The 72,089-nt window shown below is 41.2% G+C and overlaps 1 protein-coding gene and 1 long non-coding RNA gene across 2 annotated transcripts; one reads left to right on the forward strand and one right to left on the reverse strand.

The window, feature by feature from the left end:
* The first annotated feature begins 19,627 nt into the window (after positions 1–19,627).
* Positions 19,628–21,266, forward strand: LOC127542734 (uncharacterized). The gene is made up of 2 exons (XR_007948809.1): positions 19,628–19,846; positions 20,948–21,266. It is a non-coding gene; the product is annotated as an uncharacterized LOC127542734 (long non-coding RNA).
* Positions 21,267–36,907: 15,641 nt separating this feature from the next.
* Positions 36,908–45,352, reverse strand: LOC127542405 (structural maintenance of chromosomes protein 6-like). The gene is made up of 2 exons (XM_051967963.1): positions 39,825–45,352; positions 36,908–39,069 (listed from the first exon to the last, which is right to left on the reverse strand). Exon 1 carries the CDS (start codon positions 44,094–44,096, stop codon positions 40,812–40,814), a length of 3,285 nt encoding a protein of 1,094 aa, XP_051823923.1. The 5' UTR covers positions 44,097–45,352; the 3' UTR covers positions 36,908–39,069; positions 39,825–40,811.
* Positions 45,353–72,089: the final 26,737 nt, after the last annotated feature.

Consider the following 72,089-nt stretch of genomic DNA (forward strand, 5'->3'; position numbering starts at 1 on the left):
AATACTTGAGGGGTGAGAGAGGCCAGGGGACACACTGAGGCCAGGGGAGCCCTTCTGAGCCTCAGGCTCCTGAGCATGGGAGAAATGTGGCTAAGATCACACAGCCAGATGGGGCAAACCCAGGCCTGGAACCCTGATCTCCTATCTGTCAGGCTGGCTGGCTTTCATCTTGGCCTCTCCCTACTCTAACAGCCAAGCTTCATGGGTTGAAGGTCCCTGGGAAGGGGCTCCCCAGAAGCAGGTGGACAAGGGTTCCCCATATAGCATGGGGTTCTGGGAGGCTTGAGCTAAGGGAAGAGAAAACCTACATCCCCGCCTCCAACTTTGGGCCAGCCTGAGATACATAATTAGCAGCATGAGCCTGAGAAAATCCCATGACTTTCCTGAATGAGTTTCTTCCATTTGGAAATAAGGGGGAATGACCCCCAACTCCTTCACTCAGAGCCCTACTTGAACATTTCTCTGGAGCTTGGAGGTGTTCCCCTAGGCAAGGTCCCTGTTTCCTCTCCATAGAGAACTCCCAGTTTAGTGAAGACAAAGGTGTGCCTTGCAAGTCCCTAATGGCCTAGTGGTGGAAAAGTTTTGGCCAAGGGAGACAAGCCTTGCAGAGGCAGGGGTCAAGACCTGTTTGGGATTAGAGGTAAATTGTTGGACACTTGGGCTCTTAACGATGGCAAGAAAGGTGTAGATTTTCACCAGAACTTAGGGAAAAATGTTACCGGGGCTGCAGAAGGGGGTTCTGGGGGTGGGAAAGCATGTCAGAATAAGCCCTTGAGTCCTTCTGCTCAGAGTGCTCAGAGTGAGCAAGTCAGTGGGGCTCTGTCCACTAGGGGAAAAGGGGAAGGCTTCTAATCTCCAGAGATGAAAAATGGATCAGAAATACCTGATTGACTTGACGGTGGCATCATTGGAGAAAGAGAAAAAGGCTGAGAACCTTAACTAAATAAGGAAATCTTATGGAAAATGATGGTGGAAGATTTGGATATATCTCCTCATAGAAGAGTGTTCCTATCATCCATGTATATTTTGACATGTATGAGTACTCACCTCTTCTCTCATTGTATCCCTAGAGCTGAAAATCCATATGTTCTCTTCATGTATTCCTATGTATCAATACTCTTCCATACTCCTTGTTGCTCACATTTTAATACTCACATTTCTTTGTATATGTTAATCAATATATGTATGTTTCCTCATATGTTCTCAAAAATCATAGACATATATACATATACATATGTGTGTGTGTGTGTGTGTGTGTGTGTGTGCAATCTGGTATCTTATAACTCATATATAATTCTTCAGATATTTTCTCTATCTGTTTCCACATATGAACACATATAGTCTTCCTGTATTCCTCTAAGTATATATCACATATGAGTATTCATTCAGCTCATATTTGTATAGGAACAGATACCCTTATTCTCTGTCTATATTGCTATATTGGAGTACTTTTATCCTTTCCACTGTGTACATGGACAGAAAGGAGTCTTCATATATTCTCTGACGTGCTAAGAAGCAGTATTTTCAGGAGAAAACTTTTACAGGAGAATATAGCAAGAGAATGTAAGCACATCTATGCACATATTTATAAGAAAAGAAAAAAGGTAGGTACTCCTATAAATTGTTGGGGAATATGTGAGAACTCATATACATAGAAATTGAAAGAATAATCATCTATTTTTATGAGGACATAGTATTTATCACTCATATAAATGAATGTATAAAAAGCTTTAATCAATACATGTACATAAGCATGAAGAAAAAGAACCTGAATGCACAAATACACATATAAATCTATTCTCTGGTTTTTTATATAAGAGTTGTCATATATTATCTATTCATTTGCATAAAAAATTATTTATACTTTACAGGAGTCTCTGCAGTCATATATGAGTACTTATAGAAGAATACAGAATACACATATATTAAATATAGGCATTCTTCAGTCTATGTAGGATTATATAGTTTATGTATATTCCCATATATAGGATTATAAAGAGTCCTCATAAAGAGAAATGGAGAGAGAGAAAATGGAGGCTTACTACATTACAGAATATACAGAGTAAATATTGGATCTTTTCATGGATAAGAATAGAGAAAGCCTGGGTGTTTTGAGAAAAGGGACAGAGAGCCACCTGCACAGACAGCAGGGGGTCGAAGACATCAGTCTCATCTCTGGGGTCCTCTTCCAACTTGCCTGGCTGCTGCCATGACAACAGTTGGGAGCTTCTACTGGCAGCTCAAGCCACCTATAGCAGTGTCAGAGGAAGGGAAATGGCCCCGAAAGCCTGTCTGCAGGAAGGAGGCTGACTGCAGGGAGAGGAGAGAGGTGGATGCGTGATGGGGGCCAGTGGAAGGAGAGTCAACAGTGAGGATTGGGAGACTTCAGGCTCCCCAAGGTGGGGGCTGAAGTCACCATCTGCTGATGCTCAGCAGGGGGTCTACCCCTTCCAGACTCAACTCCCCTTGGTGATAGTTCCCTGAGGACACTGGGGGCTGTAAATGAATGTCTTGGAGGGTGATCACAAAGCCTACCTGAGCATGGGAGAAAAGTAGGCAGGAAACATAAGCCCCAGAGCCCAGAACTCTTTGCCCATGGTGGGGAAATGATCCTCAACTGGTCTGTACCAGACCCTTGCCTTCCGTCCCTGGGCTTTGAGATGTGACTGGCCCTGTGAGAAGGGGGGTGGAAGCCTGAATAACCCCTTTCCAGAACTCATGGGCCCTTTCCTTTCACGCCTTGGGCAACTCAGTGGGTTTTAGAAAGAAGGCTTCTCCAACCTGCACAGATCAGCCTCATGGGCTTCTATCCCTCCATTTGTCCCCTGCTGCCAACAGCCCGAAGAAGCCAGAAGCAGGCGTCAATCCAATTGTTTGTCAAAGTGAAGCCAGAATAACAGATGTGCAACTTCACCAGGAGCTCTACAAATACTTCATCAACAGCTCTTCAACTTGCACAGTTTTTCACTTAATTTATCTCAGCAAATACTGAAGTTAATGCAAAGCTAAGAAAAGTACCAGAGAAATGACCAGCAGGATGAATACAGAGAGGACTGGCGAGACTTACATGAACTGATGCTAAGTGAAATGAGCAGAACCAGGAGATCATTATACACTTCGACAATGATATTGTATGAGGACATATTTTGATGGAAGTGGATTTCTTTGACAAAGAGACCTGAGTTTCAATTGATAAATGACGGACAAAAGCAGCTACACCCAAAGAAAGAACACTGGGAAACGAATGTAAACTATCTGCATTTTTGTTTTTCTTCCCGGATTATTTATACTTTCTGAATCTAATTCTCCCTACGCAACAAGAGAACTGTTCGGTTCTGCAAACATATATTGTATCTAGGATATACTGCAACATATCCAACATATAAAGGACTGCTTGCCATCTAGGGGAGGGGGTGGAGGGAGGGAGGGGAAAAAAAATCGGAACAGAAACGAGTGTCAATATAATGTAATTATTAAATAAAAAATTAAAAAAAAAAGAAAAGAAAAGAAAAGTACCAGAGATAATGATGTAGCCTATGATGTAAACCTTCAAACCAATAATAAATTGGTGATTGAAAAGTGAATTTCCATTGAGGAAAGAACACATATATTCTCTTTCTGTGTGTCTGTGTCTGTGTCTGTCTCTGTCTTTCTCTGTCTCTCTCTGTTTGTCTCTATCTGTCTGTCTCTGTCACACACACACACACACACACACACACACACACACACAGAGCTAGCATTTTTCCTTTTTATTTATGTCTTTGAAGTCAGGCTGGTTTTATTCTGTATTCATTTCTGTCTTTCCAAATTTCCCCTACATCTTCCTATTTTGATACATATACCCCAACTTTAAACTCTTAAAAGTTTAAGAACTTTACATTGTCCCTATAATTATTGTGATGTGGTATATGGACCTGTTTGGGGCCTCTTTGTAGTATATACTGAACAATGTAATATCTATAAGGGCATTCCTATTTTTCAGTCAGTTTTCAAACTTAATACTAAATTGTTTTCTAGAATGAAAAGGTTGCAATAAACATTGATTAATCACCTATCATTCTAGAAAACTCCCTCCTGGGCAAAAGGACTAATACAAAATTGTCAAAAGACATTCTTTGAATTTATGGTTTGTAGTATAAACTGAATATCACTCAAAGACTCAATATTACACACTAACTACGTTACAGTGTTAGAAACTCAAGAGCTGTGTGAAATGATCTGAGCTCTATTTTTTGCTCTTTTTTGTCTTTCTAAAATCTCTTATTTTGGGGAGATGACTTGTTCAGGAGGGGACCAGAGAGGAATGTATTCAGAAATGAATTCAGCTGTGATCCATCAAGGGATGGGATGATAATTAGAAGACAAAGAGACAAACAGAAAGAAACACACACACGTACACACACACACACAATTGTGAATCAATAATCAGGATGCGATATAAGTTCACACACAGAGAGACACAGATACATAGAAACAATCACTGGTGAACCAAAGATCTAACAGGATGAGGGGATGGAAGTTGGAGCATACATACCCAGACAGACAGACATATAACACACATGTTTCAACACAGCCACAATTGTGAAACTTCATTACAATCCTTTCATTAAACATTTTAATTAATATTTATTAGTAATCACAGAGATGAGATGAAATATAGAGCTCAAAAGGGCATTCACAAACATCTGATTGACTTGAGAATTGGAGAAATTGGACAGACAAAGCCAAAACAAGTTGAGACTCTTAATTCTTCCATAAAATCTCATGGAAAAGAATAGTGGAAGCTGTCCTTCTCTTTATGGAGATATGTCTCTTTATGGAGAAAGATTGCTATCTTTCATATGCATTTTGACATATGTGAGTCCCAATCTCTTCTCTCACTATATCCATACATCTGAGTAATGTTATGTTTTCTTTGAATATTCATATATATTATTTATTTTATATATATATATATATATGTATGTATATATATATGAATACTCCTCCATCCTTGTTGTGTTATGCCACAGTTCTCTTTAACTGTCCTGACTCAGTTTCTTTGTACAAGTTTCCCTTATCTCAGTCTCCTTAACTATTCCCCTAAGCTGTAAATCTCCCTCTGGTCCATTAAGACTGAGGACCATTTACTCTAAGGTTATAAATTGTTAGCCCAAGCAAGATAAACAAGAGAGTAGACCTCCTGACTCTTTTCTGTCCTCAAGAATTTACAATATCCCTCTAAAATATTCCAAGATATTTCACTGACATCTTTATCTCTGTGTATTCAGACATCCTGTCTCTGGGTTTTTTGGGTTTATGGCCTCTTCTATCCTGACAGAGGCTTTCCCGCACTTTCCCTCTTCATTGTCTCCAAAAGGTATTTAAGAAGTTGGGGTTCCTCCATTCATGGCTGGAGGCTGTATGCTGGAGGCAGGCAGCTGGCGGTCGGAGGCTGGATGCTGGATTCTTTGGGATGACAGTCTCCTCTAGCCCTGGGACCAACATGGATTCCTTGGTCCCAGTATATCTTTATCTCTGTCTGACTGGATCATTTGAGATGAGAGTCCTGTACAGTCAATTTTACTCTCCCATTAATAAAATATTTAAAACTCTCTAATCTCTCTCCTGTTTCTCTGGCATTACAGTTGTTGTTCATATTTCAGTACTCATATATTCTTTTTTACATATTATTCATTATGTGTGGGTTCTCCCATGTTTTCTCCAGAGTTACACATGTATTCAATGTATACAAATATTGTATATGATCTCTTTGACTCATATGTATGATTATTCATGTATTCCCTATATATGTTGGAATATATAAACACTTTACATGGTCTTTCTATTTATACTTCATTATTGAGTACTCATTCAGTCTGTATTCCTATGCAAACAGGTACCCTTATTCTCTCATATTCCTGTATGTGAACATTGATATCCTCTCTGTGTAAATGGGTAGGAGTCTTCGTATATATTTTGTGACAAGGAAGAAGCAACAGAATACTTTCATTTCTATGTGGAGGATGTAAGAGAACTTTTAGAGGTGAATATAATGAGAAAGTGGAAGGATACCCATGTGTACATATATATGAAAAGAGAGAATATGTGTAGTTATCTAGATCTGTAGTGAGTGAATGTGAGCACTTTTATACAAAGTAATAGAGAGAATGTAAATGTTTAGGAAGAGATAGAATTTGTAAATGCTATAAAGTATCATTGAGTACACGTCCATAGGAATGAGAAGAAAAACCCTGAGTATATATGAATATGTATGTATGTGTATATATATATATATATAAAAATATATATTCCCTTTTTTGTATGAGTTGTCATAAATGTTTTATATATTCACTTGCAGAAATGTGAATTATTTATACTATATAGAAGTCTCTATAATTATATATATGTATATATACACATATATATATGTACTCATAGATGAATACTGATATATGTATATGAGACATATGGTTTCCTTGCCCATATAGGATTATTTCATCTTATATAGGTATATGTATACATATGGTATATATGTATACATATCTGAGTCTTTCAGAAATGTGGCCAGAAAATATAACCCCCAGAGCCCAGGACTCTTGTCAGTGATGTGGAAATGGCCCCCAAATGGTTCTTCGGTGGATCTTGGTCTGGTACCCTCTGGGTTCTGAGGCTTTACAGTTCCTGTGAGATGGTGCCTCTTCTCTGGTTCAGAAAACAGGTAGAGGCAGAGCAGTGAGTTTTATTCCAATCTTTAGGGCTAGAATAAAGACAGAACTTGCTGAATGGGGGCTACTCCCAGGGAAAAGCTAGCAGGGGTCTTCGGCTGAGGGGCTAGTTTGCTAACACTGGGAGAGGGAGATGGATGTGGGACTAGAGTCTAAAAGGACTTATAGGTTTGAACAGTATTTAGGTCTAAAAAACCTCAGAGTTCATTTGGCCAAGCTCCTTATGTGATTATTCACATGAGGCCAAGAGGAGGGCAGAGACATGTCCAAGATCACACAGCCAGGAAAGGGCAGACCCAGGCCTGGAGCCCCAGTCTCTCTTGCCTATTAGGCTATCTGGCTTGCATCTTGGCCTTTTCTTCCTGTGATAGCCAAGCTTCATGGTATAAAAGTCCCTGGGAAGATGCTCCCCAGAAGGAAGTAGACAGGTTCCCCATAGAGTTTGGAGTTCTGGGAGTTTTTAGGTGGGACTGTGGGCCTAAGGGAAGAGGAAACCTACATCCCTCCATCAACTTTGGACCAGCTTGGGATATATAGTTAGCAGCATGAGCCTGAGAAAATCCCATGCCTTCCCTGAATGAGTTTCTTCCATTTGAAAATAAGGGGAATGGCCCCCAATGACCTCTGAGTGAAGACTCAGAGCCCTACTTGAACATTTTCACAGGGCCAGCAGGTGTTAGCCCAAGGAAAGTTCCTGTTTTCTGTCCTTAGAGAACTTCCATTCTAATGAGGAAAAGATGTATCTTAGACATGGTCAGTGTGTTAGAGCTGTCAAAGCTTGGACAAAAGGAGTCAAGCAGGAGTCAACTGCTTGCAAAACCTTCTGTTGCAACTTTTTGTTAGAATCCTTACAAAGTGATGTCAGTTGCCTAATTTAGCATGGTACTTAGCAAATCCTCTAGCTCACTAATGTATTTAAGTACTCATTGGAGTTCACACTTTGGGGAGATTCACAAATCAGTATTCAGTATGAGATTCACAAGTCAGAAACCCATAATCCCACTCTCAGATCCCACAATCCCACTCTCTCAGAGGAGTCAACCTTTTACACCGAGCATAAAAAGAGCTTCAGTCAATCAGTCAGAGTCAGTTCAGAAGAAGCCCACTCTCGGAGGCAGAACCAGATTCATTCATTCCATCTCACATCACCGTGGTGGCAGGCTCTCCTCCTTCGCTTCTCCACTGAAAGATAGGCCTCTAAGAAAGTTACCCGGGCCCAAGGAAAGAGGCAAGACTTGGAAAGAGATAAGAAATAAACGTTTGGATTTTATCAGCTGGTTGCATTTGGAGTGATTATTACTCTGAACCAAAACTAAGGCTGCCTCCAGAAACCTCCCCAAGAAACCTGCTCACAGAGAATCATTATATTTTAAAGAAGAGAACACCACAACTTTTCTCCTCCTTCCCCCAACTCCTTCTCCTAGATGGCAGGTGGTCCAATACATGTTAAATATGTTAAAGTATATGTTAAATCCAATATATGTATACATATCTATAGTTACCTTGCTGCACTAGAAAAATCAGATCTAGAAAGAAAGTATAAAAAAAAAAAACTAAGAAGGAAAACAAAAATGCAAGCAAACAATAACACAAAGAGTGGAAATGAAGCTGATTGTGGTTCCTTTAAGAAACTGTATTTTCTATTGATTTGTGATTTCTTTCAGATTGCTCTGTGATTCCTTTCTGAATCCCAGCCCCTCCTGCTGAGGCATTTCAGTCCAGAAAGCCAGGACCTTTGATTCACAAATCCTGGTCAAAAACATCTATTTGAACTCCAATAGGCGATCAGGGCTTGTTCCAGCCCCCACTGCATCTGAGCCAACTTGGGCTCTCCCAGCCTCCAACAGTTCTGATCTGCTCAGGTTGTCCCAACCCCCATTCTGATGATCTGCTTGGGTTACCCAACCCCCACCAAGACAACCAATGTAATGAGCTTCCATCAACTAAGGTCTTTGCAGATGGATTTTGGCAATTCCCTTTACTGCCAGGACAGTGTACTATCTGAGAACTGCATTCTCAGTGCAAAACTCCATTTTTCCATAGGTCTGCGCGCTGGAATGATATTCTTTTCCAGTGCCATCCTCTCTTTACCCTCACTTATTTCCCTAACCAGACTTTATGCTTCCAATCCCCATAATAAATCTCTTTTATCAATTTAGGTTTTGGGGGCTCTAAATTCCTTTACAGAGAACTGCTGCACTGCCAGAAGGTAGTCCCCAAAACTCCCTACCCTTACTCCGAATCCCAAGGGGTTACAGGTGTGTGGAAAGGTGAAGAACTTACAGATTAAGCACATATTGATTAGAGACTGTTAACTAAAGTAGATCAGGCCTATAGACCCCAGTCACATGATTTTAGATGAGACCTGGACTGCATTCCATTGTCCAAAGAAGGAATTAAGTGGCCGAAGCTGTAGATCACCTTTTTCACTGCATTCCACTGACCAAATAGGGGGATAAAGATTTATATAACCAATCACAGCCTGTAAAGGGTGGGATTTTGGGCGTTCTTTGTCTGAAATGTATAAAAGTTGTCAGCATCTTCAAGTGAATGACTCTCCTCCTGTGAGTATCTTTGCTGTCCTTTCAGGCCCACAGACCAGGACGGTCCGGTTCTCGAGATTCTAATAAATTCTTTCTGTACATCATTTGGAGAGACTCCTGAGTAGTCAGTTTGGGTAGGTGCAATTGCCCCAAACACAGGGGAGTCAAACCTCATCAGAAATGTTATATTGTGTTCCATACTCATTTCCCATATTTCTCTCTCTGGATGTAGCTGATGCTCATCATTACTGAACAATTGGAACTGGTTTGAATCATCTCATTGTTGAAGAGGGCTACATCCATCAAAGTTGATCATCATGTAATCTTGTTGTTGCTGTGTATAATGATCTCCTGGTTCTGCTCGTTTCACTTAGCATCAGTTCATGTAAGTCTCTCCAAGCCTTTCTGTATTCATCCTGCTGGTCATTCCTTACAGAACAATAATATTCCATAACATTCATATACCACAATTTACCCAGCCATTCTCCAATGGATGGACATCCATTCATTTTCCAGTTTCTAGCCACTACAAAAAGAGCTGCCACAACCATGTTTTTGCAGTTGGGTTTTCAATGATGGAAAGGAAGGTGCAGATTAAAAGTGGAACAGAGAAGGGGATGTTCAGCTGTGCAAAGGGACCTGGGCTCCAGAAAAAGAAGCTCTGGGAAACCAAGGGGGAAAGGAAGCTGGAATAAGCCCTTGAGAAGAGTTCAGGTGCCCTTTCCTTTTGCACTCTGAGCAGGTCATTAGGGCTCTACCCACTAGGGAAAGAAATATTGTCCTCCAGATGATGAAAAATGGATCTCAAGAAATCCTTCAGAAATAATTGATTGACTTGGGAAATGGAGTCATTGAACAAAAGCAAAACAGGCTGAAAACTTTAATGGAATAGGGAAATCTCATGGAAAATCTACCATGGATGGTGGAAGATCTGGATACATCTCATATAAGAGCATTCCTATCTTGTGTATGCATTCTGTGAGTATTCTTTTCTTCTGTCACTGTATTCCTATACCAGAGAATATGTTTTCTTTATGTATTCCCATATTTCAATATTCTTCATTACTTTTTGCTGTTCATATTTTAGTACTCATATATCTTTGTATGTATTAATATATGGAGTTTGCCCCGTATTTTCTCTTTAGTCACATATTTATGAGCAATCTGCTCTCTTATAACTGAAGTGTTTAATTATTCTTCTATTCTCTCTATATGTTTGCATATATGAGCACTTATACAGTTTTTCTCTATTCCTACAGGACTACATGAATTCTGAGTACTCATTCTGTTCATTTATTCTCTGTCTATATTGCTATACAGGAGTACTGATATCCTCTCTGTGTATATGGACAGAAGTCTTTGTGTGTTCCTTGACAGGATGAGGAGTAGAATACTTTCAGTCATATAGAGCAGAAATAAGAGAGCTTTTGAAGGTGAGTATAGCAGGAGAATGTAAGCATATATATACACACATATTTATATGAAAAGAGAATATAGGTACTTTTACAAAGTGATCGAGAGTGAATGTGTGAGTACTCATACATATAGGAATTGAGAGAATGATTACTTATGTTTATGAGGAAATAATATTTAATTAGATTACTTGCTGTCTAGAGGAAGGAGTGGGAGGGAAAGGAAGGAGAAGAATTTGGAACACAAGGTTTTGCAAGGATGGATGTTGAAAAATATCTTTGTATATATTTTGAAAATAAAAGGCTATTATTTAAAAAAATAAAATATTTAAAAAGCTAAAAATGTTTTGAAAAAAGAAATAATATTGATTATTCATAGAAATGAATGTATCTAAAGCATTAATCAATTCAGCTACATAGGAAGGAAGAGAAAATACCTCAATACATTAGGATACATATGAATCTATTCCCTGGCTTTTTATGTATGAGATATCATACATTATCTACTCATTTGCACAAAGAAAAATTATTTATACTTTATAGGATACTGCAGTCATATATGAGTATTCATAGATGAATACAGAATACACATATGGTAAATACAAGCATTCCTTGATCTGTGTAAGATTAGTCACATATATATTCCCAGATATAGGATTAAGAAGACTTATTCAGCACTGAAAAAGAGGAATAGAGAGGGAGAAAATGGAGGATTACTCCCCATGACTATACAAAGCCCTCATGTATTAGAATATATAAAGCCCGGATTTTGATGAGTGGGAAAGAGAGCTATCTTCACAGACAGCAGGGGGTCGATGGGCATCAGTCCTGGTCGGGCAGTCCCTTCCCTCTCAGCATTGGCTGGTGCCATGACAACAGTGAGGCAGCTGGAGCCACTTGTATCAGCGGTGGGGGAAGGGAAGCGAAGAGAAGGTCTTCAGGAGAAGGAATGGGGGTGGGGAAATGAGCCTCAGCAAGCCTGTGGGAGCAGGATGCTGATTTCAGAGAGAGAAGTGAATGCAATGTGTAGTTAGGGCTAGTGTTGGGGATCCTGGCCGGCCCAGATGGGCACTGACATCATGAGCCACTGAACGGGGGCGGGGGGAGCGTGTTGGGGGCACTTGCCCAGACTCAGCTCCCCTTGGCTGATGGCTTGCTGAGGATCCCAAGAGATGGGGCTTTATATTTAGGGATGAAGAAAGCCAGAGGATGAGCCCAAAGTCCCCCTGAGAGTCAGCCTCCTCAGCACAAAAGAAAAAATGGCCAGGAAACATAAGCCTCATGTATTCTCCCTATATGTTTGCATGGAGGAGCATTTCACAAGTTTTTCTACGTTCATACTGTTATGCCACAGTTCTCTTTAACTGTCCTGACTCAGTTCCCTTGTATAAGTTTCCCTTATCTCAGTCTCCCTAACTATTCCCCTAAGCTGTAAATCTCCCTCTGGTCCATTAAGACTAAGGACCAATTACTCTAAGGTTATAAATTGTTAGCAAGATAAACAAGAGAGTAGACCTCCTGACTCTTTTCTGTCCTCAAGAATTTACAATATCCCTCTAAAATATTCCAAGATACCTCACCGACATCTTTATTTCTGTGTATTCAGACATCCTGTCTCTGGGTTTTTAGGATTTATGGCCTCCCCCATCCTGACAGAAGTTTTCCCTCCCTTCTTACCCCTTCCTTTGTTTAGAGAAAAGGTATTTAAGAAGTTGGGGTTCCTCCATTCATGGTTGGAGGCTGGACGCTGGATTCTTTGAGATGACAATCTCCTCCAGCCCTGGGACCAATATGGATTCCTTGGTCCCAGTATATCTTTATCTCTGTCTGACTGGATAATTTGAGACAAGAGTCCTGTCCAGTCAATTTTACTCTCCCATTAATAAAATATTAAAAACTCTCTAATCTCTCTCCTGCCTCAGTTTCTCCGGCATTACAATACAAGAGTATATCACTTGTGAGTACTCCTAAAGTTTTATTTTTTCTCTCTCTGTACTACCAAAAAGGAATGCTGATATCCTTTCTGTGTACATGGAGTCTTCATATATTCTCTGATGGGAGAAGCAGTGAAATATTTTCAAGAGAGAAGTTTTAGGGGTGAATATAGCAAGAGAATGTAAGCATATACACCCACATGTATATGAATAGAGAGTATATGAGTATTCCAACTGACGAATACAGAGTGAAAGGGGGAGTACACCTGTACATAGCAATAGATAGAATGATTAACAATGCAATGTTTATGAGAACATAGTATTTGTCATGTATATAAATGAATTGTTGGACAGCATTAACCAGTACGTGGACACAGGAATGAAGAGAAGGACCTGAATACATAATTATACACATGAATCTATTCTCTGACTTTTATGTAGGAGTTGTCACATATCATCAATTCATTTGTACAGATGAATTTATACTTTACAGGAGAGATACTTTGCGTCATATATGAGTACTCATAGATAAATACAGAATACATATATATTAAATATAAGCATTTGTTCCTCTCTGTAGGATTATAGATGTATATATTCCCATATTTAGGATTATAAAGAGAAGAATGGAGAATGAACAGAGGATTACAGCCTTACGTGGCTATACAGAAGAAATATTTGAGCCCTCACAGATGGGTACACAAAGACCAGGGTTTTGAAGAGAGAGAAGGAGGGTCATCTACACAGACAGCTGGGGGTCTTGGTACCTGGGGTCCTCTCCCTCCCCCACCTGGGTTCTTTCTATGAACTGAGCTGGAACCCTGTGCCACTGATGGGGCGATAGTGGGGGAGAGGAAATGAGCCTGAAAAGTTGTGTGGGAGAGGAAGGTGGAATGAAATGAGAGGAGTGAGTGGGGTATCTGGGGTGGGGGGGACAGTAGAGGGGGAAAAGGCCTTTACTCCTGCCTGGCCAAGGTAGACTCTGTCATCACTGGGTACTGGTACTCAGCAAGTGTTTGCATATATGAGTATTTATACAATTTTATTATATTGCTAGAAGAGTACATCACTTGTGAGTACTCATTCAGATCATGTTTGTATAGGTACGGGTACCCTTCCTTTTTGTCTACATTAGTCAAGCTGATATCCTCTGTGTGTACATGGACAGAAGACGTGGAGAAGCAGTAGAATACTATCAAGCATAATTGGGCAGATAGAACTCTTAGAGGTGAATACAGCAAGACAATGTAAGCATATATACACATAGATGTATACGAAAAGAGAGAATATTGGTAATCCTACAAATGAATAGAGAGTGAATGTGAGATTATTTATAAACAGAGGAATAGAATTATTAGGAAGGTTTATGAGGACGTACTATTTGTGACTCTGTTAGGTTAAGATGTAGGATTTGCTCCTACAGAATGGCTCGCTCCCACAACAAGACCCACGATACCAGGTTACATGAAAATGTTTACAATGAATTATAAAAAAGGAAAACAAGAAGTGACCATACAGTACTTACAACAAAAGCGCTCAATGCACCCTATGATTAATGTAACTAGTACAGTACCAAGAGATACATGGGTTAGAGGAGGAGAGAAGAAAGAGGACATAACCCACCTGGGGAAGCACCAACCTGGCAGGCCTCTGGCTGGGGAATCCTGGGTGACAGCCCGGCAAGTCCTGACCGGGAGGGTCCCAGGTAGAGCATTCTCTCCATGGGTGCTTCCAATTGGGGTATTGATCTACCGTGACTTCAATAGCCCAGGAGCAAAGGTGGCTAAATGCCAGCAACACGGGCTTCACTTTGTTGAGCGAATCCAGAAGGGGCCCCAGTCCCCCCGAGGCTGTCGAGAGTGAAACTTTACTCCTGGAGTGGCCAGTTCCAGTATGTAGATAATGTGTCCTTGGTAGATTTGGCCAAAATCCACCCAGAATGGTGGGTTTTTTTTAAACTATATCTGATCCCAGTATTATTCAGCAGCTGCAAAACAGGGGTGAATAACAGTTCCCTGTACTGTAATTACCCCATGGACATGGAGGGAAACTGAGGGCTGAAGTCTACAGAATCTTATCATTATATCTATATCTTTCAGACTCATTAGCCAGGCTCAGGTACCCTTAGCTGTTGGCTTGCTAAGGACCCCAGGGGCTGAGAGTGGATATCTGAGGGGTGAGAGCTGCCAGGGGAAGAGTCCAGCCCCCCCCCCCCCATCCCAGGTCCAGGTTCCTGAGCATGGGTGACAAATAGCTAGAAAACACCAAAATCGAAGATCCCTGAACAGGTACCAAACATAGGGAAAAGATGGAAACTGGCATGAAGCCCCCACCTTCAAACCTTCCCTTTCAAGCGCATGGACTCCAGGATAGGCAATGGGTCAGGTCGGGGTGAGGGCACCTCTGGCACTAGAGGCAGGTCCAGAAAGATCCAGGGGCTTTATTCTGGCTTTAGGGTTAGATCACAAACAGAATTTCCAGATTGGGGGCTGCTCTCAGAATATTAGACTAGGAGAGTTTTCTAAGCCGGGTCAGGAGGGATTGGGGAGTGGAGTCCGAATGGACTTTTAGTTCTGAGTAGGAAGGACTGCCAGAGACCTCAGAGTTCCTCTGGTCCAAGCTCCTCCTGTGAGAAAATGGGAAACTGAGGCCAAGAGGAAGGCAAGGATATGGCTAAGATCACACAGCCAGATGGGGCAAACCCAGGTCTGGAGCCCTGATCTCCTCTCTGTCAGGCTGGCTGGCTTCCATCTTGGACTCTCCCTTCTCTGACAGCCAAGCTTCATGGTTAAAGCTCCCTGGGAAGGTACTCCCCAGAGGCAGGTAAGGAGGTTCCCCATGGAGCTGGTGGTTCTGGGAGTCTTCAGTTATGACTGTGGAATTAAATAAAAAGTAAACCAAGCCCCGCTCCGAGCTTCCTGCCAGTCTGGGATAGACTTTTAGCAGAGTGACCCTTGGCAAATCCCATGCCTTCCCTGAATGAGTTTCTTCCATTTGTAACATAAAGAGGATGAACCCCAGCTGTTTCTCTCAAAGCCCTACTTGAACATTTTCCTGGGGCTTGGAGGTGATAGTCTAGGGAAGGTTTTCTGCCTTCCAGTATGACTTATTCCAACATGGTAACAATGATTTATCAAGAGATGGGATGGAAATTCTGACAGATATTATTAATCAGAGAAATGCAAATTAAGACAACTCTGAGATACCACGACACACCTGTCAGATTGGCTAAGATGTCAGGAAAAAATAATGATAAATGTTGGAGGGGATGTGGGAAAACAGGGACACTGATACATTGTTGGTGGAGTTGTGAACACATCCAGCTATTCTGGAGAGCAATCTGGAACTATGCTCAAAAAGTTATCAAACTGTGCATACCCTTTGATCCAGCAGTGTTTCTACTGGGCTTATACCCCAAAGAGATACTAAAGAAGGGATAGGGACCTGTATGTGCCAAAATGTTGGTGGCAGCCCTGTTTGTAGTGGCCAGAAAGTGGAAAATGAATGGATGCCCATCCATTGGAGAATGGCTGGGTAAATTGTGGTATATGAACGTTATGGAATATTGTTCTGTAAGAAACGACCAGCAGGAGGATTTCAGAGAGACCTGGAGAGACTTTCATGAACTGATGCTGAGTGAAATGAGCAGGACCAGGAGATCATTATATACTTCAACAACAGTACCATACAATGATCAATTCTCAGGGACGTGGCTCTCTTCAGCAATGAGATGATCCAAATCAGTTCTAATAGACCAGTAATGAACTGAACCAGCTACACCCAGGGAAGGAAAGAACTCACGAAAATGAGTGTGAACCACTCCATAGCATTCCCAATCCCTCTATTTTTGTCCGCCTGCATTTTTGATTTCCTTCACAGGTTAAGTGTACACTATTTCAAAGTCCAATTCTTTTTGTACAGCAAAATAACTGTTAGGACATGTATACATATATTGTATTTAATTTATACTTTAACATAGTTAACATGTATTGGTCAAACTCTCATCGGGGGGATGGGGGGGAAGGAGGGAAAAAGTTGGAACAAAAGGTTTGGCAATTGTCAATGCTGTAAAATTACCCATGCATAAAGAAAGAATTAAAAAAAAAAAAAGAAATTCTGACAGAAAAAAATAAACACACACTCAAGATTACTAAACCATATATACTCCTACAATTATATGTAAAGGGTTGAAACTCTGAATTGATGCACTGGGGTTGGACAATTGAGCACTTAAGGCTAATTCCCAATTGGCCAATACTCTATCAGCATATGCTTGGAAAATGGCCCTTCCTACTATTCTGAGAATTGTGGGAAGGATTAGGGGGTGGAGTAAGACAAGCCAGAGTCACTTTGGCAGTAGACGGGGAGAAAGAAGGTCATGGAGATCCTGTGTCTATTCCCTTCACTTCTACCCCTAAAGACCAAGAATAAAGTCCAAGGACTTTTGCTTATCCTGACTCTGGCTGATTCTAAGGTATCCAGGATGCTAACTCGATCTTCACAATTATACACTCATTCTCATGTACTCTGAGTATAATCATTTCATTTTAAAATTTATAATAGATATCAATTAGTCATCTTGATAAGAATATAAGAGAATATATTAGGAGTCTCTTCACTAATATCTGATTTACTTGAGAAGTGGGTATCTCAGGCAGAAAAAGGTAAAAAAGATTGAGAAACTTCGCTCCCAAGGAAAATCTCATGGAAAACATCGTGGAAGATCTGGATACATCTCCTCATAGGAGAGTATTTCTATCTTTCAGGTTTCTTTTGACATGTATGAGTACTCACCTCCTCTCACTGTATAGCTAAGAATCAATATGCTCTATTTATGTATTCCTATGTATTAATATTCTTCCATACTCCTTTGCTGTTCATATTTTAGTACTCATATCTTTGTATACATTAATCAATATATGTGGATTCTCCTATATGTTGTCTACAGTCATATGTGAGCAATCTGGACTCTTGTTACTCAAATATTAAATTATTCATGTATTCTCTCTCTAAGTTTGCAAAAATGAGCACTTATCCAGTCTTTCTACATTCATATAAGAGTACGTTATTTGTGAGTCCTCATTCACTTCCTATTTGTCTAGATAGAAATACTGCTATTCTTTGTCTATATTACTATATAGGAGTACTGATATCCTCTTTATACAAGAATCTTCATAGATTCTCTGATAGGAAGAGAAGCAGTAAAATACTTTCAGGAGAGTGGTTTTAGAGGTGAATATAGCAAAAGAATCTAAATATATATATATATATATATATATATATATATATATATATTATATATTATATATATATATATATATATATATATATATATATATATATATATATATATACATGTTTATATGAAAAGAGAGCTGAATAGTGTGGGAATGAGTGAGTTCCCATATACATAGGAGTTGAGAGAATAATTACCAATGTTTATGAGGACACTGTATTTATCATTCATTAAATAAATGTGTAAAAAGCATTAATCAATACATGTACATGGGCAGGAAGCAAAAGGTACAACACAGGGAGGGGGTTATGCCCTATTATCCAGGGCCTAACACATGAACATCTAAAAATAGATATGAATCTATTCTCTGACTTTTATGTAGGAGTTGCCATATATTATCTATTCATTTGCATGAAGAATTACTTATACTTTACCTAAGACTGCAGTCATATATGAGCAACTTACAGATGAATAATATTATACATATATCAAATATAGGCCTTCTTTGCTCTATTTAGGATTGTATGGTCATATATATATAATATTCCAACGATAGGATTATTAAAAAAAATCATTCAGTGCTCAGGAATGGGAGTAGAGAAAGAAAAAATGGAAGATTATTCCCATACAGGTATATACAGAGGAAATCTCTGAGTACTCAAAGATAAAAATAAAGAAAGTTCCAGGGTTTGGAGGAGGAGGACAGAGGACCCTTTGCACAGACAGCAGGGGGTCGCTGGGCATCAGTCCTGGTCCCTGGGGTACCCTGTCCCCTGTCCCTGCCCGGCTCCCAGAGTGACAACAGTCAGGAACCCCCGCTGGAAGCTCATGCTACTTGTAGCCTGGGGGGGGGGGGGAGGGGAGGATGGAGCGGGGAGGGGAAATGAGCCTGAAAGGCAGTGGGGGGTAGGTAAGCTGAATGCAGGGAGAAGAGAGAGTTCGATGTCTAGTGGGGGCCAGTGGCGGGTGGGGCGGGTGGGAGGTTGTTGGAAGACTTCGGCTTCACCTAGGTGGGCGCTGACGTCACCAGGCACTTGCGCAGACTTGGTTCTCCTTGCCTGGTGGCTGCCTGAGGATCCCGAAGACCGGGAGTGGATATCTGAGAAGAGAGAGGAGCCAGAGGACGGACACAAAGCCAAGAAGGCTTAGGCTTTTGAGCATGGGAGACAAATGGTCAGGAAACAAAAACCCCAGTGGGTCCCCAAGTGGAGATGAACCATAAAATGAATATATCAAATATCTGAATACTCATTATGAATGTATACAAAGAACATGCGTAATTCTATGAGTATTTTCTATATTGCTTGTGTTGTCACATATTGTCCATATATTCACATACACACATTCGTTTTCTTTGTTTACATAAGAACTTCCATATATCAAATATATATGAATGAAATATGGAATCTTTTCTCTAATGATTAGAGAGAATAAATGATTACTCAAAAACATTAATATAGAGAGGGATATTATTGTATTTCTATGAATATACAAAGAAGATGTCGGGGCACTCAGGATTTAGAACACACAAAGCCAAGTGGTTTTTATTAGTGTACTAGTGGAAGTAGCTGAGGGTAGTTGGGCATCTATCAAGGTGCTTGGGTTCCTTCCTCTCTCCTTCCTATACTAGTTCTGGGAAAGACAGAACGAGGACAGTAGGAATGATCGGCTCAGGCCGCTAGTTCTTGGGGAGGGGGAGGAGGGAGCTGACCTTTCACCTAGTTATGATTCGTCAGTGGAGGGAAGAGCAGGATTGGCTGGAGGGGATTCTTCCCTCACAAAGGTGGGCGTTGATATCACTGGCCCGTCAGCTCTCACTTAGGTATCGGTCTCACTCCGTCGCCATTCTGCTGGGCCGGTGCCTAGGTGAGGACCCCCGAGGGCTGGGAGTAGATATCGGAGTGGCAAGATGCCAATGAAACAGCCCCACTCCCACAGGAGGCTCAAGCGCCCAATCGGGGGCCACAGTCGGCCACAAAATCCACCACCTGAGAACCGGGGACCTATGCCAAGGGTAGGAAAATAGTCCTCAATTAAGTCTTTACCAGACCTTCGATGTTTGGCCCCTTAGGCTCGGAGAGTGGATGGTTGGGTGAGGGATTGGGAGATGGGGCTCCTCTGACCTGGAAGGAAAGACCCGAAAGGTCTTTATTTCAGGTTTTCGGATGGTCAACAGCATAATTCCCTGGTAAGGGGCTGCTCCAAGGGAAAGCATTAGACCACCGTGGTTACCTCATCTGGAGTTCGGTGAGGGAGCGGTGTGGGGGTGGAATCCGAATGGGCTTTGTACATTAGGATAGGATGGAAGGTTCAAATGTCGCCACCCTCCTCGTGTGAGAAAAAGGGAAACTGAAGCCAAGAGGTGGGCAGGGACATGGTCAAGGTCACACAGCAGGAAGGGGCAGATCCAGCTCTGGCATTCTGGTTTCTCGTCTTTCAGGCTGGCTGGCTTCCATCTTGGCCTTGGCTTCCATGGAAGCCATTCCCCTCCCCACCCCAAACAGGTTGTCCCCTTTACTGAGATTTAAATAAGACAAGTTCCTAATAGAGCTGGGGCTCTGGGAGTTGTTAGTTATGATTCAAAGATTAAAAGGACAGAGCAGCTCTGTTCCGGGTTTGGGGATAGTTTGGATCCACAGTTAGTAGGGAGCTGATCCAGTGAGCCAATTCCATGACTTCCCTGCATGTGTTTTTCCATTTGTGAAATAATAAGGGGGATGATCCCCTAACTGTTTCACTCAGAGCCCTACTTGAACATTTTCCTGGGCCTTGGAAGAGATAGTTTAGGCGAGGTCCCGGTTCCAGCCTTCAGAGAATGCCTGGTCTATTGGAGGATGAGTGGCCATTGACAATGTGCCAAAGAGTTGACCAGAGGAGGGAGGTCTGCGATAGGGATCAGAACATGGCTTGTTAAAGGTAGACTGGATCACAGTTGGGCTTTTGAGGATGGAAAAGGTGGAAATTGTTGACAGAACAGAAATGGAGTTGCGGGCAGAGCAAAGGGACCAGCTTGGGCTGGGGGAATCAGGGTGGGGGAAGGGAGCTGGGATCCCCACCACCACAGCTCATGTACCCTTTTCTTTCTCTTCTCCCCCCTCCAACCTCCCTCCCTCAGGTCTGTCGGATTCTGCCACCCAGAAGGAGAAGGATTCCTCCCCCACCTGTGGAGATCAGCCTCAAGTATGTCGCGAAGATCATCTCCCTTCTGCAAACTGTCTGAAGAAGAGGAAAATGGGGCCATAAGCCGAATCAAATTGTCTGTAAAAATGATGCCACAAATATAGGAGAACTTTGTCACCACAATTCTTTCATCAGAAGCCTCAGTGGCTAGACACTTAAGCCATTGATTGATTAGTTAAATGACTAACATTAGTATACCCATAAAGGAAGACAGAAGGAAGTGTGGCCTATAATAAAAACCATTTGAACTTCAACAGTTTTCTAGTCTTATTACTAATGATTAAAAAGGAAATGGGCATTGAAGAATGGGCAACACATATAAACACACATCCTGAGTCCAATCTTATTTTATGTAGAATTTAACTGATACAACGCATTTTTTCGATTAGGAAACACAATTCTTTGCTTTTTGTTTTCTTTCTCATTTTCCCCTTTTTGATCTAATTTTTCTTGTGCAGCATAATTGTGGAAATATATATATGATGTATGGGGAAGGGGTGGGGGAAGGAGGGGAAAAATTGCAACAAAAGGTTTTGCAATTGTCAATGCTGAAAAATTATCCATGCATATAACTTGTAAATAAAAAGCTATAATAATAAGAAGAAAGAAATATATATGGATTAATTTAACATATATTGGATTGCTTTGCATCTAAGGGAGTGGGGGAAGGCAGGGAGAAAAAAATTTGGAACACAAAAGTTTTTCAGGGGGGAATGTTGAAAACTCTCAGTGCTTACATTTTGAAAAGAAAAAGCTTTGGAAAAAAACAATGAGGGGAACACAAAGGAACCTCTAAAGTGCCTAAGGAAACATCTGACTCTTTTACTAAGGGGAAGGATCTGGGCAGTCAAAGACAAAAGAGGTTTAGAATACCACTCTCATTTTAAAATTTCATGTAAAAGCATGTTGGAAGACTGGGGCCTATCTCCTCATAGATAAGTCGTTCTGGATTATCTCTATAGGGATATATGTGAGGATGTATATATTTACATTTTGAAAGAGGATGACAAAAGACTGAAAGATGAAAGAGACTCAGATTTTGCTGAAATCGTGGTCACAGGACATGCCCCAGAGATTTTGCTCCCATTGTTTTTCAGAGTGGATGGAGCTCTACAAACATTGACTTGGGTACAGAAAAAAGTCTCAAACCTCATAGCACTCGGGGTCTACTAGAAGGAAAGCCCTGAGCTCAAATAAGCCCATATTACCCAATGAGTACATTAGAATAATGTACATGACTACATTAGAGAGCTATAAACGACAGGAGCTCTGGGAACTGAAATGAGGTGATCTGTGTTATATCTTCTTTTTTTGGAAAATCCCTGTTAAAAGGGAAGTAGGAGCAATGGATTCTGAAATTAATGTGACGGGGAAAATAGGAACCATAAAAATAATGTAAGTTTTTTTTTTTTTTTAATAAAGATATAAATGAATAAAAGATCTGAGGACTGATCCCAGTTAGATCCTGCTGAGAACATCCCTGGCTCCCATATCTTCCCTTCCCCTAGATTAACCCACCCAGTGGTACCATGATACTTTACCAATCCCAGATTCTGCAAAGAAAATCGCAGAGTCACAGTAGCTCATGGGCATACCTCAGCCTCATAGCACTTGGTTCATTTCTTGGGAAAGATGACTATTTCTATAAAGTGCTAGAGGTTGTTGACAGGAGAATTTTTGCTAATGGGCCACGAGACTATGGACTCCCAAAACATAGACTCCACTTCGAGAAGGAGGGACTACAATAGGAAGCAGGAAGAGAATTTTAGCTCCTACTTTGGGCTAGCCTGGGGACTGAAATAGACAAAGGTTGGCCTCCCCTCTTGCACAAAGGCCTCAGTCTTGCAGAAGAATGTTTGCTCAACTAGATTAAAGGAAGTGGTTTGCTCTACAAAGTGCTTGCTCAACAGTGCTCCAAGGAGTAGCTATTCCATAAGGAACAAGAATACTTATAAACCTGTCCCTACTTCTGTTTGAGACAGAACTCTACCGAGAGGAGGTAAATAAATGCTCTCTAAATTACAAAGGAGACCTTGGCTGTCTTGAATTTTATTGCCTGGGCTATCTCAGGGACAAAGGCTAAGGGTGACTACTTTGGGGAGGATTGGAAGTCCTAGAGCACAGAAACTACTATCTGTTTTAGTGTCCGTCCGCCCCCCTCCCTCCCCTCCCGACCCCCCAGGGCACAGAATAGGTACATAATCCATTGTTGAGTTGAAAAATCAAACTCAAGAATTTAAGAGCTTTCTGTCTCAAAGGGACTTTGAGACTTGTCCCAGGGACAAGTAGACCCTATAGGGTGTCCAGAATTCAGGTCAAAGCTTGACCATTCTGTCTTTTTGTCATCTTCAAGATCCATCCTTTAATGCGCTTGGGAAGACTTGGCTTAACTGGATCTCTGCCTGTACATTGTTTAAACCTCCACGGCTGCTCATCTTGTGAGAGAATGTTTAAATGCTCATATATATGAATGTATATGCAGAGAATATGTGAGTACTCAAGCATAAAATTTTCAAGAATTTATAAGGACACATGAATGAAAATAGAGAGAATATATTTTCTCTATATATTATTATATTATTAATTAATTAATTAACATTAATAATATTAATATATTAATAAAATGTATTAATACTCATATGTCCAGAGAGAATATAGGAATACTCTCATGTGACTATTTAAAAAATAAGTGTATAAAAATAGAGAGAGAACAGGTACATATATTAATAATATATGAGTATTCATATGTAGGAATATATAGAGAAAATATGTGAGGACTCATGAGATTAGAGAAAGAATATGTAAATGCTCATCGATAAATTAACAAAAATGGATGAATATTCATCAAATGGGGAGGTAAGTAACCCATAGTCACAAAGCCTAGGGGAATATTTGAGTGCATTTTAATTCAGGTCTTCCTGACTCCAACACAGACACTCTATCCACTGAACCACCTGGAGAATATATGTGTACTCCTATCAATGAATATATAGACTATACACATCCTTGTTAACACAAATATAAGAATACAGAAAGAATCTATTTCCCCAATGTGTGAATATAATGACAGAACATATGAGGCCTTGGGGATGTGAACATAAGAGGAAATGTGGTTTGATTAAGGGGATCGAGGGATGCATTGAGGATGGGGTGATGTGGTCAGTTCCGGGTCCTCCTCTCTGTCTTCGGGGCACCCCCCACCCGGAATGGTTGTAGTCAGATAAAGCCACCAATAGCAAGAGAGAATTCTGGGGTTCCATTGGGAAGACAGGGAGGAAGAGAATCAAATGAGCCCAGCAGGGCGCAGGAGTGAGGGTGGGGTGGGGATGGGAAGTGGGGATATGGAACCAATGGATGAGAGAACATAGAGGGGGGCACCCAAGCCCATCACTGGACTAGGGGAGGAGGTCGGGGGTCACTATGCTGGGGGAGCTTCTACTCACAAAGCTGGGTGCTGATGTCACAAACCATTCACTCTGCTCAGCTCCTGTTCCCGGAGCACCCCAGGGGGCCTTGCCACGAGTGGAAATTGGGTAGGGACAGATTCCAGGAGACCAGACCAGCACCCACCTGAGGTTCACAGGATGCTGGGGGGTCACAAGCCACCTGCTTCACGACCTCGAGGCTGCTTCAGATGGAGGGAAATGGTCGCCAATGGTTCTTATCTGACCTTTGCTTTTCATCCTTTGTGTTTTGAGGTGCAGGCAGTCAGGAGTGGAGTGAAGGACACTCTGTCGTGAGTGGGGGAGGGGGGGCAGGTCCAGAAAGACCCAGACCTCTAGTTGGGAGCTGTCCCAAGGGAAAGCATTAGAATACCCTGACTTATTCAACTACAGTGGGGGGTTGAGTGATGGGGATTGTGGGAATTTCATCTGAAGGGATGGAGAGAGTTTTATAAGATGGAGGGCTGCAAGAGAAGTCAGAGCTCATTTAGTACAACATCCTAATTTTTGAGAAAGGGTAACATCTGTCTCATCTGTGTGACATCACATGTCTTCCTGATTCCACGCCCAGTGTTTCATCCATTGTATGTATCAGCTAACAGCCAGAATCAGGAAAAGCTGAAATCAAACATGGCCTCAAACACTACCTGGGTGAATGAGATCCAGTGCAAGTAAACTCAACTTTGACTACTTTGCTTTCCACATCCCTAAAATAGAGATTACGATAGCATCTACATCAAGAGTTGTTTTGACACTGCAATGAGATGATATTTGAAAAACGTTTAGCAAAGTGCCTGTAACATAGTAAGGAGGTAATACTTATCCCTTCCTTTACTGTCCACGATTAATTCATCCATTTTACAATCAACCCCACGCTCTTTGTTTCCAGTTCTTTGCCACCCAAAGTATTGCTAGGAATACATATCATTATGTTGAGGGGTAAGAAATGAGGGATGAGAGACACCCTAATAGCTATGGGGTCCCCAGGTCAGTGTTGCAGGTTTTTGCAAAAGAATTCGAAGTCCTGATCCCTATCCAAGTAAGGTTTTTTGGCAAAAAAAAAAAAAAAAAAAAAAAAAGATTTATTCATTGAGAAACTATTTCCTCAGTGGACTGCTTCTTGATTAGGAATTAACAAAGGTTTGGGTACAGAGTCTTGTTTTTTATTAGCCTTCTATGGTTTGGGGCTAAGCAACAATTAGAGGCTAATTTCCAAATGAATAAAGGGTGATGGTTGTTTCCCAGACCAAAGTGATTCTCAGATCAATTGGGAAATGGGAGCACTCCCATGGGAACCAGGTAGGAGAATGGGGATCATTTTTAGGAATTTCCCCAGGCCAGGTGGCCCACCCTCCACAAAGATCAGGGGACAGAGTCCTTATTGACATCATTTTTCCCCCTCAAGCAGTCACCCCCAAATTCATTTGGGCAAAGGGACAGAGGTCTCATCCTCTGGAGCTGCTTCAGGCTTGACAAGGACCATAGAGCTGTCCCTATGCTCAATGGGGGTTCAGGCCAGGAGGGGAAGTCGGAGATCTGAAGGTGGCAGCAGCAAATCTAGGGAATGTTGAGTGTCCAAGTCAGTTGTCCCATGATCTTCAGACTGGACAAGTAGCTTGGAAGTTCGTAGCTTGGAACCTGGCGGAAACGAATCTCACAAGCAGGTTAAAAGTGGGGGGGGGGCCATTCAGGGTCGGGATGGAGACATTTGGGAATGGGGCTTTTGCAAACAATGCATCAGGTCCGGTCTGTGGGCCCACCCAACGATCCTGAAGGCCCCCACTGCCCACGGAGCTCCCTAGCTGAAAGGCTAAGGAGTTAACTACTGGCAGGGGTCACAGAATCACGTCAAGAAAGTAGAAGAGAAAATGCTAGGAGCAAAGTTCTCATCCTTGGAGTGGGAAAAAGGAAGGAAGGAGATTATAGTGAGAGAAAGAAGGACACAGGCAATTTTACCCTTCTTTCTCCAGAGTGTTTTCAGGGGTCCTGCGGAAGAGTAGCTTCAGGTCCTCTGTGGGTTCACAAGAATATTCTGAAATATCCGAAATAACAGAAGCAGCATTTTTTATCCTAGAAATATGAGTCCAGCTGGGGGACCCTTCCAGTGTGACTGACATTGGAGCAATCAGAATGACCTTGTATGGGCCTTTCCACTTTATACCCAGAGGGTCAGCACCTTGAGGCTTCCAAGGCTTCAAGTACACCATGTCGCCTGGATTGACAGGGGAGGCCACCTGAGTACGAGCACCTGCAGGTTTAGGGAGATGCTCGTTTGCGTGTTCAGGAAGGGCTTTCTGGACTGCACCGAGCTGTGGGGCAAACTGAGTGACCCGATGTGGTTCTGGACCTACAAGAATGTCGGTGGTTAGGAAGGGCCTCCCATGCAGAAGTTCAAAGGGTTAAGCCTGATATTCTCCCGAGGTGCAATGTGGACTCTGAGAAGCCCTAATGGGAGGTTCTTCACCCAGTCCTCTCTAGTCTCTAAGCACAGTTTAGTGAGGACTCCCTTGAGGGTGTGGTTCATTTTCTCCACCTTCCCAGAAGCCTGAGGACGCGAGGCAGAGTGGAGGTGGTGATTGTAAGCACTTTGGCCACATTTTGGGTCACCTGAGAAGTGAAGGCTGGGCCATTGTCGCTTTGTAAGGAGCTAGGCAGGCTCAGGCGAGATATGGTCTCTTTTAGCGGGCACTTTGGTGCCTCCTGAGCCTTCTCAGTCCTGCAGGGAAAAGCTTCTGCCCAGTTAGCAAAGGTGTCACCAAAGACCAGAAGCAGCTTGGAACCTCTGCAAGGGGGTATATATATATATATATATATATATAAAGTCTATTTGCCAATCTCCCCCTGGGGATGCGGCCCTTCTCTGAACAGGCTTCAGGAGAGGGGGAGGTAACAGCTCTTTCAGGATTTACTTGGGCACAAACTGGGCAGGCCTGGCAAACCCGTCTGACTGTTTCTCCCCGCTTGTGACCAGGGAAAATGTGTTTCCCCAGGGGCTGGTGGGTAGTTTGGTGAAGACTAAAAATAAGTTTCTGCTGACTTGCCTCTGGGATGAAGAGTTGGCTTGAGGGTGTTTGAAAGCAGCCAGAAGGAGAAAGGCTGTACCCTCTCTCTTCTGCAAGGGTTTTTTTCCCTGTGAACTATAGGAAGGGGTGTTAGAATCAGAGATCTGGGGGATTAAAGGGCAGCAGCTGTGAATCTCCCTGCTGGTGTCCTTTACAAAATCCGACTGAGACCTCTCTGGGTCTGTGGACAGCTTGCAACAGCTGTAGGATTTCCCCTGCATATTTAATGGGAGAATTCTTTGCTGTCAAAAGTCCCCTTTCTTTCCATATAGCCCCATGAAAAGCATATTTTGGAGTCAGTATAGATGCTCCCTCTCATTCCCTTCCCTGTTCCAAAACTCTGGTCAAGGGCAATAAGTTCAGTTTTCTGGGCAAAAGTCCCAGAGGGCAGTGGCTCCACTTCCAGGGTGCCATTGAAGGTCACTATGCATAGCCCGCCTTTCTTTCCCCATTTTCAAGAAAACTCAACCCATCTGTCAACCATTCACCATCTGGGTTGTCAAGAGGAATGTCCCTCAAGTCAGGTCAACTGCAGTAGACAGACTCTAAAGCTTCCTCCCAATTATGAACGATGTCTCCCGACTGATGTTGTCTGGGAGCAGGGTGGCAGGGTTAAGAGTGGAACACACCCAGAGAGTCAGGTCGGGGTGTCTAGCAGGAAAGCCTGATATCTAGTGACCTCCCTGCAGGGAGCCACTGAGGCCCTTTGGCTTCTAAAATGCTCTGAACCTGGTGGGGAGTAAAAACCTCCAATGGCTGCCTCGGGGTGAGTTTTAAGGCTTCACAGCAGCCACTGCTCTAAGGCACAAGAGCCATCCTAGAGAAACTGAGTCCAGTTTCTTTGAGAAGAACACAACCTGGGGTCAGGTCCCAGGGCTTGAGTTAAGACCCACAGGGCCTGGTCTTGCCTTTCATCCATATACAGGGAGAAAGGCTTTTCTAAATAACATAGGGCCAGGGTGGGTTTGACTTTCAGGTCTTAAAAGCTTTGCCTGACTGGGACCCTAGTCAAGGGGAAGGTTGTCAGGGCCCAGAATGGGGCTGAGACTATGGCCCAGATATTGGACAGACTGGCAGGCAATGTGGGCTTTGGAAAAGGAGACTCTGGGGCCCGTAGAGGCCAGAAAATTAAGTTTTTATGGCTGCATGTAGGGAGGCCTCTCAGGTGGGGCTGCAGATTAAAATATCATCCACCTCCTGGAGGACACTGCTGTGAAGCAGCTCCAAACCCCTTAAATCTTCAGCCAGCACTAAAATTTGTGCTTAAGAAATCTCTCAATCAGGGGTTGTTGTTCCTCCCCAGCTCCTGCCTTTATTGCTTATTGGCGTTTATGGGGGAATACACTGGGGTCCCGCAGCCTGACTAAAGCTAGAGTGGCATGAGTGGCGCGCCCAGGGATTCCTTGGTCCCAGACAGAGAAATCTATTTTCTCCCAGATTCCAGAGGGAATATGGGAGAGCTTTAAAAGAAGCACAAAAAAATCATCTGAAGGTCTGAGAAGGGAAAATTGGGTCCCCGATTTCACCACTAAATCATGCCCCAATAAGGGAGCAGGACAGGAGAAAATAAGAAATCAGTGTTTGAATAACAGGTCACCAAACTGGTACGGCAGAGGAAAAGTCTCAAAACAGTTCTTAAGTTTCCCTTCAATTCCCATTATCCCATAGGGGATGGGTAGAATGGGACCAGAGTGTTGAATCCAGATAGAAAGAGAGGCCGCCATAGCAAAAAGAAATTCAATGGTCTTACCAGCCACATCCGAGGATACCTGGGGTTCAGCTGTTGTGGTGGAGTGAGTGGGAGCTTGACCAAATTCCCAAATCCTGCTGGAGAACAGAACATTGGGGGGGGGGGCAGCTTGTCCCCTCTGAGCAGTCTCTCTTCCAGTGCCCCTCCTGGTTGTACTTGGGGAAAGGGCCAGGGGATTTACAGTTTTGAGCCTAATGGTCCTGTCCATTACACCTGAAGCATGAATTCCTATGGTTCTTGGATATGGAAGCAGCCAAACATTGGGACTGTTCTCCATTTCTCATTTTAACTCTGCAGTCTTCCTCCTCTGGGGCAGTTTGGTCCCTATTATTAAAGACTCCAAAAGTTCTTTCTAACAGCTGAGTCAGAGAAGTTTGGGGGCCCAAGGCTGGCTTCTTCAGCTTCTTCCATGTATCTTGGGCAGATTGGTTAATATTAACATCTCCCCAGGAAAGATCAAATTAGAAGGTATTGGCCTTCAACCCATCTATAAACTTGGTGGGGTCCTCAGAGTAATGACCAAGTTTTTCCTTAATCTGGGAGAGATTTGACATTGAAAAAGGCACCTGTACCCTGAGTGTGTCTCCCTGAGAGTCTGCTGCTTCTCTCAGGGGGCAGAGGTTAGTTAGCAGGGGTGGCTGAATCGGGATCCTGAGGAGGAGGAAGAGAGCTCCCACTCCTCATATCAGAGGGATTGAGGAGTCGGGGTAGGGAAGTCTTAGGATCTATTTCAGGAGGTGAGGGGGACAGAGTTGAAGAAATATTGTCAGACATGAGGTCCTGTCTTTGATAAGGAGGTGGTTCTGAAAGGGATTCATGGGCCTTCTGATAAGGACCGCATGAGGGTGCAGAGGAGGGACTCTGTGTCCCTTGAGGAGTGGAAAGGAGGGGGTTATTTAAAAGGTTAGTATCTAATTTTGATTCCCCTCCAGCAAATTTTAGCAGCCTTCTGCAGTGCTGTCTTAAGTTTTTTAGTTTTGAGATCTTTCAGGCCAAATTTGTCTCGGTTTTTAAGAGACAGCCTAAGGGAGAATCAATTTTTGCGACAAGTTTTAGATTTTACAGATTCTGTAGCACCCCATCCTCTCAAGCATCTCTAGAGAAGGAGACGGGTGACAGAAGTCCCCCGGTTAAGGATACTTCTGCTAAAAGACGCAGGAATTCCAATCCAGGCATCAAGGAAGTCTGCTGAGCATAGAGCTCCCGACACCCCAGATCTTCCCAGGTGTTTGACTTGTTCTTTGCTATAGAACAGAGACAAGAGGCAAGAGAAAGCTTGCCTCAGCCAGGAGGATGTAAAATTTCGGAGGTCCCCATACGGGCCACTAAATGTTGAGGGGTGAGAAATATCCTAACAGCAATGGGGTCCCCAGGCCAGTGTCGCAGGTTTTTGCAAAAGAATTCGAAGTCTTGATCTCCAAACAAGGTTTTTTGGCAAAGAGGGGGGGGGGTTATTCACTGGGAAACTATTTGCTCAGTGGGCTGCTTCCTGACTAGGAATTAGCAAAGATTTGGGTACAGAATCTTGTTTTTATTAGCCTTTTATTGTTTGGGGCTAGGGAGTGATTAGAGGCTAATTTCCAAATCAATAAAGGATGATGAGTGTTTCCCAGACTAAAGTGATTCCCAGATCAATTGGGAAGTGGGAGATTACTGTGGGAATCAGGTAAGAGGATGGAGATCATTTTTAGGAATTTCCCCAGGCCAGGTGGCCCATCCTCCACAAAGATCAGGGTACAGAGGCCTTATTATATCAATTAAATATGCCAACATGAAACTGTTAAAGCTTCAATAACTTGTAGTTGCACTAAGTTCTTTAGGACATCCTGTAGGTGGGCCACTTTCTGATCTACTAAAGGTATATGCCCAACAGTTTCATCACTGGGCAAAGGGCATGCCCCAGAGATTTGGGTTTCATTGCTTTTCAGAATGACTCGACCTTAGTATACTTTGACTGAGCCTGTTACCATTTGTAAGCCCTAGGGGAAGTATAAAGTGTAGAGAAGACAGCCTTAGACTTCAAAGCACTCAAAATCTAGTAGGAGGAGAGCATTGTCACAGATGAAATACCCCCATATGAGTACACTAGAGAGTTATAAACCTAGAACAAAAATGAATTGATCTGTGTTCTTTATTTTTCTTTTGGAAAATCCTTGTTACCAGGGATGACTTGTTGGGTAGGGGAAGTGGAAATAATATATTCAGAAATGAATGTGATGAAAAAGCCAATAGGAACCATAAAAACAATGTAACATTTAAAAAATAAAGGTATAAAAAAATCTGAGGACTAGATATATCCCACTGAGAGTATCCTTGTGTCTCATATTTTCCCTTCTCACCAATTAACCAGCCTGAGCAGGGGTACTATGTCTATATGCCCAGTCACACATTCTGCAAATCTCAGGACCACAGGAGCCCATTTTCACCCTTCAGCCTCATGACATCTCATTTAATGTTTGTGAAAAATGACTTTATAACTACAAAGTGCTGGAGATTCTTGATTGTAAAATCCTTGAGCTGATGGTTCATGGGACTGGGAACCCCCAAACCAGAGAATCCCCTTCAAGAAGGAGGGATTGCATTAAAAAGTAGGAAGAGAATTTTTGCTCCTACCTTACACTAGTTTGGGGAGTAAGGCTAGAGATGAATCCTTTATGGGGAATTGGAATTCCTAGAGCACAAAACTACTTTCTGTTTTCATTTTCCCACCCTGAGGACAATGTCTAGTACAGAGAAGGTGCTTTATCTATTGTTGTTGAATTGAAAAATCAAATTCAAGCACCTAGAGCTGCCTATCTCAAAAAAAGATTCCAATGGACAGTGGGAGGTGGGGGTGGGCACCTGTGGTTCAGGAGGCAGGTCTAGGAGAAAGTTCTCTGAGAAGGTGCTCCCCAGAAGCAGGTGGGCAAGTTCCCTATAGAGCGGGGGTGAAACGAGGATTCTGGGAGTCTTCAGTTAGAACTGTGAGGTTAAGGGAAGAGCAGATCGAGTCTCCTCTCCCAACTTTGGACCATTTTAGCATGCACCCTTGGCAGGGTAATACCATGCCTTTGTTGAATGGATTTCTAACATTTGTGAAATAAGAACCCATTCAGAACCCCACTTGAACTTTTTCCTGGAGTTTAGAGGTGTTAGTCTAGGTAAGGCCATTCCCTGTTTTCTGTCCTCAGAGAATTCACAATCTAGTGAAGGAAAAGGTGTGTCTTAGACCTGCCCAATGGAGTAGTGATGGCAAAGCCATGACCAAAGGAGCTAAGTTCTGGAGAGGCAGGGGTCAAGGATTGTTTGGTGGAGGTGAGCTAAGTGGCAGCAGGGTTTTCCAATCATGAGAAAGGAGATGCAGATGACTAATACTTCTGAGGTGGGAACATTCAGTTGTACAGAGTCCTGCTTGGTCTGCAGAGGGGTGCTCTGGGAATCAGGGTGGGAAAAGAAGAACAAAATAACCCTTGATCAGAGTTCATCTGCCCTTTCCTTTCCCACTCTGGACAGGTCTTTCAGATTTTGTCACCTTGAAAGAAAGTGCTTCTTCCCCAACCTGCAAAGATGAGCCTTATGGATGTCACTAAGATCCCAAACAGAAGTTAAAATGAAGGCCTTTTAAAAAACGATCCTTATATATTATTGTTCTGTAAGAAATGACCAGCAGGATGAATACAGAGAGGCCTGGAGAGATTTACATGAACTGATGCTAAGTGAAATGAGCAGAACCAGGAGCATCAGCACACTGTTAATAAGATTCCTTAAAATGGATGAATGAACTCATTTATTGTTAAATCCATAGGACTTTATTTTATTTCTGGCTTGTTTATTTTGTTTCAAAGTATGGCAATAAATATTTTCTCATACACTACAAATAGTCAACTATATTTAAATAGTCAAGCTTTAAGAGCTTGAAACTACACTAAGACATGGAACACTTTGTATATAGACCTGTTTTTGAAGTCTTTGCATAGCTATGTGTCCAGCTGTAAAATTTAGTCATTTTTATAAAATTCCAAATTATTTTTTAGAATGTGGAATTGAGGATGGGCCTCTATAAATGTTGATTGAGCACTTATCATTATACACTTCAACAATACTATATGAGGATCAATTCTAATGGCCATGGCTCTCTTCAACAATGAGAGGATCCAAATCAGTTCCAATGGATCAGTAATGAACAGAACCGGCTACACCCAGTGAAAGAACACTGGGAAATGAGTGTGGACCACAACATAGCATTTCCACTCTTTCTGTTTTTGTTTGCTTGCATTTTTGTTTTTCTTCCCAGGTTATTTTTACCTTCTTTCTTAATTCAATTTTTCTTGTGGAGCAAGATAACTGTATAAATATGTATACATATACTGCATTTAACATATACTTTAACATGTTTAACATATACGGGACTACCTGCCACCTGGGGGAAGGGGTGGGGGGAAGGAGGGGAAAAGTTGGAACAGAAGGTTTTGCAAGGGTCAATGTTGAAAAATTACCCATGCATATGTTATATCAATAAAAAGCTATAATACAAAAAATAAAGTTGTTTTCCATCTTAAAAAAAAAGATCCTTATAATAATAATGCTAACTAGCATTTACATAGCAATAACTATATGCCAGGCTAAGCACTTTACAATTCTTATTTCATGTGAGCCTTAAAACAACCCTGTTGTCATAGGAGATATTATTATTCTCACTGTACAGATAAGGAAATTGGGACAAATACAGGTTAAATTACTTGTCCAGGATCACATAGCTAATAAGTGCCTGAGGTTGAATTTGAATGCAGGGTCCAGTGCTGGCTATCTTATAACTGAGACAAAATATTTCCAGTAGAAAAAAAAATGTTTCATTCAATGAACATTCATTTTTCCAAATGCCATTTTTGAAGATTTCATTTGTTTTCACATCACATTCATTATGAAAGACTCCTTCCTCACCTTCTATCCAACATCTGTGCTTGGGTACAAAGACGGAAAAAGAGAGGAAAAAAAGCAAAACCAATCCATTGGCTGTCTATGACAGTAAATGTAAATGCCATGCTCTACACTCATAGTGCCTTACTTCTACAATGAAGTGAAAGTACATTTTTTCAACTCCTCCCTAGGGCCAATCTTAACTATTACAATTATACTACATTTAGGGTCTACTTTCTCCTTTTCCTTTTTGGTGTTGTAATCAGCGTGTATATCATAGCATGTTGCTGATTTTGCTTATTTTTAAACTGTATTCGATATCAGAAGTGTTTCCAAATCTCTCTGAACTCATGTTGATTATTTTTTTCTAAGACACTAATATCTTTTTATAGTCAGCTACCTCAATGTGGTGTAGCAGATGGAGCTCTAAGACTGGAATCAGGAAGGCCTGAACTCAAATAGGGTCTCAGAGAGTAGCTAGATGAGATGCAGGACAAGTCACTTAATCCTCAGTTGTCTCAACTGTAAAATGGTAATTATAATAGCACCTACTTCACAGATTTGTTGTCGGGCTGCAATGAAATATCGTAAAGTGCTCAGCACTGTGTCTCGAGCACACTGTTAATAAGGTTCCTTAAAATGGATGAATGAACTCATTTATTGCTAAATCCATAGGACTTTATTTTATTTCTGGCTTGTTTATTTTATTTCAAAGTATGGCAATAAATATTTTCTCATAAACTACAAATAGTCAACTATATTTAAATAGTCAAGCTTTAAGAGCTTGAAACTACACTAAGACATGGAACACTTTGTATATAGACCTGTTTTTGAAGTCTTTGCTCAGCTATGTGTCCAGGTGTGAAATTTAGTCATTTTTATAGAATTCCAAATTATTTTTTAGAATGTGGCATTGAGGATGGGCCTCAATAAATGTTGATTGAGCACTTATCATTTGTAGAACCAGCCTAGGAACAGGGTGAAATATAGTCCTTAACCACTTGGCATTTATGATCTAATATGAAGATAAACTCAACTCTTAATATCTAATATTATGGAATAAGTACATTAGATAGTTAAAAACTATAAACTGAACTGAATTGTATTTTTTCCTCTCTTTTTCAAAATCTCTGTTACAAGGGATTGCTTATTGGATAGGGCAAGTAGGAGGAATATATTTAAAAATGAATGTGATGGAAAATCCAACAGTAATAATAAAAATAATTTTTTTTAAATCATGTAAATGAATAAAATATCCAGGGACTGATTGTGGGTAGATCCTGCAAAGAACATCCCTAAGTATCATATTTTCCCATTTTTCAGATTCCTAAGCCTGTGCCTATGTTCATTGATAGCTTTTTCAAAGTCACCACGTACTCATTAGCCATTCTCTATCCTTCTGCCTCTTGGAACTAGTTTCATTTCTAGGGAAAGATTATTTTATTTCCACAAAGTGCTGGGCACTACTGGTAGGTGTACTCAGTGAGCTGATCTATGGGGCTTTGGACTTCCAAACAAGAGATATACTATTTAGAAAAAAGAGATTGCAATAGGAAATAAAAAGAGGCTTTTGTAGCTCCTGAATTAAAAGTACTCAAGGTGAAAAGTTTAGAGGTTGTTATATTTTGAATTTGAGTTCCTGCAGGGTAAGATCTTTTTGATTTTAACCACTGAGATGGCTACCAGCTTTCCAGCCCTCCCCCAACCTGCCATCCCACCCAACTCATCCCCCTGCTCCACATTACCCCCCAAGTGGCACCTGCTGCAAGATGGTTTATATTAATACTGCCATTTCTGGAAACTGCTTCAATTCCTGGAGCCAGGCAGGAAAGAGGGAAGAGGAGCAGATTTGTGACAGATGCTCAATGCAATCATAACTGAGAGTGTGAATGGGATGACCTATCCCACCCCCACCCCTCAAAAAGGACAGTAGAATGGCTTAGAAACCAAAATGTAATAATATGATGTTTATGGGGAATACATCTGATAAAGTGAGCTATACACAATCAAAATGAGGGTATGGAGGAGTCTATTATGCTTCAGCTGAAGTAAAAAAGGAAAAGATAGCCCCTTCCATCTTGACTAAACAGCATCTTTTAAGGAGCATTAAAAGTTTGCAGGGCTTCAGGGAACAACAGGTATCATTTGCATCCCCAGGGTACCTGCAAGCTTTCAGTGCTTCTAAAAGGATGTGATTCAGGGCAAAGTGTGCTCACTTATTTATTTTCTGGTCTGAGTGCTGGAAATGCCTGACCCATCTTGGGGATGACTGGTTGTCCTTGGTTGAGTTTCAGGAGAATGCTGCTAGTTGCTATTAGGACAGGAGGCTCTGCAGGTTCACAGCCACTTAACTATTAGCTCCTCTTTGGTCTGGGACTCCCACCCTGCTTATTCTACTACAGGCTTCCACCCTAGAATGGAGGCTAGAACTGAGTCCCTGATCTGCTCCGGCATGGGAACCAAAGCATTACTGTTTGTTCCTGAACTTGATCCATGCTCAAGCTAAGTAGCCTGCTAGTGACCAATCATTTCCATCACCCCAATGTACAGATGTATCTGTTGTTGGACCTAGAACAGAACAGTAAATGACAGAGCTGCTGGATGGTACCTATCCCTGCACCTTGGACTAGTTCAGGAATCCCCTGGGATCTCTTTCTGCCCCAGTGTAATGCACAGTGCAAGAGTACAACTAATTTACCATTACATAAGCTAACCAGTGTGACAAACACAAATTAGACTTACACTTTTTGATGCTAACAATTAAACTTTATTCACTAACAGCATGCAAACATTACTATTTTTCCTAAATTTTTTTTCTTCAGTCCCCAACTCTTTCTCCCTCCACCCCCTCCCCCACCCATCGAGTTGCCTCATTATACATATGAAGTCATGCAAAAAACATAGCTCCACATTAGTCATGTTGAAGAAAAGAGAAAAAATAGTGAAAAAATATGTTTCAATCTGCACTCAGTTTATCGGTTCTCTGGAAGTGGATTACATTTTTCATCGCGAGTCCTTTGGAATTGTCTTGGGTCGTTGTCTTGATAAGAGTAGCTAAGTCTTTCACATTGGGTTATTATTACAATGTTCTTGTGAACAATGTTCTCCTCCGATGTCACTTCGCTTTGCATCAGGACATAAAAGTTTTTCAGAAACAATCCCCTTCATCATTCCTTACAGTACAATAGCATTTCATCACAATCGTATATAATTTGTTCTGCCATTCCCCAATTGATGGACAGCTCGATATTTCAAATTTTTTTGCCACGACAACTGCTCTATTTTGGCACATAATTATTGGTCTTTTGACTTTTTCTTTGATCTCTTGGGGTATAGACCTAGTAGTGGCATTGCTAGATCAAAGGCTATGCATAATTTTATAGCCATATGGGCACAATTCCAAAACATTTTATAGAATGGCCGGGCCATTTATAACTATCAACAGTGCACTAGTGTCCTTATTTTCTCACATTCCCCTTTAGCATGTCATTTCCACTTTCTATTATACTAGTCACTGTGATGGGTGTGAGAGTGCCTCAGATTTGTTTTAATTTGCATTTCTCCAATTATTAAGGATGTAGAGCATTTTTTCATAATTATTGATAGCACTGATTTTTTCCCTAAAAATTCCTTGTTTATAACCTTTGACAATTTTATCAATTAGGGAATGGCTTTTATTTTTTACAGATTTCACTTCATTTTTTATATATTTAAGAAATGAAAATTTATCAGAGAAATTTGCTGTGAAATATTTTCCCAGTTTCCTGCTTTCCTTCTAATTTTGGCTACATCAGTCTTTAACTTAATGTAAATGCATTTAACTATGCACTTTACCTCCCATGATCTACTCTATCTCTGGTCTGGTCATGAATTCTTCCCTTTTCTACAGATTGATATCTGATGACACAAGCTAATGGTGAGGTTGTTTACCAAATTTTTCCATTGATGTTCTGTCCTAAATGGGGGTCACATATATTTATCAGTTGTTTATGAACACACACATGTTGTTACCAACTTGTACCACAATATGTTTATCTTAATATTGAAAGAGAAGCTACAAAAAAGAAACATAAGAACACATCTTCACAAAATGGCAGCCTAATAAAAAATGGAGTTAATTATATCAAGATAACAAGTATTCTCACTACATTCCAACCTCTGGCTGCTGGCTATCCCAGCAGCCATCTAGGATGGTCTAGAAATAATATTGTAATTACTACTAATATAAAACAAATAGCAATTCCAAACACTCAATGTTTATATCACTTAGAGTTAGAACATATGGGACACACAAGTATCAGTATTACATTTAGCATTAACACATTTTAAGATATGTTCTTAATACAGTGACAATAGGTCTTTCCATTTGTCGTATGTTTTCTCATGGCAAGTCCTCTGAAGATCAAATCAGGAATTGCTATATGAGAACATGTTACAAGGCCTCTTAATTTCTTCTCATTTCAAGCCAATGCCCTGTGATTTTCTGTCTGGTGATCACTATCATGTCCATCATTATTTGTTTTCCAGGCCAGGCATGGCTAAAGTCTATGATTGCCTGTATAACCTCTCAGTGATGCATAAGCAATCAGGGTGAGGTTTTCTTGTGTCTCTGGCAAATCAAAAGGTTGTAACCCCTTTACTTCCAATGGGGTGTCTAAGTAGGTAGCAGATCCCACTCTCATATTGGCAATGTTTGTATTTTTGTATCCTGCTTTCACATCTGTGATTTACAGTAACAGCTGGATACTGAACAACCAACCAGAAGGTAAAGTCATTCTTAGTTGCAAAGGGCTGCAAGAAGGTTCTCTGAGGTGATACACAGGATAGGGTATGTGATGAGATATGCAAGGATGAGCAGCAGTAGAGTCACGAAGGCACCAATGATGAAATCACAGCACATACACAGCTGTTAAAAAGAAAAAAAAAAGAAAAAAATTAGCAGATCTATGTATGTAATTTCTCTTCAAGAGATCTGAAACCTTTTCACAGGCCCATCTGTGACCCAGACTGTATTCTACTTCCCCACCCCAGTGGTGTCTACTAGAACTAGCTGCTGGTCTGAGGGGGAGTTGACTCCATTACATTCTAGTTCTTTCTGTGAGAATCTGTTGCTTCTTTTTCAACTCAGTGGGGAGTAGAACAATAATTTTAAAGTCAGCCATCAATTCAAGACAAATTTTCCTTGGCCTGCTATTCAATTAGCTCCCTGCTTTTCTAATAACTGCTTTCTAGTCAGTAGCCTTTGTATCTTTTGACTTTAATCTTAAGTGTCTTTCCATCTTTCCTGCAGCCTGTGGAAGGGAAGATAAGTGGAAGTTCCACATAATAATCTAGGTCTTAGCCTACATACAATCAAATATGGACTGAGAAATGGGATCTGTGACTGCTCTAATTACTGGCTGGTCATAATAAACAATTAACAATGTTAGACCTTCAAGAGGGGAAGCTGTGATTACTCATGTACTGAGAACAAAATCTAGTCCTCTGGCTGAGAAAGATATTCCCTCTAAGTTCAAATGATCCCTAAAAATTTAATAGAAAACAATGGAGAGGAGGGGAACCAGGGAGGAGGAGAAAGGAAGGCCATATGGGGTCCACGGGGCCATAATATAACACCTGGTTTATATTACTTTCTAGGCAAAAGACAAACACACCACTTACTTGATTTTTTAGGGCTTGCCACTTAGTATGTCTCGAACTGGTATTCAATGAAAAAGTTCCTTCTCACAGCCCAGCTGGAAGTTGTCTGTCTCCGGATGTGGTGGTTGGCTGGCAAGTCTGCAAATCCCTGTCAGTCAATTAGCAATGTTTTCAAGCAAACAAGATGTGGGTGTCTGAGTCTCAAGTTGGCTCTCAGGAGCCAGGCTCAGTCTCAACTCAAGAGCAGGCTGAAGACTTGGGGCCTCCAGTGGGTTCTCATAGGTCTAACTACGGACTTTTAGCTGGTTTGACCCAAGTTTGGTGGCTGGTGAAGTAATTTGTTTATCAATTGATTTCATTGATACCTTATGACATAAGTTAATGGTGAGGTTGCTTATAAAATTTCCCCATTGGTGGGTTGTCATATATGGGCATCCCATATGTTTTATCAGTTGTTTATAAACACAAACATTGTTTAACAACCTATACTACACATAAACTTATTTAATATTGAAAAAACAAGTTATGAAAAACAAACACCAAACCACTTCAACACAAAACATTATATCAATAAAAAATGGAGTCAGTTATGTCACGGGCAACAAACTTATTCTCATTTCACCTGGTGCTTCCTGCCCAGGTGCCCAGTCTCAAGTTTCTTTCAGTCCCTGGGTGCTGTAAATGCTCCTGGAAAGTCCCCATCCCCAATGTCCATAGATCTCTTTCTTCTTCAGCTGCCCAGTGCTGGTGACTTTTTCTTGGATTTCCTGGTCAGAATTTGGTTTGGTGGATTTTCTAGATCTTTGTGGAGGAGTCCTGGTGGAGGAGTTATGCTGTATTTCTTCTTGTTACTCCATCATCTTTGACTGCCTCTCTAAAATACTTATAATTATTAAACATTATTTCTTGAAAGTAGGGAGATTTTTCACACTACACTGCAGACACTTTGAGAAAAAAAATATAAAACACCACAATGAGCAGACAGCACAATCACATTAAATTAAAATTTTAATCTTCTTCTTCTGCACTGACTGCTTTGGAAGACTGGGTTGCCCCATCTCTTTCAGGATCTGGAATGTGGAGTATTTCAATTAGCGAATTCGGGAGAATAGAATTCATATATTGTGGAGTGATCAAGATGAACTGCAGGTGTTCCTGGGAATGAGCTATCCTCAGGATCATGTCCATGGCAATTTTTCTATGGTCACTGTCCAGGCAGATATCAAATGTGTCCAGGCATCTGAAGGGAGATTCTGTGATGGACCACAGAGTGACAATGAGCAAGAAGTTTGAAAAGTAATGTCGTTCTCCTGCTGAGGTTCGCAAGTCATTGAAAGCAGAATCTCCACGATTGAACATAACAGAAAGCGTCTCATTGGTGTGATCAAAGTGAATCTCCCCGTGGAAGGACCACTGAGATAGTAAGCTGTCAAAGTACAATTTACCTTGTATAGAAAGATTCCTTCTGCGTTTCTGGTATGCTTCATATCTCTGTTTTGATATGTCCTCCATGGTTTTAATCAGCTTTTTCAAATTCTTCACTTTATTATCTAGGTCCAGATATCTTTCTTTTGCTTCTTGGTACTGTCTCATTATATCTTCTCGGCTCCTGTGAGTGTAGTTTTCAGATTGAATCCTCTGTCTTAAGAGATTAATTTCTCTGTCAAGAGCAGCAGCAGTGTGTGTAACTTCTTTACGCTCTGGGCAAATATATTTGGCCTGAGCAGTCTCCCTCTCCAGGTCTCTTTCTTTCATGGCCAGCTCTTCTTTTTTCATTTGGAGGGAATCTAGGTGTTGTTTGAGCCTATTTTCATAATGCACCATGGATTGGTGTTGGGTGTCCAATTCTAAAGCAGCCCTGTTTCGTTCTCCTCTGACAGATTCTAGTATTTCTGACATGTGATTATATTTCAACTTCAGCTCTTCATGTCTCTGTTCAGCATCTATTTTTGGTTGCCTTAATTTCTCCATCTCTTCCCTTCGAATTTTCATCTTCTCTTCAACCTCTTTCATTTCTTCTTTAATTTCTTGAGCTTCTTCCTCCAGAATTGAGATATCAATCGACTGGTGTTGTTCTTCATCCTCAAGATCTTTTATTTCTGAAGTGAAACTTATTACTTTAATCTTTATCTCTTTTAAATCTTGATAATGACTATCAATAGTTTCTCTATTCTTTCTGACATCCTTTTCAAGTGAACACACATGTTCCTGAAATGCTGACAACTGTTCTATTTTATTTTCCACAGCTTTCTCCAAATTACTTATTTCCATTTCTATATCACCCAAGTAAAGTGGTCTCAATTCTTCACATGAATAATAGTGGCGTTGAAATACATGGTCACCATCAGCAGTTAAAACTTTGATGCAGTTCTTGGGGGGTCTCTGAGCCTGCATCACAGTGCAAGCCAAAGCTTTGCTTTTAATAAGCAGTATTGACTCTACGCCCTTCATGTCAATCAAAGTATTCACCACCACTGCACTGTCTATTTCTAAAGCAGCGAGAACTGTTGGAAATTCTGGGTGATAAGCCATTCTATTTGTTACATCATAAACCTCGCAATTAAATGCTGAAATGATTATCTGTGGTCGTGAAGAGCCTGATGGATAAAACTTTTTCATCAGCCCCTGCAGGATTTGTTCATCATTGTGGTTGTCACAGAAAAAGGCAAGAAGGAGGCCCTTTAAGCAGGACTCAATAGCCAAAGCAAATTCAGGGTCCCGAACACGGATACAGGCTCCCAGTGGGCCTATAGGTTTGTAAGTAAAAAGCCCTTGTCTATGGGCATCTTCTATAGCCTCAAGAAGGGCTGGAATCTGGGGTCCAAATCGTTTTAGTGGTTCAGATTTACAGTCTCTCAACTGGTCTAGCTGTCTTTGTTCATCATTCAGTATTTGTTGTATATAGGATTCTTGTTCTCTGATTTGAGAATGCTCTTTATCATCTTTCTCTATGGCTTGATGAAGATGTTTTATTTCTTCAACAAGTGTATCTTCCTGATCCTTAAAGTGCCTAATCTTCTCCTTCAACATGGAGATTTTGTTCTGTTTTTCCAATTCTGCTAGTTCTAAATTCTTTTTCATTTCATCGATTTGGTTATGAAGCTGCTCTGAGACTTTGTCTAGTTTGTTAAATTCATTTTCGGAATAATTATAGAAAGCCTCTGCTTGACAATAGGCCCTGTCTGTTCTTATGGCATCCTCATTAGCTTGAATGCACTGGGGCTCTAATTCAGCAGCGTCTTCAGTTAACTTATGCATGTTCTCATGAATGATTCTGTACTTCTTTTCTGCTTCACTAAATTTGATCTTTGAAGCCTCCAATTCCTGATTCAGTATGATAGTACGCTGATCGCCAATATTTATGCAACCAATTATGTTATCGATTTCTCTCTCAGTTTTATTCACTAGTGCCCAAGCCATTTCGTTTTTCAAGTCCTCCAATTTTTTCCTCAAGGTAACCATATTCTGAAAATGCTCTTCTATTTCTATGCCCTGCCGTTTGAGCTCCTCAAGCTGCTCTTCCCCTTGTTCTATCTGATGCTGGTTTCGGGCTTTTCTCTCCATAATTTGTGAGTAGTCTTCCCTCATCTGTTCAAGCTCAGTGGCTTTCATAAACAATTTATATCTGTCACCATCATTTCTGGTATCCATTAACAGCCTGCTCAACTCTTCCCGCAAAATAGACACCGGATTATCTACCTGTATCTTAAAACGTTCAAGAATGGCAATAAGATCCTCTTTCTTAGAAGAAACCACGCTTCCTGAATGGCTTTTTAGCTCATAACTCGCACTCCCATCCACACTGATGTGCTGGTGCACAGTTATGGAGTCCCCGTAAAGATCGGCTTTAAAAGCATAGTCCCCTCTGTTCCTTAATGTGATCAATATGTTGGCTGAATCCTCTCCCTCATTTATAAACTCTTTCAAAGACGAGCCTAACGATTTTCCACCAAGACCAACCACAAGAGCAGACAACAACGCATTCTTGCCACTGTTTCCGACCATAAAATTGACATTAGATCCAAATTTCACAGGTCCAAGCATGGTATAGCCCATAAAGTTTTCAAGCTGAATACTTTCAATGACTCCAAATTCCCCAGAGACCGAATGAGAAGTAGAACTTCCAAGGGACGGATTCTGGGGGGGAGCCCGCTCTGGCTCCTCTCCTGAGGTCCCCTCTCCCCCTGACCCTGGCCCTGGCGCGGGCCCCGGCGCGGGCCCCGACGATGGCCCCGGTCTGGCCCTTTTCATATCTGAAGTTGAGGGGAAATCGTCCTCTTTTCTCTTAGACATTTCGTCCCCGACACAGGAGCCTTCCCCGAGTCACTTCTCTTTCCTTCTCCTCCCCAAGGTTGCCCAAAGCGCCACTACTCTCTCCCGCCCCCTCTTTTCGGCCCTACTGAGTCCACTCAGACTCTCCAAGCCATCTCTTTCCCCTTCACGCCCACCGACCACCCTCGCTTGGCTTTTCTAGTCCGGCACGGCCAAGTTCGGACCTACCTCAGAGCCCGGCGGCGGCTCAGGGAGGCGCAGCTGCGTTGAGTCCGAGAACGACAAAGTCCGGCACGAGCGGCGGCGCAACTGGGGACCCCGAAAGCCAAGCCGCGGCGCAGGCGGCGGCAACGGGGGAAGGGAGGGAGCCGCTAACGCCAAACCCCGATAGAGTCGGCGGCGGGGACTGGCGGCGGCAACGAGGGATGGGGGGAGGATAGCGACCGCCAAGCCGCGACGGAGGCGGCGGGCACCGAAGGGGGTGGGGTCGCAAACTCCAAACCCCTGCAGAGGCGGCAAGCACCGAAGGGGGATGGGGGCGAACGCTAAGGTCCAGCAGAGGTGACGGCGACAACGGGGGTGGAGGGGGATGGGGAAGGGGGAAGGGGGGCCGCGAACGCCAAGATCGCAGAAGCGGCGGCGGCGGCAATGGTTAACGGGAACTCTGTCCCCCCCCTCCCCCCCTTCGCCTCCTAGCAGACCCTTTCCCAGTCAAGACCACGAGAACCCGGGGCCCTGCCTCCCACACCTTCTCCGGTGGATGAATACCCTCAGCACTCAGCCCCAGACCACCAGCAGAATTGAGGCCAGCCCCAATCTCTGACAGCAAAGCCAACACAGGTCCCTTCCTGCGCCTGCGCAGGGCCTGGGGCGAAGGAAGAGGGGCGAGATTGCTGGACTGCGCCTGCGTATCAGTTTCCCCGCTACATCCTCGCTTTCAGTCGGCCGCAGTAACTTGCCTTCTGCGTCTGCGTGTAGCCTGGTAGAAATGGATTGGGAGGGAGCGCTGGTGTGAGTCTGCGCAGATTCTTCATTGCCCGACCGCACCTTCAATCTGCCGCAATAGATCCGCAGCCAAGCTCCTTCAGCGCCTGAGCAAAGGCTGGGCGGGAGGTGGAGGGGAAGAGGAGGGAGTCTGAGTACCGGGGTACGCCTGCGCAAAACTTCTCCACTGCGATACTGCCTGTTTGCCGCAGATCTGCAGCCGCTATCCTTCTGCGCCTGCGTAGCACCAGGGTGGGGAAGAAAGGAGAGAAGGGGGCGAGGGGCTGGAGAAAGACCGACCGACCGAGACAAAGAAAAAGGTGGTGGGGCTGAGCGTAGCACCGATGTGCGCCTGCGCGGCGGACTCTCTGCTTTGGCCCAACCTCCGCTACCATTTTTTATGTCTTGCTCCCCGCATCCTCCTTCCCCCCCCCCCCCCCGCCCACCCCGTGTGGCTTCGAGGGGACCAAAAGGTATCCAGGAGGCCCCGAGGAAATGGTGCATCGAGTGGCCCTCTGTCTATCCGTCTGTCCCTGGGGCCCCAGCTGCTCTCTCCCTTCTCCTCCCCCTTGTCAACTCCCAGGGGCTCCCTGATCATTCCAGATCTCCATGTCCAGACCCTCTGCAGTCTGCTAAGCCCCTCCAGTCCTTCCTCAGTCTGCCAGTCTCTGGGTCTGTCCCTGTCTCTCTCTGCCAGTCTGTCTACAAATGACTGGAATCTTTAAAGCAATTACTACTTATTTGTAATATCCCATTGCTTTTGAAATGACTCAGAAAAATTAATATGATAATGGCAAAGTTATATCCATATGTCTTCAGTCCTTACATCTTTCACTGTCCACTTTGGTGCTCTAGAAACAGAGCTACTTGTCTCCTGGCTCCATTAGAATTCAGAGGTAATAATCTCTTAAACTGTAGAAGCCTTGGAAATTGTAATAATTTACTTGTCCAAATGTTCAATTTTAAAATTGCCATTCTGTGAAATTTTAAATAAAGTCAGAATGTTTTATACAGGGCATGGACTGTGATTTCCTCAAAGACTCACAAGTAAGTTTACTAAATAAATAAGGATCCTTTTTCCTGACCTGAGTGGATTATCAGCAAAGATATGAGACAGAATACCTCGTTATTTTGAATATTCATTAATATTACATGATAATAGGATGAGCATTTGTGAACTGTAAGGGAAAGAAAGATGTATAAGAAAGACCTTTTATTTAAAGGCTTTATAGCAAATTTTATGTTGCTTTGTTAGCAAAATGTAGAATGCAAAAATAATACTCAGAACACCTTACAGTTAGATCACTTGGAAATTTGGAGTCATTCTAACATTAATGTATTAGAAGCCTTAGTGTTCCGTGAGCTCATCAAAATATACTGAAGATGTGACTCCTGTTTTCTTTGCACAGTCTCTAAGCTCTGGTCTCAACAGCCATGCCATCCTTGTGCACTTTATAGCAACAGTTCCAGTAGAGGAACTTGTTGGTGGATTGTTTACATTTCTTTGTATGAATGACATGTTTTTAGTGCCTTGGTTATGGGTCTGGTTTAGTTTCAGATATTTCTGTACTATGCCCCTCAGACAAAGGTTTTTTTAATTCATTTAAAAAGAACTGTTTAGGCTTGTGGTCTCTAAATGCTTGTTCCTATCGTTGGTAAACATCACTTTATGACAATGTTTAGGTAACAGCTAAACTCCAAGAAATTTTTTGATTTGTATCAGTTTTAGAAGATGCACAAACGAATTTGCCAATGTGTTGCCTTTATTTTAAATGTTGTTTTCAGAAGGGATTCTTGTTTTTGACAGCTTGCTATCTTATAAGAGGATTGTATAAAAAAAATACCAAGATATGAAAACTCACAGAATGGCCTTAGTTTTCATTATCCATGAAATATGTTAAGATGTTTGTGAGCCATATATCAGTCATGTATCATACATCCCAAAATAAAATGGAATGTCCCATTTGCCTCTCAGACTTCCTCCTTATTTTTCCCCTAACTCTGCTCCCCTCCATTTTCCTCTCTCTGTTGGGAGCACTGCCTCTCTCCAGTCACTCAGGTCTGTCATCCTTGAGTTCTCCTGCCCCCAAATCTCTGGCTCTTCTTGGTGCTGCCCCTCCCATTTCTCACCCATCTTCTCTTACTCCACCCTTGAGCTCCCTACTCCAGTGGCAAGGGCCAGTAGCATGGCCTTATTATGGGGGTGATGAGGGGATCTTCCTGCACCCCTTCTTTACCCTTATCCAAATGATGCGGGTGAACTCTGAAATTGTGTCCCCTTTAATCTGTAAAATAATCACTCTGAAACTGTGTCCCCTTTGATCTGTAAAAGAAGGGAGATTCGGGGTCTCCCAGACTCCATATTTTCCAGAAGGGTCTTTTTCTAAAATAAGCAGCATCATTCAATTAGAAATCTCGGGCACATCACCCCCCATTGATCTTTTGTGTAGCAGATCCCCATTCAGGAAAATCCAAATGGGGGGTGGGGAGGGGGGAAAGAAGCCTTCAAAGTGATTTCATTCATTTGGGAGATCTTGGTCTGATAATCAGTTCAAATTGCCCCCAGCCCCATGATTTGCCCATAAAATAGATTTCTGTTAATAGATCTCTGCAAATCTCCTCATTAAGAGATTTGTCCTCTAAGAGAACTTCTTAGTGAAAAAAATAAACCTTCCTTTTTGCCACTGATTTTGGGGTTCAGGAATGGCAATTCTTTCACATTTGGACCCCTGTCTCCAAGCATAGGGGATCTCAACACCGCATCACAACTACTGGCCCACTGGCTGCCTAAGAAGTTTCACTCCCTTCCTCCCTTTTAAGATCCAGTGGACATGGTTCTGTTGGACTCTGAGAGCCCTTCATAGGCTCAATTGGGCCTCCCTTTCCAGCTGGCTCCCTAGCCCAGCCTCCCCTGCACACAGTCCATGCTCCAACCAGGCTGGCCTACTTTCCCATCCCTATGTGGTACATTCCATGTCCCATCTCTACCTCCCCACATGCTGTCCCTTGGGCCTGGAAGCCTCTTCCTACCTTTTGCGACCCCCAACTTCCTTTAAGGTTCAGCTGAAGGACCATCTTCAAGAATCCCCCGATGCAGTTAATGGCAGTGCAAAAAGTTGTAGAAATCCCCTTTGGTCAGAGACACAAGTCCAACATGAAAGAATTCACGAATCCGAAAAATCTGACTTGCAAAAGGGAAGTTTATTGTTGGCTGAGAAGCCAGCTTTGCTAGGAAGACAGACTTCTGAGTGGCAAGAGGTCCTGGCAGAGAAATAACAAAAGGTTGTCACTGAGAAGAGAATGTCTTCCCAAGCAGGCAAGAGTCCTAGCTGTGCTAAGAGGAGAGGTCCCTTGGCAAAGCATAATTCCTACTTTGGACTTCTGCAAAGATTAGGAGTTTAAAATTGTCTTTTTGTAAAGAAATCTGACACTGGAGCCTCTATTGAATGAGATACCTTCAATGTTGTCAGTGCTCCCAGGCCTAGAGTTCCAGTTGAATGAGACCACTTCAGTTCAAGCTACTAGGAGTGGTCCTGGACTAATTTTCAGCTCAATAGAGGGTGCAGCTACTCAAAAGAGGATCCAGCTACTAAACAGAGGATGCAGCTAGTCACCATCAAGATAACAGATTGAAAGCACTTATCTTGATTCCCCGAGGTGGGCCTCTCCCAGAGGAGAGTTTCTCAGAGTTTACCCCCCTTGCTCCCCAAAAGCCAACGGGGACACAATTTACATTACCCCAACCTAGCAGTGCTGCCCCCAACATCATCTCCAAAAGCACTTTGTATATGTATATGCAATATTGTCTTCCATTTCCTCCTGTTGCTGCTCCTGCTCCTCTTTCTCCTCCTCTTCCTCCTTCAACTGCTTGAAAAGGTAAGGTTTTCTTAGAGTGTTCAGAATCTTGTGTTTAAAGTATTTCAATGACTGGACTAGGATGGCAAAGGCTCATGTGCTGTGAAGTGATCAGGTTGAACTGGTGGGGTTGCTGGGAATGCACCATCCTGAGGATCCTCTCCATAGCCATGTGTCTATAGTTCCTGCTCAAGCAGACATCAAATACATATCGATCCAGAGACAGGTAATATATTAGAAACAGAAGGAATCTTTGTTGACAATGCAAGTTAATGCTTTCACAGCTTATTATCTATCTCCGGGGTCCTTCTGGGGGAAAATGCCCTTCGATCACAAAAATAAGACCTTTTCTGTAAGAGTTCAGTCTGGAAAGGAAGGCTCCTTTGTACAGGCGAGTACTATGAGGAGGCAGTCACTCTCTTTCAAACATTTTATTCATTGTTACTTGATGATCAATCACAGAATTTGACTTCAGAAGCCTGGATGTATTTGATGTCTGCTTGGGCAGGAACTATAGATACATGGCTATGGAGAGGATCCTCAGGATGGTGCATTCCCAGCAACCCCACCAGTTCAACCTGATCACTTCACAGCACATGAGCCTTTGCCATCCTAGTCCAGTCATTGAAATACTTCAAACACAAGACTGAACATTGTAAGGAAACCTTGCCTTTTCAAGCAGTTGGAGGAAGAGGAGATTGAAATTTTAATTTAATGTGATTGTGTTCATACTCATTGTGGTGTTTTTTTTTCTAAAAGTTTATACTGTATAGTTTAAAAAGTGTCCGTACTTTGGAGAAATAATATTTAATAATTCAAAGTATTTCAAGGAGGCAGTCCAAGATGGCTGACCAGCAGGAAGAAGGACAGCATATTACCACCATCAGGCCTCTTCCACAAAGGCCTAGGGAACACACCAGATCAAATTCTGATCAGGAAATCCAAGAAAAAGTCCCCAGCACCAGGAAGTTGAGGGAGAATGCCATAGAGAGCTGTGGACACTGGAGAGGGGACTTGGCTGCACCTCAAGTGCTCATTTCTGCTCCTCTTGTTATGCAGAAGATTTGGGGGAAGGGGGAGGAGGATTGGGGAGGAGAGGTGACCAGCTGTCCTGGGCCAGTTGTCTTTAGTTAGGAAGGAACTGGATCAGACAGGACAGGGGTGGGCAAAGGCAGGAGAAGGGTAGTGATGCTGATCCCAGCCTGAACTCCCCCTTGGGCACCAGAGTCCACTGAGTTTTATGGAGGGATGGATGGATGGGGGGTGTTGGGGGCCTATAATTGTCCTGCTCCTCCCCTCTCCCTCCCTCTCTTTTTCTCCATCATTCTCGCCTGGCTTCAAAGTAAAATAATCAGGCTGTCAGAGCCCAGCCCCTGGAGGGAAAGAGGAGGGCAGGGGGCCCAGGAGCAGTTAAAATTAGCCCAGGGGTGGGGAGGGAGGGAAGGGACAGAGGAGCCTCCTGGAGGCCCACTTGTTACTGGTGATGGAACTCTCAGAGAAGGGGCTCGAATTTATTTTATTTTATTTTTGAATGAAAACACATTTCTATGATCCTACTACTCTGAGATATGCACTCCCAGCCCTCAGAGTTTTCAGGAAGCCAGCAAAAAAGGGGAGCTGATTCTGGAAAAGGTGGACCCCCTGCTAAGCAACAGTAGCCAGTGACAACAGCACCCACCTGAGAGAGACAGGAGTCCCTCTACTCAGAACTTCCCCCCATCCCCCACTGACCCCAACATTCCACTGACCTGTCTACCTGCAGTCAACATCCCTCCTCCAAGTTGCCTTTCAGGGTCATTCCCCCTCCCCCACCCCTTCTCCTACTCATGTTTTTTTTTTCTTCCAAAGACCTTCTTGGGTTCATTTCCCCTCTCACATTGGGGCTACAAGTGGCTAGGCTGTCATGGAGAGGGAGAAGACTTCAGGGACCAGATTGATGCCCAGCAACCCCCTGCTGTCTCCAGAGAGAGACCCCCTGCTGTCTCCTCAGAGCGACCCCCTGCTGTCTCCAGAGAGAGACCCCCTGCTGTCTCCAGAGAGAGACCCCCTGCTGTCTCTGGAGAGAGACCCCCTGCTGTCTCCAGAGAGAGACCCCCTGCTGTCTCTGGAGAGAGACCCCCTGCTGTCTCCTCAGAGCGACCCCCTGCTGTCTCTAGAGAGAGACCCCCTGCTGTCTCCAGAGAGAGACCCCCTGCTGTCTCTAGAGAGAGACCCCCTGCTGTCTCCTCAGAGCGACCCCCTGCTGTCTCTGAAGAGGGCCTTCTGTCCCACTCCTCAGAACCCCTGGGCTTTCTATAGTTTTATCCATGAGGGCTCAAATAGTTCCTTCTTTCCTCAAAGAAACCCATATATATTACACCCATATAATGGAGTAATACTCCATTCTCTCTCTCTCTCTCTCTCTCTCTCTCTCTCTCTCTCTCTCTCTCTCTCTCTCTCTCTCTCTCTATATATATATATATATATATATATATATATATATATATATGTATATATATATATATATATATATATATGCAACAATAGCCAGTGACAACAGCACCCACCATATATATATATATATATATATATATTATATATATATATATATATATATATATATATGTATATATATATATATATATATATATATGCAACAATAGCCAGTGACAACAGCACCCACCATATATATATATATATATATATATATATATATATATATATATATATATATAATTATTTAATCCTATATAGAGGAAAGAAATATATTTCACTTATCTCTACATATATTCATCTATGAAGAGTCTTCTATATGTCTAAAGTCTCTTATAGAATATAAATCATATTTGTGTAAATGAATAGAGAATATACAATTCAGACACTTGAAGAGAGAAAATATATTCAATCATATATAAGTAAGTATTCGGATTCTTTCTCTTCATTCCAGTGAAGATTTATTCTTTCTATAAATTTGTGTTTTACATTCTATCTTCACATAAATATTGGTAATTTTTTTATTCTTTGTATATGTATACTCACACATTTACTCTCTATTCATCTAGATGAATATCTATATTCTCTCTTTTTATATATGTGTGTGTATGCTTACATTCTCTTACTAATTTCACTGATGAGAGATCTCCTAAATTTTCTCCATAGACCTGTAAATATTCTAGTGCTTCTCTCTATAATGTATAAAGACTCTAGTCCATATACACAGAGAGGCTAATCAGTACTCCTTATATATAAATATAAGCAATATAATAAAAAAAAGGCAATATAAACTGAGAATAAGAGTACCTGTTCATACAAAAGTATTAACGGAATGAGTGTTCCTGTCTGAGACTGGATTTGAACGTATAGAAATATGGAGTGAATGAGCACATACAAATGAAGTACTGGTATAGTAATATAGAAAGACTATATGAGTGTTCAGATATGCAAAAATATATAGACTACATGAAAAATCATATATGTTACTTTAACATATTTAGCATGTATGGGACTACCTGCCATCTAGGGGAGCGGATGGGGGGAAGGAGGGGAAAAGTTGGAACAGAAGTGTTTGCAAGGGTCAATGTTGAAAAATTGCCCATGCATATGTTTTGTCAATAAAAAGCTATAATAAAAAAGGAAAAATCATATATGTGATTCACAAAAGACCAGATAGTATATTGATATGCACCATATACATGATTGTTCACATATATGTGAATCTAGAGAAAATATGGATGAACTCATTTATATGAATATATAAAAGGGTATATGATTAGATTTATTATATTTTAAAATATTTAACATATATTGGATTACTTGCCACCTAGGGAGAGTTGTTCTCCTGTATTGGTGGCCTCATTTTGACAATCAATTGAATTTGGCTGCTGCTTCTGGCCTCTTCAGGCTATTGGCAACAGGGGGATAACCTTAGTGATAGATGCCCATGAAGCTGATCTGTGCATATTGAGGAAGAAGCCCTCTTCCCCTTGTGGGCAAAATCCCACTGAAGTACCCAGGGTAGAAAATGAAAGGGCACATGATCTCTGGTCAACAGGTTATTCATGTTATGCCTCAGTTTCCCTGAATTGTAATACCTCAATTTCCCGGCTTCAATTTCTCTGAATTGTTCTGTCTCAGTTTCCCTGGTGGCCATCCCCTTCCTGGCCATTAGGACTGGGAAAATTAATGCTGCAGATCTCTGGCCACTCTCATATTCCAAAGAGTCATAAATCTCCAGATGGCTTATCTCAAATATTTGAGACTTTCTGACTCCTGATTGACCACCTTCTTCATTCCCAACTTATCAGAATTTATGGTCCTTTCCTGTCATTTCCACTCATCCAGTGCTCTACCCCACCCCTTGCCTTTGTTTCCTTGATAACTGGAGTCCTTTAAAAGTTTCTGGAATTAATTGCTGGATGCTGGATGCTTTGAGACAAGAGTCTAATCCAGCCATCTAACTATGGCTAGTATGGCTTTGCTAGTCCACATTTTCTACAATTAAAATATTGTCTCAGTTTCTCTGACATTACATTTCGATTTCCTTTCCCACTCTGATTTCCAGAGCCCCCTTCTGCAGCCTCTGTTCTGTTGTTGATATGCACCTTCCTTCCTATCACTGAAAGTCCAACTGCCACCCAGCCCACCTCCACCAAGCAGGTCTTGACCCCTGCCTCTCCAGAGCTTGCCTCCTTTGGCCAAGGCTTTGCCACCACTACCATATGGGACACGTCCAAGGCACACCTTTATATTCACTAAGCCAGGAGTTCTCTGAGTGCAGCAAACAGAAACCTTGCCCCGATTGTCACCTCCAAACAAAAATGTTCAAATAGTGCTCTGAGTGAAATAGGTGAGGCTCTTTTCCTTTATTTCATATTCCATTCTGTCTCTTGAGAACCAAATTATATTTTAATAACAAGGAAGCCAGGAAACTGCCAATGAGAAATTCTTATGAGAAAATGGTTTATTAGGATTATGTCTAAAGATATAAAAACCCTTACCCTGAGATCAATCAATGGACTTCTTTGCTGAAGTTCTCACCTATTCCTCCTCATATTTTCTCCTCTGCAGCCCTTGAGTTGGTCTCACCTCCATCTCATACTGTCTATTCCATCTCAGATTCCAGGGAGTGAAAGGACAAGATCTTGGGAGAGACCATTTGGGGCCCATTTCCCTACCATGGGCAGGAGTCCTAGGCTCTGGGGCTTATGTTTCTGGGTCCTTGTCTCCATAACCAGGAGCCTGTGCTGCAGTGGGGGGGGGGAGGGGAATGCTCTGGGTGGGTTCCTTGGCATCTTTCTCACTTCTCAGATATTCACACCCAGCCCTTGGGGTCGTCAGGGAGACACCAGCCAAGCTGAGAGAAAGAGTCTGGACAAGATGGAGCCCTCACTGAGTACCAGTGACTGTGACATCAGTGCCCACCTGGGCCAACACTGACACTTACAAGACATTGCACTGACTCCTCTCCCTGAAATCAGCATCCCGCCCCTCACCCCCATGCCTGCTTAGGCTCATTTCCTCACTCCCACTGCCACTACAGGTGGTTCTAGCTTCGGGGAGGAGAGGGCGGTTCCTGACTGTTGTCAAGGCAGGAGACAGGCAGGGAGGGAGAGGGCTGATGCCCACTGACTGTGCAAACATTCCTCTGTCCCTCTCCTCAGATCTCCTGGTCTATGTGCATTCTCATCCATGTGCATTCAGTGAGGACTGAAATATTACCTCTGCATATTCATAACCAATATCTTCCATTTTCTCTTTACATTCATCAGCATGAGTGCAGAAGAACTCTTCTTATAATTCTATAACAAAAGGAAAGAATTTGATATATTTCATTTATATATATTCTTTTTATTTATCCAAGTGTAGTCATTAACATCACTACATTCTCTCCCCTATAAAGTATAAATTCATAATCATGTCAATGAATGTCATATATGACAACCCACATATATGAAGACTGTATATATTCATATACTATTCATATCATATATATATATAAACTCTCTTTATCTATACATACATACATACATGTCATATATATGTTGTGATGTGCATATATATATATATATATTTGTGTGTGTGCTTACATTCTCTCTATTCACTGATGAGTTCTTCTATATCTTCTCTACATTCCTCACAGTATCCACTCCTTCTCTCCCTATGAGAGAACATGTGAAGACTTCAGTCTATATATGCACAAAATATATCATTATTCATATATAGTAATGCAAAGAATAAGGTACCTATACATAGGGAATATGGAGTAATTGAGTACTCAAATCACTCATATAGGAATATAAAAAGACTTTATGAATGTTCATGTAGGCCAATATATAGAGATAATATAAGAATAATCTTATGCATGAATCACAAGAGAAAATAGAATATATTTATATACACTAAATAGATAATAAAAATATATGTGACTCAGCAGAAAACAAAAGAATAACCTACAAGGAAGCAAAGAAAAGATGGACATTTATGAATATATTGTCTTCTATTATAATATATGCTTTTTTGAAATGGAAGTTTGTTGATATATATTTTTAAATCTCCCTGATGTTCTGCTGGGCACATGGAAAATGTTTTTTTTATTTTCCTTTTCTGTCCTTTCTATTCTATTTTTTCTAATTTTGTATTTAGCTTAATAAATAAAAATATATATATATATGTGACTATCTAACTTAAATGGGAGAAGCTAGAGAGAGAGATTCATTTATACATAGATGATGGATAGATATAGACATATACATAGATTTACAGATACATGAGTATTAAAACATATCAATATTCAGATTATGGATACATAGAGAAGAAGAGAGAAGAGGTCAGTACTCCTAGATGTCAAAGTACACATGTAAGATAGGAATGCTCATCTATGTCCAAATATTTCACCATCCTTTTTCATGAGATTTTTCTTGAGAATTAAGGCTCTCAGCATGTTTGACTGTTGACTGTTCTATATCTCCATTTCTTAATTCAATAAGATGTTATTGAAGACACATTGGAGACTCTTTTGTCTCCTCACCATAATACTAATTTATACAATTAAAAATTTTTATGAAATGATTATATTGGGGAGCACAAGTATGAAAGTGTGTAAGTGTAGAACTGTGTGTTTCCCTGTGATTGTGACATAAACTGAGATCTTTTGGGAGGCCCCGAAACTGTACCCCCTCTTCGGAGAGCTCCCAGACCCTGGGAAAAGCCAGAAAACCCTTGTTAAGTGATTTTAGTAAATTGGAGATGTCTGTCTGATGGTCCTCTATCGATTAGCCCAGACAGCTCCCAGCCCCAGGACAAGACTTATCCCATATAATCAAGATTTTGTTAATCCATCTCTGCCAAATTCCTAATTTTTGCCCCTAAGAAAGGTTCTTTCTTAGTGAACAATAAAATCCCTTTTTGCCACACAGATTTCAGGTTTGGGAATTCTTTCGCACAGGACTCCTATTCCCGCACCTCATCAATTCTATGTGTCTCAAAGTATGTGTGTGTGTGCATGTACCTGTGTTTATGTCCTAATTTCCATCCCACCCCATTTGATCATTGTTGATTGTTAACAATTGTTAACATTGATATAGGTCAGACTGCACTGTCTTTAATGTAGAACATATATTTATGTGTTGTGCCTTTCTTTAGATCACTATTAACTACAGTTTTTTGATCCAATCAATTATAACTCTCCTGCTGAAGTTGCTCCACAAATCTCTATATTCTGTCTGCATTTTGACAAACATATGGACTTGGTTCCTGCTTCTGGCCACTTCAGGCTACTTGCAGAAGCAAGACCATCCCACTGACAGATATCCATCATCTGTCAAAATCCCCACATTTGCTCTCTCACGTATATTAGCCTTCCTTACCATCACTGAAAGCTATTTTTTTTCTGGGATGTTTTTGATCCTCCTCTTCCATCCTCAACCCTCAAATATAAAGAATCCTTGACTACTAAAGAAAGAGAACAATACCAAAAATTACAGACAGAGCCAAGATGTTGGGGAGACACCTGAAATTTGCCTGAATTCAGCCCATTTCCCCTACAAAAATATAGATTGCCCAGATTAACAGAAGAGGAAATAAATTACTTAAATAGTCCCATTTCAGAAATAGAAATAGAACAAGCTATTAATCAACTCCCTAAGAAAAAATCCCCTGGATCAGATGGCTTTACATGTGAATTCTACCAAACAGGTAAAGAACAATTAACTCCAATACTATATAAATTATTTGAAAAAATAGGGAACGAAGGAGTCCTACCAAATTCCTTTTATGACACAGACATGGAACTGATACCTAAACCAGGTAGGATGAAAACAGAGAAAAAACATTACAGACCAAACTCCCTAATGAATATTGATGCAAAAATCTTAAATAAAATATTAGCAAAAAGATTACAGAAAATCATTCCCAGGATAATACACTATGACCAAGTAGGATTTACACCAGGAATGCAGGGCTGGTTCAATATTAGGAAAACTATTAGCATTATTGACTATATCAATAACCAAATTGACAAAAACTGTATGATAATCTCAATAGATGCAGAAAAAGCATTTGATAAAAACCCAACACCCATTGCTATTAAAAAAAACACTAGAGACTATAGGAATAAATGGATTTTTCCTTAAAATAATCAGTAACATCTATTTAAAACTATCAGCAAGCATCATATGTAATGAGGCTAAATTTCCAATAAGATCAGGAGTGAAACAAGGTTGCCCACTAAAACCATTACTATTCAATATTGTATTAGAAATGCTAGCTTTGGCAATAAGAGATGAAAAAGAGATTAAAGCAATTAGAGTAGGTAATGAGGAAACCAAATTATTTCTCTTTGCAGATGATAAGATGGTATACTTAGAGAACCCCAGAGATTCTACTAAAAACCTATTAGAAATAATGCACAACTTCAGCAAAGTTGCAGGATACAAAATAAATCCACATAAATCATCAGCATTTTTATACATCACTAACAAAATCCAACAGCAAGAGAAACAAAGAGAAATTCCATTTAAAATAATTGTCAATAGTATAAAATATTTGGGAATCTGTCTGCCAAGGGAAAGTCAGGAAGTATATGAGCAAAACTACAAAACACTTTCCACACAAATAAAATCAGATCCAAGCAAGTGGAAAAATATCAAGTGCTCATGCCTAGGTTGAGCAAATATAATAAAGATGACAATACTCCCTAAACTAATCTATTTATTTAGTGCTATACCAGTGAAACTCCCAAGAAACTATTTTACTGATCTAGAAAAAATAACAAAATTCATCTGGAAGAACAAAAGGCCAAGAATTTTAAAGGAATTAATGAAGAGAAAAGCAAATGAAGGTGGCCTAGCTGTACCAGATCTAAAACTATATTATAAAGCAGTGGTCATCAAAGCCATTTAGTATTGGCTAAGAAACAGACTAGTTGATCAGTGGAATAGTTAGGTTCACAGGACAAAATAGTCAAGGACTATAATAATCTAGTGATTGACAAACCCAAAGATCTCAACTTTTGGTATAAGAATTCACTATTTGACAAAAACTGCTGGGAAAACTGGAAACTAATATGGCAGAAACTAGGCATGGACCCACACCTAACACTATATACCAAGATAAGGCCAAAATGGGTTCATGATCTAGATGTTAAGAATGTTATTATAAAGAAGTTAGAAGAACATAGGATAGGTTATCTCTCAGATCTGTGGAGGAGGGAGGAATTTATGTCCAAAGAACAACTAGAGATCCTTGTTAATCATAAAATAGATAATTTTGATTATATTAAGTTCGTACTAACAAAACTAATGCAGACAGGATTATAAGAGAAGCAATAAACTGGGAAAACATTTTTACAGTCAAAGGTTCTGATAAAGGCCTCATTTCCAAAATATATAGAGAATTGACTTAAATTTATAAGAGATCAAGCCATTCTCCAATTGATAAATGGTCATAGGATACAAACAGACAATTTTCAGATGAAGAAATTGAAACTATTTCTAATCATATGAAAAGGTGCTCCAAGTCATTGTTGATCAGAGAAATGCAAATTAAAACAACTCAGATATCCCTACACAACTCTCAGATTGGCTAAGATGACAGGAAAGTTAATAACAGATGTTGGAGGGGATGTGGGAAAACAGGGACACTGATACATTGTTGGTGGAACTGTGAATGGATTAATCATTCTGGAGAGCAGTTTGGGACTATGCTCAAAAAGTTATGAAACTGTACATACCCCTTTTATCTAGCAGTGTTTCTATTGTGGTTATAGCCCAAAGAGATCTTAAAGGAGGGAAAGGAACCCATATGTGCAAAAATGTTTGTGGCAGCCCTCTTTGTAGTGGCCAGAAACTGAAAACTGAGTAGATGCCCATCAGTCGGAGAATGGGTGAATAAATTATGGTATATGAATGTTATGGAATACTATTGTTTTGTAAAAAAAAATGACCAGCAGGATGATTTCAGAGAGGCTTAGAGAAGCCTACATGAACTGATGCTTAGTCAAATGATTAGAACCAGGAGATCATTATACATGGCAACAGCAACACTATACAATGATCAATTCTGATGGATGTGGCTATCTCCAGTATTGAGATGATTCAAACCAGTGCAACTTGTGCAATGATGAAGAGAGTCATCAACACCCAGAGAGAGAACCATGGGAACAGAGTATGGAAAACAACATATCATTTTCACTCTCTTTGTTGTTATTTGTTTGCATTTTGTTTTCTTTCTCAGTTTTCTTTTTCTTTCTTCTTAAACTGATTTTTCTTGTGCAGCAAAATAACTGTATAAATATGTATGCATATATTGGATCTAACATGTATTTCAACATATTTAACATGTATTGGCCCACCTGCCAGCTTGCAGAGGGTGTGGGGGGAAGGAGGAGAAAAATTGGAAGAAAAGGTTTTGCAAGGATCAATGTTGGAAAAATTACCCATGCATATGCTTTGTACATAAAAAGCTTTAATAAAAAAATAGCACTCCTAAGGTCATGGGGCCTCAGGATTATTGCTATATCTTTTCTAAAAGCTAGGAGAAGCAATGTTAGTATAATATTCCTAAGGCCAGGGGACCCCAGAGTTATTGCGACATCCCCTAGAAGCTGTGCCCCATTAATATGATGGTAAAAGTCTGACAGTGTGAACAGAGGATTTAAGAGTTTAGAAAAGAAGCTTAAAAAATTGGGCAGCGTCAGTAAAAATCCCAAGGTGGAGGCCTGTACCGTAGAATAAGAACTGGCACTTAACTAGTTAAAGGTTTGTATGAATTGGGAAACAACCAAAAGGTATTTTGGTTTGGAGTTTGGTTTGAATATGGTTGGAATATCTAGTTAGAATTTAGGGAGTCTTACAAATTAATATTAAATTGGTGTGTGTGTTCCACAATATCTTGGGGAAAGAAAAAAAATTCTACTAGTTAGGTCCACGAGTAATTTGAATGTGATGGACTGAACAACTACAAGAAGATGGGAATTTTTTTTTTATTTCCACCTTTGCTCAAAAGGGTATTCTTAGAAAAGTCTAGTTCTTATTAATCCTATACAAGAACTTTCTATATTCTTGATTTATTTGAGAAAAGGAAGGAAAAATATTGAGTATGTTTCAGGCTCAGCTCTTAAGGACTGCTTTTGGGGTATTTAACAATAGGGATTGACACATTATATTGGGAAAGGACTGCAGGGCTAGGGCAAGGAACAGAAAGCAGGCTCAAATTTTAGCTGTCTCCTGTCCAGTGCCCAAAAGGGCCCCTCCCTTGAGAATGGCTGTGAGGATTCATGTTTCCAATGCTGATAAGAAGGACCATTGATCACTCCAGCGCCCTCAAAAGAAAAGGTCCCCAGGCCTGTGCCCTATGTGTGGCTAAGAAGGACACTTGGAGAGAAACTGCCTTGGGTGTGGTGGTAGTGATAGGCCGAACCCAGGTAGCTATAGACATGGCAGGTAAGATCATTGTTTTTTTTTTTTTTTTATCAATATAGGACTCCCCTGCTCTGTCCAGCCCCAGCACTCCAGTACCACCTTGAACCACTAGGTTGTGGAGATGGACATTTCCTGTGCCCTTACAATTCCAGGACCTGTTGTTTAATCACTTTTTCCCTCTTCTCTATTCTATTGAGATGAAACCTGATGGTGAAAATGGGGACTCAGTTCTCCCTTCTCAGAACCCTTCCCCATTATCCTTCTGAAATCTGGGAAGAAGTAGATTCTTCTTTTGGGGATCAGGGGATCCCTGGTCTGGCCATCCATGCCAGTCCTGAGGCCCCGGAGGGATTCCTTAAGTATAAACTTTAGGTCCCTTCTCTCCTGGGACCTCAGCCCAGAAGGCTGAATTAATAGCCCTGGAACTAGAACATGTCCATTGGACAATCTGGAGGGAAAGGAGATTAGTAACAGAAAAGAATTCCCTATTAAGACCTCCTCTAGGCAGTTCAGGGATCATAAGAAGTGCACCAAAGGGAGAATCAGACCAAACCATAGGAAATTGGCTTGTTGACTCAGCTACAAGAGGCTTCCTGCCAGTCTATTACATTGCCCCCTTCTTTCCCCACATCCCCAATTCTTATTTCCCATTCTATAATCCCCAAGAACAGGCCCTTGCCAGAGAGGGGATATGTTCCCTCTCTCTCTGGGTGGTTCCAGACACCCTCCAGCCACCCTCTCATACCAGAGAAGAGCCAGTGGAGATATCTTTTTGGTCTGCACCAGATTGCCCACTTAGTGAAGAACACCTTCCAGTTCCTGGTGAGACCCATTTTTCTTTTTTTCTCTTATTTTTAAAAAATTTCTTATAGCTTTTTATTTACAAGACATATGCAAAGGTAATTTTTTAGCACTGACCCTTGCAAAACCTTCTGTTCCAAATTTTCCTCTCCTTCCCCCCAACCCCTCCCTAGATGGCAGGTAGTCCAATACATGTGAAATACATTAAAATATATGTTAAATCCAATGTACATATACATATTTATACATTTATCTTGCTGCACAAGAAACTTCAGAGCTAGAAAGAAAAAAAAAACTGAGAAGGAAAACAAAATGCAAGCAAACCAACAACAAAAAGAGTGAAAATGCTATGTTGTGACCCACACTCAGTTCCCACAGTGCTCTCTCTGGGTGGAGATGGCTCTCTTCATCACTGGACAATTGGAATTGGTTGGAATCATTTCATTGTTGAACAGAGCCATGATGAGACCCATTTTTCACTAGTCACAAGCTGGGAGAAACCATCTGGTAAGTGCTGAGCCTGTCCAACTTGTGCTTGGGGTGAATCCTGAAGGAGTCAGCTATTAGACTTCCCCTTCTTTTAAAACCTTTTCAAAGGAAGGGCATTTATCAGGGAGAAGATTGGTAGATAAATTTCAGAGGTAGTCATGCTTCTCCTAGTCCTAATGAACACCTTACTAGCTGGGTTGAAGTAGGACCGAGAAAGCCCAAACGGTATCAAAAATTCTTTTAAAGGAAATTCTACCTTGTTGCCTACAAAATGATAATAGTCCTGCTTTCACCTCTCAGGTAACCCAAGGTGTTGCTAGTGCTTCAGATTACTTATCACACTGTCTAGTACCCCCAGTCATCTGGTAAGGTAGGAAAGATGAACACTCTCAAGTCAGTCTTGACCAAGATCTGTCAAAAAAACACTCAAAGAGAGTAAAAATCCTCCCAGTAGAGTTGTTGGAATCTGAATCACCCCTTGGGGTAACATCAAGCTTAGTCCTTTTGAGCTCCTTTGTGGGAAGCTCTTTTTAACCTATCCAATTTGCAACTTAGCTTGGTATGGTCTAGAATACTCTGATTGTACCAATGTACACCTCTCAAAATCAACTGATTGCTATGGCAAGACTGCCCTCTACACCCAAGAGATTAGAAGTCTTGGAAATTCTACAAGAACTAACACCTGATTGTGAAATGGATTCTCACTATTCCAATTATGATCAAGGTGAAGGGTTTTCCCAGTTGAACTTGCATATACCAAATTAAGCCTACCCTCCTCCCTTGTCTCTTCCTCAGTTATTCAGGAATACATCTGTGAACCTGTTGAGCTCAGATTGATTTTCAGGGAAAATACCCAAAGTACCATAGGTGTATAGGGCAGTGTCATATTGTTATACCTCAGTTTCCCTGAATGGTTCTGCCTCAGTTTCCCTAGTGGCGCCCCTTCCTGGCCATTAGGACTGAGATAATTAGAGCTGCGGACCTCTGGCCACTCTTACATTTCAACGAGACATAAAACTCCAGATGGCTTGTCTCAAATGCTTGGGCATCTTCTGGCCCAGACTTCCTGATTCCTGCTCAACTATGTTCTTATCAGAATTTTTGACCCTTCCTCCTTGCCCCCAATCTGTCAAAACTGAATTATGATCTTTCCTGGAATTTCCACTTTGAGATGAGTCAATTATACTCTCCAATTAATATAATATTAAAACTCTCTAATCTCTATCTTGCCTCAGTTTCTCCGGTATTACGGGGGGGGGGGCACAAGTTGGAAGACTTTTGCCTCACCAAGGTGGGCACTGATATCAACAGCCACTGGAGCTTCTTGAGGCTCCCTTCCTTTCCCCGGGCCCCTCCTGCCACCCAGCCTGCCCCTTCTGCCCCGACTCCAGTACTCGCTTCTGCTCCTGTCAACCATTTCCACCTTCTTTCCCATCCCCGAAAGCCCAACTCCTCCGCTGCCCACGTCCGGCAAGCCGAAGGGCTCGCCCCCATGTCCCAAAGCTCTCTCTCCGGGGCCCGGCCCTTTGTCCCCACTACTACACATCCACCAAGTCAAAGGCGCCCTCTCCCTCACCTGCCAGGACAGAGACAGGGACCTGGCCTAGGCTTCCCCCTCCAAGCCCCAGGAAAGGGTTCAAATAGGGTCCTGAGGGAAGCAGCTGGGGGCCATTCTCCTTTCTCAGAAAGGCAAGGACCCCGTTCAGGCAAGGTGTGGGATCTGCTCGGGCTCGGCCTGCTAACTGGGTGTGCCAGGCTGGCCCAAAGATGAGAGAGAAAGGGGGGAGTACCATAGTCCTAACTGAAGACTCCCAGAACCCCTGGCTCCATGGAGAACCTGCCACCTGTTTCTGGGGAGCACCTTCCCAGGGACCTTTAGCCCATGAAGCTTGAATCCCTCACCTCTCTCCCTGGAGACAGCATCCCACTCTCCATACCATTTCAGGCTCATTTTTCTTGGCCTGTGCTCTCTGGGGATCATTTTCACCTACACAGCCCAAGAGCCTGGCAGATTTCTACCCTCTCTCACCTCCCTGCTGAAAGTGGTTCTAGTGATACTGGGAGCTAGGGGTGCAGAAAGGAAGGAGAAGAGAAAAAGCCATCCATCCCCCTGTCCTCCAAATCAAGCCAGATTCCCTTTTTATTTTTTATTTATTTGTTATAGCTTTTTATTTACAAGCTATATGCACAGCTAATTTTTCAGCATTGACAATCACAAAACCTCTTGTTCCAATTTTTCCCCTCCTTCCCCCACCCCTCCCTCAGATGGCAGGTTGACCAATACATGTTAAATATGTAAAAGTATATGTTAAATACAATATATGTATACATGTCCATACAGTTATTTTGCTATACAAAAAGAATCAAACTTTGAACTAGTGTACAATTAACCTGTGAAGGAAATCAAAAATGCAGGCGGACAAAAATAGAGGGAGTAGAAATGCTATGTAGTGGTTCATAGTCATCTCCCAGAGTTCTTTCCCTGGGTGTAGCTGGTTCAATTCATTACTGCTCTATTGGAACTGATTTTGTTCATCTCATTGTTGAAGAGGGCCACGTCCATCAGAATTGATCATCATGTAATATTGTTGTTGAAGTATATGACGATCTGATTCTGCTCATTTCACTCAGCATCAGTTCAGATGCATCAGAGAGCCAATCCTCTCTGTATTCATCCTGCTGGTCATTTCTTACAGAACAATAATATTCCATAACATTCATATACCACAATTTATTCAGCCATTCTCCAATTGATGGGCATCCATTCAATTTCCAGTTTCTGGCCACTATAAACAGGGCTGCCACAAACATTCTTGCACATACAGGTGCCTCCTTTAAGATCTCTGTGGGATATAAGCCCAGTAGTAGCACTCCTGGGTCAAAGGGTATGCATAGTTTGATAACTTTTTAAGCATAATTCCAAATCACTCTCCAGAATGGCTGGATGTGTTCACAATTCCACCAACAATGTCTCAGTGTCCCAGTTTTCCCACATCCCCTCCAACATTCCACATTATCTTTCCCTGTCATTCTGGCCAATCTGACAGGTGTGTAGTGGTATCTCAGAGTTGTCTTAATTTATATTTCTCTGACTAATAATGACTTGGAGCATCGTTTCATATGGCTAGAAATAGTTTCAATTTTTTCATCTGAAAATTGTTCATATCCTTTGACCATTTATCAATTGGAGAATGGCTTGATTTCTTATAAATTAGAGTCAGTTCTCTATATATTTTGGAAATGAGGCCTTTATCAGAACCTTTGACTGTAAAAATGTTTTCCCAGTTTATTGCTTCCCTTCTAATCTTGTTTGCATTAGTTTTGTTTGTACAAAAGCTTTTTAATTTGATATAATCAAAATTTTTTATTTTGTGATCAATAATGATCCCTAGTTTTTCTTTGATCATAAATTTCTTCCTCTTCCACAGGTCTGAGAGGTAAACTATCCTATGTTCTTCTAATATATTTATAATCTCATTCTTTATGCCTAGGTCATGAACCTATTTTGACCTTATCTTGGTGTATGGTGTTAAGTGTGGGTCAATGCCTAGTTTCTGACATACTATTTTCCAATTTTCCCAGCAGTTTTTGTCAAATAGTGAATTGTTATCCAAAAAGCTGGGGTCTTTGGGTTTGTGAAACACTAGATTATTAAAGTTATAGACTATTTTGTCCTTTGAGACTAACCTATTCCCCTTTTCAACTAGTATATTTCTTAGCCAATACCAAATGGTTTTGGTAACTGCTGCTTTATAATATAATTTTAGATCTGGTACAGCTAGACCACCTTTATTTGATTTTTTTTTCATTAGTTCCCTTGAAATCCTTGACCTTTTGTTTTTCCATATGTACTTTGTTGTTATTTTTTCTAGGTCATTAAAATAGTTTTTGGGGAGTCTGATTGGTATAGCGCTAAATAAATAGATTAGTTTAGGTAGTATTGTCATCTTTGTTATATTGGCTCAACCTATCCAAAAGCATTTAATATTTTTTCCAATTGGTTAGATCTGACTTTATTTGTGTGAAAAGTGTTTTGTAGATTTGCTTATATAGTTCCTGATTTTCACTTAGCAGATAGATTCCCAAATATTTTATACTATCGGTATTATAAAAAAAAAATTGATACTATCTGTAGTTACTTTAAATGAAATTTCTCTTTGTAACTCTAACTGTTGGATTTTCTTGGTCATATATAAGAATGCTGATGACTTATGTGGGTTTGTTTTGTATCCTGCAACTTTACTAAAGGTGTGGATTATTGCTAATAGCTTTTTAGTAGAATCTCTGGGGTTCTCTAATTATATTATGGTATAATTAGCAAAGAGTGACACTATGATTTCCTCATTACCGAATCTAATTCCTTTAATCTCTTCCTCAACTCTGATTGTCTAAGCTAGCATTTCTAATACAATATTGACTAATAATAGGGGTGATAAGGGGCAACTTTGTTTCACTCCTGATCTTATGGGGAATGGTTTCAGTTTATACCCATTACATAAGATGCTTACTGATGGTTTTAAATATATGCTCCTGACTATTTTTAGGAAAAGTCCACTTATTGCTATACTCTCAAAACTATACTATACTATATAACTATATATAACTATATACTTTATATAGTATAGTATATATAACTATATACTATACTATATAACTAACTACTATACTGTTAAAAACACTGTTTTTAATAGGAATGGATGTTGGATTTTATCAAATGTTTTTTCTGCATCTATTGAGATGATTATATGGTTTTTGTTAATTTGGTTATTGATATGGTCAATTATACTAATAGTTTTCCTAATTTTGAACCAGCCCTGCATTCCTGGTATAAATCCTACTTGGTCATGGTGTATTATCCTGGAGATGATTTTCTGTAATCTTTTTGCTAATATTTTAAGATTTTAGCATCAATATTCATTAGGGAAATTGGTCTGTAATTTTCCTTCTCTGTTTTCAACCTACCTGGTTTAGGTATCAGTACCATATCTATATCATAAAAGGAGTTTGGTAGGACTCCTTCATTCCCTATTTTTTCAAATGGTTTATACAGCATTGGGGTTAATTGTTCTTTAAATGTTTGGTAGAATTCACATTAAAATCATCTGGTCCTGGGGTTTTTTTCTTAGGGAGTTGATTAATGTCTTGTTCTAGTTCTTTTTCTGAAATGGGACTATTTAAGCTATTTACTTCCTCCTCTGTTAACCTGGGAAGCCTATATTTTTTGGAGGTAGTCATCCATTTTTCTTAGGTTATCAAATTTATTGGCATAAAGTTGATCAAAGTAATTCCTTATTATTATTCTAATTTCCTCTTCATTGGCAGAAAGTTCTGCCTTTTCATTTTTAAGGCTAACAATTTGATTTTCTTTTTTCTTTTTTCTAATCAGATTTACCAAAGGTTTATCTATTTTATTGTTTTTTCATAAAACCAACTCTTAGTTTTATTTATTAAATCAATAGTTTTTTTACTTTCAATATTATTAATTTCTCCTTTTAATTTTAGAATTTCAAGTTTAGTATTTGATTGGGGGTTTTAAATTTGGTCTTTTTCTAGCTTTTTAAGTTTCAAGCTCAATTCATCGATCTTCTCTGTTATAGTTTTGCTGCTATTTCTTCTTGAAACTCCCTTAACTTCTTCTTTAGGAAGTTAGATGCTATACCACTTGGTGCATATATGTTTAGTATTGATATTGCTTCATTGTCTATGCTACCCTTTAGCAAGATATAGTGTCCTTCCTTATCTCTTTTAATTAGATCAATTTTTGCTTTTACTTGATCTGAGATAAGGATGGCTACCCCTGCTTTTTTCACTTCACCTAAAGCATAATAGATTCTGCTACAGCCTTTTACCTTTATTCTATATGTATCCCCCTTCTTTAAATGTGCTTCCTGTATGAACAGACAATTCTCAGATAAAGAAATTAAAACTATTTATACATATATGAAAATATGCTCCAAATCATTATTAATCAGAGAAATGCAAATTAAGACAACTCTGAGATACCACTACACACCTGTCAGATTGGCTAAGATGACAGGAAAAGATAATGCGGAATATTGGAGGGGATGCGGGAAAACAGGGACACTGATACATTGTTGGTGGAATTGTGAACACATCCAGCCATTCTGGAGAGTAATTTGGAACTATGCTCAAAAAGTTATCAAACTGTGCATCCCCTTTGATCCAGCAGTGTTTCTACTGGGCTTATACCCCAAAGAGATACTAAAGAAGGGAAAGGGACCTATATGTGCCAAAATGTTTGTGAACTCCGGCTGATTCTGGGGTATCCTGGGTGCTAGCACGGTCGTTAGAACCACCCCAGTGTGACACTGGCTCGTCTTCCTCCACCCCCTAGTCCCTCCTACAATCCTCTGTATACACCAATCATCAAGCCAGTACGGATAGTGGAAAGCACCATTTTCCAAGCATATGCCCATAGAGTATTGTCCAATCAGTAATTAGCCCCAAGTGCTTGAACCAACCTCAATGCAACGACTCAAGAGTTTCAGTCCTCTACACTCCCTTCCATCCCTCCCTCTCTTTTTCTCTCCCTTCCTCTCTCCTCCCCCTCTCTCTTTTTCTCTCTGTCTCTCTCCTTTGTCTTTCTCTGTCTTTCTATCATCTATATCATTTACCTATCATCTGCAGCTCTATTTTTTTCATCTCCTATCTATATCTAGCTATATCATCTATCATCCATCTCTATCACTTTCAGTTCATCCGTTTTATTGATCCCTCTCCTTTTCCCATCACATTCATTTCTAAATATATTTCTCTCACTTCTTCTACAAACAAGTCATTTCCTGTAACAAAGATTTTTCCAAAAAAGAAAAAAAAATGCCTTTGGGATTAGTTCACAGCTGTTATTTAATAACTGATCTGATTACTTATTCACTAATATTGGGTATTCAGGTTGTACTGGGATTATCCTCCTATTATCCTATAACTTTGACGAGGTCAGGGACTTTCTTTTCTAAATGTTGTATTTCTCCCAGGGCCTAGGATGCAGTGTAATCACTGCAGATGGTAGGTGCTTAATCAATGCTTATCTACACCAGACTATTTTGAAAGCAATTTCATTGTTCAAAATAACTGGAAGCTGGAGAAGATAAACACCTGGAACACTAGACCTAGATTTATGACAGTAGGACAGGTTCAAAGCAGAGTGGAGATTTTTATCTCCTCCTTCCCCTTCATGGTGATCCCTCACACTTGCTAGATTTCTTGAGTACATTCCTATTGGCACCTACTTCTGCAGTAAAATTTGTCCCTACTGGATTGTTCCCCGATCCTTGGGGAAAGATTGCATTGCTAATGCTCTATTTCCTGATTCATAACAAGGTGTCAATGTATTAATGACAAACTTCAACAACAATTACCCCCTTCTCCCCATACCAGGAGTCAGGCTGTGTTATAAAAGAGGACTCTAGATTTAGTAGTGCCTCGTCCCAAGAACAAATTGCCAAGCATGGGAATTTCAGGCCCACTACCAATGAAGCCTGAAGAGATGATTTGGGTCCTAGTCTCCTTTTTTACCTTAAAAGCAAGTGCCAATGAGAAAGTCTGGCCTGTGCTCTTTGGATTCTCCTCATGTTTCAGAGTTCCTTCTCTTTTTCCCCCAGTAAGTTCCCCCTTCCAGTTGTAGACTTTTCTAGGCCCCTGAGCCCTCTCTCCCGCAAACATTTGATTGCCTTGAACAAGACTATGAAAAGACCAACCCTATGAGGGGCTGTGACCTGCCCTTCTGGTCAGTGACAACCCAGTTGGGAAGGAGACATCCTGCCTGATCTTACCTTTATAAAGAAAGTCTGTATTCCCATTAAGATAAGCACCCTGTACTGCAACATATCTAATATATATAAGACTGTTTGCCATCCAGGGGAGGGGGTGGAGGGAGGGAGGGGAAAAATCGGAACAGAAGTGAGTGCAAGGGATAATGTTGTAAAAAATTACCCTGGCATGGGTTCTGTCAAAATAAAGTTATTATTAAATAAAATTAAATTAAAAAAAAAAGATAAGCACCCTGCTCTGGCAATTAAAGAGGTCAGTATCAAGAAAAGCATACCCCAACCGTAGGCAGTCACATTTGGGGTACAGTGAAGTAGGTAAAACAATATAGTCAAACCTCTCTGATTTATTTAGACCAGTATATTTTGTCACAGAAAGAAGGTAATGATGTCTTATGTCAGTAACATTATCAGGGGCCAGAACATTTCTGTTAAGGACCTGTGAGGAGCCCAGAGAAAAAATCTGTCCCCACAATCCCCTTTAGAGAAGTGATCAGTGATAAGGGGAAAAAATATGCTATTAAGCTAAAGTGCTGTTTCCATGAAGGAATTCCATCTTTGCCTCCAAATCCTTTAAAAAAAAAACCCAAGTTATTTCTACCTGCCTGTTTTTGAGCTGCCTTCTCCACCCTCCTCAAATATAAGGAGTCATTGCCAATTAAAGCAAGAGAACAATACAGAAAATGGCAGTAATCTAGAAGAATGAGGGAGATGAGTTCTGAAATCTAGCATTATTTCATAAGAATCCATTCTTTTCGGGGCAGCTAGATGGCGCCGTGGATAGAGCAACAGCCCTGAAGTCAGGAAACTCTGAATCCAAATCTGGTCTCAGACATTTAACCCTTCCTAGCTATGTGTCCCTGGTCAAGTCACTTAACCCCAATTGCCTCAGGGGGGAAAAAGAATAAATCCCTTTCAAAGACGCATAATAATAGGCAGCAAGAATGAATACTTCTTCCAGCACTCCCTAAATGAATCCAGAGTATTCAGAGTTCACAATTCTTAACTACCTTTTTAGCAGGATTGGGGATTAGAGGCATCCAAAAGTACCTATCAAAAGCCCTATAACCCCTTTATTCCTCCCCATCCAATAAATTATTTTTTGGAGTAACTATCCCTTTCCTTTTCAATATTATAAATGTTTTCTTTCAACGTCAGAAACTCAGTTAGAAGAGAATTCAGAGGTCATCTATTCCCCAGCTTAAACTGTGATTCTAGACCCATATAGAGTCTCATATCTGAAATGTGGGGGGTTGCAAAATTATGATCTTAATTATCAGTAAATGTTTGATTTAATACCTATTTTCTATTTCTTGGGTGAAAAGTGGTCTCAAGTGGAAAAAGTTTAAGAAGTTCTGATTGTAGTCCAGCCTCACCAGGCATCCTCTCCACATTATGCCCAGTAAGGAGTTAATTCAGCATGAACTTGGAGACTTTCAGTCTTTGGAAGTTCATCACATTTCTGTACAGCACTCATGTCTAGGAATCTCTTCTTTACATCGAACTAACATTTGCTACCCTGTTCCTTATCCCTGTTATTATTACCTTTCCTATTTCAGCTCCATGAGACAAAGACAAACAAGTCCAATCTCAGCTTTCAGGGCAGCCCCACTAATACTTGAAAACTGCTCACAACTTGCTTCCTCCCCATCAGATTATTTTTCTTAAGGATAAATACCCCTTTTCCCTTCACCACATCCTTTTTATCCTGGAGACCCTATAATGGAAATGCTTTAGAAACCTGTGACTGTCCAAACCCAATTCAATTAGTATCAATCCTCAATTAGTGAAGACAGAGTTATTGAACTCTTCTCTGCAATCTTTCTCTCCACAAAGCCACTGAAAACGTCATGGATCAGAACAATGGCCTTAACGCCTATTGTGTTCTTCCATGAGCCCACCGGAGAGCTTTCACTCTTTTTAAAATCTGTGAATAGTGTGAGACAGACAGGGAGGACGAGGGGCCGAGCAGAGTGCCGAGGGTCGGGAGGTGGAGATCTTGGGATGATCGGGGAGCCCAGGGGAGCTTGACAAGAGGGAGGAGGGGGGAGAAGCACGGGCAGCGAGAGCAGCTGGGGCCCAAGGGACAGATAGAGGACCACCTTATGAACCATTTTCTCAGAGCCCACTAGAAGCCTTCTTTTGACACACACCCCCTCCGGCAATATTGCGTGAAAGTGGGGGTCCAGATCCCCCGGTAC

This window comes from Antechinus flavipes, chromosome X (genome assembly GCF_016432865.1).
Source record: "Antechinus flavipes isolate AdamAnt ecotype Samford, QLD, Australia chromosome X, AdamAnt_v2, whole genome shotgun sequence".
Classification (NCBI taxonomy): domain Eukaryota; kingdom Metazoa; phylum Chordata; class Mammalia; order Dasyuromorphia; family Dasyuridae; genus Antechinus; species Antechinus flavipes.

Excerpts from the sequence above, each read along its gene's own strand:
- LOC127542405 (XM_051967963.1), bottom strand. The coding sequence starts at position 44,096 with ATGTCTAAGAGAAAAGAGGACGATTTCCCCTCAACTTCAGATATGAAA.